At 44.9% G+C, this 71,082-nt stretch overlaps 4 protein-coding genes across 7 annotated transcripts in view; 1 reads left to right on the top strand and 3 right to left on the bottom strand.

Annotated features, from left to right (window-relative positions):
- Positions 1-12,234: 12,234 nt before the first annotated feature.
- LOC135526280 (fibroblast growth factor 18-like) lies at positions 12,235-22,048 on the top strand. 2 transcript variants are annotated; one of them, XM_064954524.1, is made up of 5 exons: positions 12,235-13,820; positions 18,122-18,161; positions 18,392-18,572; positions 19,888-19,994; positions 20,227-22,048. In XM_064954524.1, the coding sequence occupies exons 1-5, from the start codon at positions 13,789-13,791 to the stop codon at positions 20,494-20,496; spliced, it is 630 nt and encodes a 209-aa protein (XP_064810596.1). In that variant the 5' UTR covers positions 12,235-13,788; the 3' UTR covers positions 20,497-22,048. The 2 variants fall into 2 exon arrangements, with proteins under 2 accessions (XP_064810596.1, XP_064810597.1); XM_064954525.1 differs by having other exon boundaries at positions 18,395-18,572.
- Positions 22,049-25,658: 3,610 nt separating this feature from the next.
- Positions 25,659-45,934, bottom strand: LOC135526281 (F-box and WD repeat domain-containing 11-B-like). 2 transcript variants are annotated; one of them, XM_064954527.1, is made up of 13 exons: positions 45,792-45,934; positions 41,948-42,019; positions 41,539-41,761; positions 37,836-38,022; positions 37,635-37,725; positions 37,080-37,217; positions 36,564-36,682; positions 33,804-34,053; positions 32,709-32,827; positions 27,209-27,319; positions 27,037-27,115; positions 26,790-26,950; positions 25,659-26,718 (listed from the first exon to the last, which is right to left on the bottom strand). In XM_064954527.1, coding segments are annotated over exons 1-13 (1,590 nt in total). In that variant the 5' UTR covers positions 45,831-45,934; the 3' UTR covers positions 25,659-26,717. The 2 variants fall into 2 exon arrangements, with proteins under 2 accessions (XP_064810599.1, XP_064810598.1); XM_064954526.1 differs by having other exon boundaries at positions 26,786-26,950; positions 45,792-45,933.
- Positions 45,935-46,870: 936 nt separating this feature from the next.
- On the bottom strand, positions 46,871-55,994 carry LOC135526282 (eukaryotic peptide chain release factor subunit 1-like). 2 transcript variants are annotated; one of them, XM_064954529.1, is made up of 11 exons: positions 55,885-55,994; positions 55,373-55,484; positions 53,688-53,863; positions 52,360-52,499; positions 50,951-51,089; positions 50,622-50,812; positions 50,317-50,446; positions 49,929-50,102; positions 49,098-49,162; positions 48,821-48,968; positions 46,871-47,607 (listed from the first exon to the last, which is right to left on the bottom strand). In XM_064954529.1, exons 2-11 carry the CDS (start codon positions 55,456-55,458, stop codon positions 47,525-47,527), a joined length of 1,332 nt encoding a protein of 443 aa, XP_064810601.1. In that variant the 5' UTR covers positions 55,459-55,484; positions 55,885-55,994; the 3' UTR covers positions 46,871-47,524. The 2 variants fall into 2 exon arrangements, with proteins under 2 accessions (XP_064810601.1, XP_064810600.1); XM_064954528.1 differs by lacking the exon at positions 55,885-55,994 and adding an exon at positions 55,614-55,720.
- A 10,133-nt stretch (positions 55,995-66,127) lies between these two features.
- Positions 66,128-71,082, bottom strand: part of LOC135526283 (testican-1-like) — a 284,606-nt gene continuing 279,651 nt past the window's right edge. Inside the window, exon 12 of the mRNA XM_064954530.1 lies at positions 66,128-70,517. Coding sequence (XP_064810602.1) covers positions 70,321-70,517 — 197 coding nt within the window. The 3' untranslated portion in view covers positions 66,128-70,320. The remainder of the gene's footprint in view (positions 70,518-71,082) is intronic.

Consider the following 71,082-nt stretch of genomic DNA (forward strand, 5'->3'; position numbering starts at 1 on the left):
GGATAACCACATTCTTCTCTCTTAGGGCTAACCACATTCTTCACTCTTAGGGCTAACCACATTCTTCTCTCTTAGGGCTAACCACATTCTTCACTCTTAGGGCTAACCACATTCTTCTCTCTAGGGCTAACCACATTCTTCTCTCTTAGGGCTAACCACATTCTTCTCCTCATGTTACTTTCCTGCTATCACTGCTTTCTCTGTACTTCTCTCTTGCTCTCCCCACCTCCATCAACTTCTAAACTTCGACCACCTTCCAGAATCCTGTCACATTCCACAGCCCTGTCACATTCTATTGCCCTGCCACTCTCCACAATTCTGTCCCCCACCCTCCCACACACGCACGCACATTTTAGTGGCCCCCTCTCTTGGCGGCGGAGAGAAAATGTCATGCAATTCTGCTCGTTTTGCCATGGGGCAGCGATAACTAAATTGTGGGCCCCCTGGAGGTATTAGCATGATTACTACAAGTTTAGATCACTGGCTAAACTAACTTACCAATCCGAACAATTGTTAGCTGAAACGGCTAATTTACTGTCTGTCAGTGACTGACACAACAAGAAAGGATATTGCTGGTCCACAACCATATTTCGAAACTTGCACCTTGAGTATACTCCCAGTCAGTATTAAATAGAACGTCACGGCACCACCCGCCTTGGGGGAAAACCACCCATGGTCACCTTGGTTCCCCCATTGTCTCACAGCAAAAGCTTGACCTCTTTAAAAAGCTATGTTCTTGTTGTCTGGTTGTTTTTCAACACTGCCTGCCCCCTACAGTTCTCACTACTTAGAAAAGCATAATATTGCAGGACTTCCCTCATGCTGCTTTTCATGACGGTGCTAGCAGCAACGTGAGTCACTGCTCGCTAGCTACCGGCCGGGAACATTAAGCTAGCCAAGACCAACAACTCAAACAAATGGACTATCTAGATGCAGGTAGTGAGTGGAGTTACAAACCGACTATACTAATCAAGTTAAATGTCTTATCTGTGATTAAATGTTTTTCACACTCATAGCTACATGTAGCCTACTTGGACACCGGGTTACCACAATTTCCCACTCTGCCACGCCAAATGCAGCTAATTTCCAGTAATTCTACCAATTTTGCCATGGAGTAGAGAGATACTTTTTCTGTTTTTTTTTCTCACATTTTGCAATGAATTGAGTGCCACCTGTAGGTAAGTGCCTCTGGGCACATGCCCTGTGTGACCGGTCGGTATTATGTCATGATTACTACAAGTCTAGATAGCTGGCTCGACTAATTTACCAATATAAAAATTATTATGGACCCCCCTCCACACACACACACAAAATAAGGGCCCCCTAGTGGCCTGGAGCTCTAAGCGACCGCTTATGTCACTTACGCCTGGAGCCGACCATGCTTGTCCCACTCCATTATCCCTTACAAATTGACGTCCCATTCCTCAACTCTGTCACATTCTATGTTTCTGTCCCATTCCAGAATTCTGTCCCATTCCATCTGTCTGTCACTTTCTGTATTTCACTGTCATCCCATAAGTCTGTCAGAGCGCTGCCCCTCAGCCAGGCTGTGGAAAAAGGGAACGAGTGGCAGAGAGGATGGAGGAGGTGCCATCAGAAACATTTCTCTCTTTTCCTGTTGTTTCCCTGAACTCTGCCTCTTTTAAAATAACAAAGGGCAGAGGGGGTGGCAGGTGGGGTACGGAGATGGGAGGAGGAAGAAGGAGGAGGAGGAGAGGGGGGAAAGGCAGTCACCGAAACAGACGCTGACAGACAGAGAAAAAGAGAAAAGGAGTGAGCAAAAAAAAAGAGGGGGGAAAAGACAGAGAGAAGAGAGAAAACCAGAGACGTTTTTCTTCTCCAACGGGACAAAAGGTTACGGCATGACGGGGGTAGGTGTCAGGTGATGTGTGACAAGCCCAAATTAAAGATGACATAATGGTGGGGGCCGTCAGGGCCGGGGGTCGGTGGAGGCAGGGGCCCGTGGCAGAGGAGCCCGGCTGAGATGAGCTGAGCCGTGCTGGGCTGGACTGGGCTGGGCAGCGGGGGGCTACCCCGCCGCGGGCTGCTACTCCATATGGAACGCGTTAGTCTAGCGCTGCTAATGAAATGCAGGCTGACGTCAGGCCGACACCAGCCCATTGTTTTGCTGCTTAATTTGTTATAATATTTGTCTTACAAACGAGGGCTTTTGCAGAGCGAGAAAGAGATGAGGGTGTGGGGTTTTAGGCTTCAAATGAGTAAAGACAACTAAGGAAGGGCCTTCGTATGACAACCATAGGGAAGGGATCTTGAGGGTTTAGCGTTAGCGATAGAGGTGGAGGTAGAGAGAGGCTTGAAGCTTTAGCATAAGTGCTAACAAGAGAAGAGCTTAGGGTTTCAGCATAAGGGTAGAGCCGTTTCAGTGGGTGGTTGTGCCCGGAGGTACATAGAGGTGTGTGGGTGGGTGTGTTAGAGTGTGAAAGGTGAAAGGCTGTGTTTATTGCTGATGTGGAGGAGGTCTTACTCACAAGCAAACACTTCATCTCAGAGTGTGTCTCTCTTCCTCCATTCCTCTCTCTCTCTTTCTCAGTCTTTCACCCTCACTTTCTCATGGCTGGTACCTTCATTCACAAACAGACAGGCCTTTCCAAAAATAGTCTCTCGAGACCAGGCTAAAGAATGCCTTTGTTTTCCCAAAAAAGAAATGTGCTGTAATTGACTACCACCTGGGCATTTGGCTTGAGTCAGGGTGAGAAGGGAGGGGCACAGAGAGAGAGAGAGAGAGAGAGAGAGAGAGAGAGAGAGAGAGAGAGAACAAGGGGAGGGAGGGAGGAGGGTATGCAGATGGAAGAAAGGGGATGCAGCGGATGGGGAAAAAATGAAAGGAAAGATGAGACATGAACCAACTGAGAGACAGAGGAAAGACAAGAGAGAAGGGGGTTGAGGGGGGCATGGAAAGTGTGTGTATTATGTCCTTCCACTCTCCCCCCCCTTCTCTCTCTACGACATGTCAATTCAAAGGTGCTTTATTGGCCTGAGTAATGATGAGAAGTGTTGCCAGGGTAATTACATAGCACATTAAAGGGTTTCATAAACATTACAGTTCCTCCTCTGCCCGGTGGCAAGGCTAAGGGGGCAGGGAGGGCAAAAAAAATACAAAATAAATAACAGAATGAGAGAAGTGGATAGAATGAGACAGGGCAGAAAGAAGGTGGGGAAGAGAGGAAGGGGAAAGGGCAATGGTGAGGGAGGAAGAATACAGGAAGAGGAGAGAATCAAAAGGAGGAGTCGAGAGGAAGAGGGGGAGAGGAGGAGGAGAGAAGCTTGGTTTTAGAGGTCCGTAGATTCCATCGTCGTCAGAACATGAAACAGCAACAACCAGGATCAGCCTCCAACATAAACCACAGCTGCTATTCACATCACCATTAACAGTGTAGCAGAACACACACACACACACACACACACTGCTGCCACGAGCCTTACACACTCGCATAACCTTAGCATACAACCTCACATACACCGCAGACACAAGCGTTACACACTTACACAATCACAGTGCAGCCGCGAGTCGTACAAACACTAACACACCGCAGCACACGCCTTACACACACACAAGCTCCATGCACACCGCAGCACACGCCTTACACACACACAAACTCCATGCACACAGCAGCCACGAGCCTCATACACTACAACTGACTACGTCCAAAACGACAGCGCAGCCTCACACCCTAAACTACTTCCAACCAGTAGCAATGACTGGCATTCTACTGCAACTCACTAGATTGCAGTTGAGAGCCCAGTGATCCTAGAATTTGCTATACCATCACTATTCAATAACACACAGATTTCCCTAAAGGCTGCATGGTCAGGCCTTATATGGGGAGGCTAAAAGGCCTACCTACTACACAGCCTGTAAGCAGAGGTGGATTGGCTATTGGGCAATTCTGGCAAATGACAGATGGGCTGGTCCATCGTTAGCCCAGTGGGCCCGTCTTAAATGGGCTTTTTTTGTGCAAATTGATATATTTTTTTTTACAAATAATGGAGGGTCCTCAAGGGAAGAAATGGGCCAGTGTGTTTCCTGGCTGACTTCTGGTCCCAGTCCATCACTGCCTGTCTATAATGAGAGATGGCTGGCTGTGAGAACGTAGAGGGAGATGAATAACTAATCATGAAGAACCCTGCTGACATGGTTCCAAACAAGCATGAAACACTTCAGCTTGAAAGTGTCAAAGAAAAGTTATTCCAGCGCTCAGCTGGTCTATGTATAGACACTTTCCAACAACAGCTGCGACGGATTCCCGGACATGGAACGCAAACGCTCAATATTAATCTCACTGAAAGCAAGAGAACCAGACCAAGCTCTGTGTGCCACCAACATCGCCGCTAATGAAAACAATATTTCTCGTTTCTCTTCATCTCTTGCGGCGCGGTATCGCACAAACAGCCCTCGTTAATTAATTCCTGGTGTCGCGTCGTCGCAGCTGCTGGGGGATCTCATCTTCCAGACGTGGACAAGTGGTGAACAGGTTCCCATTTCAAAGCCAGCGCACTGTGCACATTCCACAACTCGAATGTACAAAAACATTTCGTAAGAAGAGCCCCTGTCATCAAAGCCGCTTTATTAAGTGTCTCATACATTGACATGTTGGGGAATGGCTGAGCCTTGGCTCGTGATTAACAGATCGGGGATATCTATCCCAGGAACGATGTTAGGCGGTTATCTCACCATCTGACCAGAGGAGTATTAATGAAAACCACACAGCACGCTGTCCAAAGAACACACACACACGACACTGCTCCCCCCCCCCCCCCAAAAAAAATAACCCAATCCATCAGTCTTCCTCCCCCCCAAAAATAACCCAATCCACCAGTCTTTCAAAGTTAAAGGGATACTTAAGGATTTTGACAGTGCCATTGATCTACTTCCCCTGAGTCAGACTTGTGGATACCATTGTTATGTCTCTATGTCCAGTATGAAGGAAGTTCGAGGTCGTTTTGTGAGTCGATGCTAACTAGCATTAGCGCAATGACCCGGAGGATAATAATTGTGCTAGTGCTAGTTAGCATCTTCCTTCAAACTGCACAAAGAGATAAAAATGGTCTACACGAGTTCATCTGACTGACATCTGGGGAAGTAGATAAAGGGCCTCATTGCCAAAATCCCGAAGTATCCCTTTAAGAGTATAAGCCTTTGCACTAGACCAACCTAAAACCACCAAATCCTGGTGATAGCAGTGTCCTTGTAGCAATAGAGGAGGATCCGGCCGAACCAACTATACCCAGCCTAACCAGAAACCATCCCAAAATAAACCCATAACCTTCACCTTCCAAACCTTCCTCTGCTAACCCCTCTTCACCAGAGGACCCTCCTGCCGTGATCAATGAAGGGCTCTAACCTGTGACCTCACAGCTGGGGCCAGAAGTTTTACCTCACCTTGTGATCTGTCAATGAAATACTCCGGGCTCTACCAATATCATAGGGTATAACTCATCCTAAAGACTATAGTTAGGACCCAGAGTTTTTCCAGGTCAGGTGACATGGTCAGGAAAACCTTGTGTCTCTGGTCGTATCAAGAGCCTAGTGCTCTAGCCTCCATATTGACCTTGGGGTCAAGCCAGAATGCCCTCATATAATCAGAGCGCTGTTTGGAGATTTGTTCTAGCGTGATAGAGAAAGGGAAGGCTCACACAATGCACCCTGGGTCTTTGTCTGGGCGCTGGCAGTATTGACGAGCACTGATCGATGTTAATTGCTAGATGGAATGGCCCTAAGGAGGCAGCAGCCTGCAGATATTCCTGGTTGGTCAACCTCATCCCTGAAAAGAAAGAAAGACAGGCAGAGACAGAAAGAAGGAAAGAAGGAAAGAAGGAAAGAAGGAAAGAAGGAAAGAAGGAAAGAAAGAAAGAAAGAAAGAGCAGGGGTCAGACCCACATAGCAGCATCCACTGGGCTACACACAAATGCATGCACGGACGCACACACACATGCTCTCATTCACTTAAATAATGAGTAGAGAGAGGAACACAAAGGCATAGTGTCCATCAATGCCAAGTCTATTCAAATCAGGGAGAGGGTATATGCAAAATATACGCTGGAGTGTGTCTTTGTTTGAGAAGTGTGTGAATGTCGGTTGGTCTATATCTGTAAGTGAGACTTACAGGTAACTGCCAAAATGTACGAAACACCAACATAAGAGTGTCTTAATAGGGCGTTGGGCCACCAACAGCTTTGAATTCGCCTTGATTCTACAAGTGTCTGAAATCTATTGGAGGGATGAGACACCATTCTTCCACAAGAGATTCCATCATTTCTTTTTTTTATGGTAGTGGAAAACACCATCTCATGAGCCACTCCAGAACCTCCCATAACTCTTCAATTGGGTTGAGATCTGGTGACTGAGACACACACACACACACACACACAAACACACATCTAATCAAATCAAATGTAATTTGTCACATGCTTCTTCAACAACAGGTGTAGACTAGCAGTGAAGCTCTTCCTTCCCAACAATGCAGAGAAAATTTTAAACATACACAATGAGTAATGATAACTTGGCTATAGAAGCTGTTCAGGGTCCTGTTGGTTCCAGACTTGGTGCTTCGGTACCACTTGCCGTGCGGTAGCAGAGAGAACAGTCTATGACTTGGGTGGCTGGAGTCTTTAAAAATGTTTAGGGCCTTCCTCTGACACCGCCTGGTATTGAGTTCCAGGATGGCAGGGAGCTTGGCCCTTAGTGACGTAGTGCTTTGCAGTCGGATACCAAGCGGTTGCCATACCATGGGGTGATGCAGCCAGTCAAGATGCTCTCAATGGTGTAGCTGTAGAACTCTTTAGGGCCCATGCCAAATCTTTTCAGCCTACTGAGTGGGAAGAGGCGTTGTCGTGCATTCTTCACAACTGTGTTGATGTGCGTGGACCATGTTAATTCCTTAGTGATGTGGACACAGAGGAACTTGAAGCTCTTGACCCACTCCAGTACAGCCCCGTCGATGTGGATCGGGCGAGCTCGGCCCTTCGTCCACGATCGGCTCTTAGGTCTTGCCAGTGTTAAGGGAAAGGTTGTTGTCCTGGTACCACACTGCCAGGTCACTGACCTCCTCCCTATAGGTGTTCTCATCGTCGTCGGGGATCATGCCTACCACTGTTGTATTGTCAGCAAATGTAATGATGGTGTTAGAGTTGTGAAGTCTCGGGTGAACAAGGAGGACAGTGGGGGACTAAGCATGCTACCCTAAGGGGCCCCCATGTTGAGGGTCAACGTGGCAGGTGTGTTGTTGCCTACCCTGGCGGCCTGTCAGGAAGTCTGGGATCCGGTTGCAGAGGGAGGTGTACAGTCCCAGGGTCCTGAGCTTAGTGATGAGAGGGCACTATGGTGTTGAACGCTGAGCTGTAGTCAATGCACAACATTCTCACATAGGCATTTCTCTTATCCAGGTGAGAGAGGGCAGTGTGGAGTGTAATAGAGATTGCGTCCTCTGTGGATCTGTTGGGGCGGATGTGAATTGGAGTTGATCCAAGGTGTCTGGGATGATGGTGTTGATGTGAGCCAAGACCAGCCTTTTCAAAGCATTTCTTGGCTACAGATGTGAGTGCTACAAGGGGATAGTCATTTAGACAGGTTACCTTGGTGTTCTTGGGCACAAGGACTATGATGGTCTGCTTGAAACATGCAGGTATTACAGACTGGGCTAGGGAGAGGTTGAAAATATCAGTGAAGACACTTGCCAGCTGGTCAGCGCATGCTCTGAATATTCGTCCTAGTAATCCGTCTGGCCCCGCAGCCTTGTGACTGTTTAAAGGCCTTATTCACATTGGCTATGGAGAGTGAGATCACATAGTCGCCCGGAACAGCTGGTTCTCTCATACATGGTTCAGTGTTGCTTGCCTTGAAGCGAGAAGGCATTTAGCTCATCTGGTAGGCTTGCATCACTGGGCAGCTTGCAGCTGGGTTTACCTTTCTAAATCCATGATGGTTCACAAGCCCTGCCACATCCGACAAGCATCAGAGCCGGCTTAGTAGAATTCGATCTTAGTCCTGTATTACCACTTTGCCTGTTTGGTGGCTCGTGGGAGGTCATAGTGGGATTTCTTAGAAGCATCCGGATTAGTGTCCCCCTCAGATGTTGCCTGTTATCCATGGCTTCGGGTTGGGATATTTACAGTATATATGGTCACTGTAGGGACGTCATCGATGCACTTATTAATGAAACCGGTGACGGATGTAGTAAACTCCTCAATGTTATTGGATGAATCTCGGAACATATTCCATTCTGTGCTAGCGAAAGACTACTTTAGCTTAGCATCCACTTCATCGGGCCACTTCCTTATTGAGCACGTCACTGGTACTTCCTGTTTGAGTTCTTGCTTGTAAGCAGGAATCAAAAGGATAGAGTTATTGTCAGAGAGGGCGAGGGAGAGCCTTGTTTGCTTTTCTCGGAGTGGAGCATTTTTTTGTTCGTTTGATTTTTTATTTCACCTTTATTTAACTAGGCAAGACAGTTAGGAACAAATTATTGTTTACAATAAGGAATTAGTGTGTGCCACCCTATGAAACTCCCAATCACGGCCGGTTGTGATACAGCCTAGAATCAAACCAGGGTCTGTAGTGATGCCTCTAGCACTGAGATGCAATGCATTAGACCTCTGCCTTAGACCGCTGCACCACTCGGGAGTAAAGGTGAAGAGTTGTGTCACCTTTAGTTGCACAAGGGACATGCTGGTAAATATGAGGTAAAATAGATTTCTGTTTCCCTGCATTAAAATCACTGGCCAAGAGAAGCGTCACATCTGGATGTGCATTTTCTTGTTTGCTTATGGCCCCATACAGCTCATTGAATGTGGTGGTCTTAGGGCCAGCATCGGTTTGAGGTGGTAAATAGACAGCTACAAAAAACATAGGTTAAAACTCTTGGTAAATAGTATGGTCTGCAGCTTATCATGCGGTACTCGAACTCGGGCAAGCAAAAAGTCAAGACTTCCTTAAAACATTAGAGATCGCTCACCAGCTGTTGTTAACAAAGAGACACACGCCTCCCCCTTTCACCTTACCCCAGGCTGCAGTCCAGTGGAGAGAATGCATGGAAAAACCCGAGAGTTGCATATTATCCATGTCCTTGTTCAGCTACGACTCTGCGAAAACACCGTATATTACAGGTCTTCAGGTCCCGTTGGCAGGCTAGTCTTGAGGAGAGCTCGTCCAGTATGTTTGCTGGTGATTGTACGTTCGCCAATAGAACGAGGGTAGAGGCGGTTTATTTGCTCAGGATGCCAGCTCGTTTGCCTCTCTTGCGCCGTCGCTTCCGCTTTTGAATCCCAGGTCCGGTCCAGAGTTAGCAAAACGTCCAGAGCTGCCTGACTCGAAGTAGAAATTGTTATTCAAACCTAGGCTTGTGATCGCTGTTCTGATGTTTTTTTGGTCTAAGATCAGCATTTTTGCACACAAGATCAACCCCCCCCCCCCCCACACACACACACACACAAAATAGCAGTATAGGTCAGTAGCCCAGCATCAACTCTCACACACACCTTTAAACCCCCTATGCTCCTTTGAGACCCCACTTTCAACGTCACTGAGATCTCTTCTTCGAGCCGTGGTAGCCAACAATGGGCGACTGAGCATTTCGACACATGACCCTGTGTGTGCGCGCACGCATTTAAAACATCTTAGCTGAGGATCAATAGCCAGGAGCTGCGGAGGCAAAGACATGGGCGATCAATACACTCCCTCGCTGCAAACAGAGCGACAGTGGGAGGTGATACAAAAAGACAGGGGGGATTAAAGAGACCGATAGGGAAGACAGAAAATGAATGAGGGAAAGACTTGCGTGACAGAGGGCGAGGAAGAGAAGGAGAGAGAGAGAGGGAGGAGAGGGGGAGGGCGAGGTAGAGAATGAGAGAGGGAGAGAGAGGGAGGAGAGGGGGAGGGCGAGGTAGAGAAGGAGAGAGGGAGAGAGAGAGAGAGAGAGAGGGAGGAGAGGGGGAGGGCGAGGTAGAGAAGGAGAGAGAGAGGGAGGAGAGGGGGAGGGCGAGGGAGAGAAGGAGAGAGGGAGAGAGAGAGAGGGAGGAGAGGGGGAGGGCGAGGTAGAGAAGGAGAGAGGGAGAGAGAGAGGAGAGGAGAGGGGGAGGGCGAGGTAGAGAAGGAGAGAGGGAGAGAGAGAGAGGAGAGGGGGAGGGTGAGGTAGAGAAGGAGAGAAGGAGAGAGAGAGGGAGGAGAGGGGGAGGGCGAGGTAGAGAAGGAGAGAGGGGGAGAGAGAGAGAGAGAGAGAGAGAGAAAGAGAGGGAGGGCGAGGTAGAGAAGGAGAGAGAGAGAGAGAGAGAGAGAGAGGAGAGGGGGAGGGCGAGGTAGAGAAGGAGAGAGAGAGAGAGGGAAAAAAATGAAGAAAAATGTAAATGTGTGTAAGGTAGACAACTGAAAGCCCTGAGGAACTTTTCGATGTGGACTCATATTTCAGTTGACTATTTCGCTCTAGACCTATCTTTCACCCATTCGGAATAAAAATGCATCTGTTGGTAAGCTGACTACACGATGGCTGTCAGCCAGCACATCAAAACCTCATTCATCAAGGTGACGCCTTTCTTACACCACTGCAAAGCTGGATACCCACAAAAGGCGCTCAAAGTGAAATAGACTCCCTGAAGTCACTCCTCATGACGAGGCCTTTCTGCAGCTCTCTGGTCAGTCTAATAAAGAGCATGTTAATATAGCACAAATGACCAAGAGCAAGCTGGAGAAAACGGATGCCACGAGTAATGACTCTTGCTCCCTTTGTGGTGTGTGGTTGCAGCAGCGGTGTGCGTCTGTTTGAACCTGTGGTCCAACGGGCTGTGGTCAACCAGGTGGTTTAAAATGAGTGCCCTCCTGCCCTGGCCTGGCTAGCTGGACACCAGGCAGGCCAGAGGAGCAAACTATCCACCCAGACACAGGTGCAGGGAGGGGAAGAGGGCCAGTAGGAGAGGAGGGCCAGGAGCTCTTCTTTTGAGCATGACTTAAAGCCAGTCAACCACAGTACCCCTACCCAGCCCTATGAAGCCACGTAGCCTGTGTGTGTGTGTGTGTGTGTGTGTGTGTGTGTGTGTGTGTGTGTGTGTGTGTGTGTGTGTGTGTGTGTGTGTGTGTGTGTGTGTGTGTGTGTGTGTGTGTGTGTGTGTGTGTGTGTGTGTGTGTGTGTGCGCACATGAGCAACATCGAAAAGCCAAGATATCTGCCCCCCCCATTTCCAGCACACACAAGCGAGTGAGAACCCAATCTCTCCTGTGTGTGTGTGTGTGTGTGTGTGTGTGTGTGTGTGTGTGTGTGTGTGTGTGTGTGTGTGTGTGTGTGTGTGTGTGTGTGTGTGTGTGTGTGTGTGTGTGTGTGTGTGTGTGTGCGTGCGTGAATGAAAGGTATGGAATGAGTGTTGTGTTGGCTTGGCTGACCGTCTGCGGTTCTGTGGCGGTGAGAGGGAGGGTTGGGAGCGCAGAGCGGGCGTTGCTGCCGAAATCCCTGAGAAATGTTCGTTTTGGATCCGAGTCCATGCTTACATACCGCCCTCCCGCTTTTCAAGCGGACTGTCTCTCATTCTCTGTTTCATTTTCCCCTCAAGGTTTTAAGTTATAAGTTATGAAACGAAGAGTCACAAAACATAACTTTTCAAAGCGGTAATTATTTACTTGGAGGGTCTGCTCTGCTAGTCGTGCCCCCCCATCCCGCTCTGGCGGTCTCGCCTCAGCCCACACTCCCCACCATGGGTCAGGGGCAGAGGGGTGGCAGTGGTCGGGTTTCTTTTTAACTGAGGTGAGAAGTAATCGGAGGGCAAAAGTGACTCGCCCCTGTTATTCCCCAATGACTAGTGAAAGGTTCCACAAGCGCAGAGAAACCCGCATAAACCCGTGTTTTGTGGAGATTTGTAAAAACTAAGCCTGTTCCCCCTTCCTCCTTTGTTGCAGCCAGTGACATTTCCAACACGGTTTCGCCTTTGGTGTAGTTGGTCGGTATCACATAGCGACTGACTAATCTCATTTTGATCCAATAAGTGTGTGTGTGTGAGAGAGAGAGAGAGAGAGAGAGAGAGAGAGAGAGAGAGAGAGAGAGAGAGAGAGAGAGAGAGAGAGAGAGAGAGAGAGAGAGAGAGAGAGAGAGAGAGAGAGGGGGGGGAGAGAAAGAGGGGAAGCGGGGGAGAGATAGAGAGCAGACGCGAGAGAGGGGGGGCTGGTGGGAGGGAGGGGTGGATTGATCCACGGCTGTTAAAATCTTGTTCTGTTTTTTCTTGGAGGTTCGTGCCTGCCGACTGACTCGCCTCTCCCTTACAGCACTCCCATCCACCGTAAAGACGAGCTTTTTGCGGAAGGAGAACGCTTTTTATATACATGCTGTAGCTGGAGAATAGACGCAGCTGTGTTCTTTCTGTATCTTCTCCTGTGCTTTCCTCTCGTCACTGAATGAAAGAGGGAGGCTGTGAGAGAGAGCGAGAGAGAGGGGAGAGACGGTGCAGGTTCTGGAGTGGTCTGTCAATGTGATTAGGTAAACGTCGTTGAAGCGCATGCATTCACTTGTATTTCTTTACAAACAGGAGAAGTGGACCTGTGTCTTCTGCACTGCAACGGTCGGTTCCAACTGAGCCATCCAGGCTTTGGTGCCTTTACAGGAAAAGTGCTAACTTTCTACGTTTAAAAAATTACTAAAAAGATCGGATTGCATTTTTTCCTTCAAACATTTTTGAGGTGATGTCATCGCGCTCTGTTTTGGCTGGTATTGTGCCGGAGCTCAGGGAGGACCGCAGCCAGGCAACCAGCGGTTGAAACGGTCGGGGAAGTCCGAGAAATCAGGTGCAGAGAGCGCCTGTCATTTCCGTGCTGTCGCGGGTGGCTGGGTCCGCCACCCAGTCACAGCTGTTCCCATCCTCTCCAACTCCCCCTCCCTCCATCCCTACCTCTATCTCCTTCCCCTCCTCCCTTTCATTCCACTCTCTCCATCTCCATCTGAGCTGGACCGCTACGGGCTCTTATCCACATTATTTGACACTGTTGTTCGGTGTCCCCGGGGCCAGAGACTTCGTGACCCATCGTGGGGTCGCAGCCATGAACGAGCCCGCCCTGCAGCACCCGGCGCCCGCAGAGGCCCCTTCTTCACGCCGCCCTCGCCTCCAACCCGTCCAGGTACCCCGCCTCCCGCAGCGCCTGGCATTGCCTCGCAGGGACTAGAGACCTTGGGCGTGCTCCGGCCTGCGTCCAGACAACCACTCCTCCTTTACCACCCGTCATTCTGCGTCTCATCTCTTCAAATTCGTCTCTAATGTGGACTTCTCTCAGAATAAAGTTATTGACCTAGTATAAACTTTATTGTCGCACTAAAACACCAATACGAACGTGGATTACGCATAAGATTACCGGGAGAAAACATCGTCAATAAATCACATTGGAGTGATTTTGACTGACATTAGTTTCATTATTGATACGTAGCAGGTGAGTCGATTGGAGTTTAGCCTCTATGAGTCGTGAACGCGCTTTCACCTGTTCCTCTCCAGCCCGGAGGTGCGCAACTGTTTGATGACCTAACCTCCCCCGCGCTCCGCCCCTCCCCGTTGCACCGGCCACCGTGACAGCCAAGAGAGGTAGCCCTCCAGTCACAGTGGCACGGCCACCCCCCGCCCCACAACCCGCCCTGCCCGCGCCCTCACACCCACGCCGCCGATGCCAACGGGAGTGTCCGCTGACTCTTTGACCCTCCACTCCGTCCAGCGGATTATAAAAACACAAGTGAACTCTCCGGACTGTCGGACCGGCTCTGACCGAGCGAGGCGATTGACTCTGGGCGAAGTTCCCTAGTGGAGGGGGGAAGCGATGCGGTCCCTTCTCTCCACGCTGGCTGTCTTGTAAGTCCCTCTACCCATTTATCAAGAATGTTATTGCCATATGAAGCACATTCTGTTTGATTGTTGCAGTGTGTTGTTTAGTCTTTGACCATATGGACACGGCAGTTTTTGATGGGCATGGTTCATGGATGCTCTGGCCTGGGTATTCGACGTCTCATCTCTTCCCATCGGTCACCATAGAAACGTGTCAAAGAAGGTGATTGGCTAATTAGTCGGGGTCACTGGGTCAGGGTTGGGGCTGTGCCACCCATAGGACTTGTCATAAACACGTTTATAACTGATTGTTACTGGTGTAGATGTTGACCATTTCAAGGTCTATATGATGTACAGTACAGTAATATATTGCATTGAATCCACCACTATCACAAACTATTGTTTGATCATAGTCTGCAACCATATTTCATTGAAAATGTGAAATACGTGCCAACTGCAGCTATGTGAAAGGATACAGAATGAAGCCAGGGATTTAATTTGTCTTTCATTGTGACCAATTTACTTCTCCCAGATGGCAGTCATCTCCAGATAGTTATCATCTCTCTCTCTCTCTCTCTCTCTCTCTCTCTCTCATAAATGGATAACAACCTAAGAGTGTCAGATGAAGAGAAAGATTCAACTCTCCACCACCTCTTCTATGTTATCTTCTCATCTACCATGCAGGCTCTCTTTTTTTTATTTCCCCCTCACTCACCAGGCCACGGCTACTAACTACCGCTCCACACGAACGTTACATCTATAATCATCAACATATTAGCTCGCCTGGCTAATGGCTGCTCTACACAAATTCAAGCATTGGTTCAATGGTCTAGACTCAGAGCCACTGCTCCCCACTGGGGCCTATTTCACCTCTGACCACAACACCACAATGAGACCTACAGTGCTATTCTTTTAGAAAACACTGCTGCACGCTGGGACCCGCTGCTACTCTAACCACTGCTCCACACTGGGGCCTGTTACTGCTTTAACCACCACTGAGACTTACCGCTCTGCTTTTCAAACCACAACTCCTCTCCGAGGCCTACTGCTCTGCACTGAGGCCTACCACTCAAACCATTTCTCAACAGTGAGGCCCACTACCTCAGCCATTGCTCCACCCTGGCGCTCCGTATTTAGGCCCACTCTACCTTAACGTCTACTCAACATGGGAGAACTTCAGAGACACAGGTTTATGATGTCGGCTTGATGCTTGTTTTGGCACAGGTCCAACCGACAACCAGGTTTCCCCATTGGTCCCTCTTATAGAACCATTACCTCCCTCTTACAGTCCCTTTTCATCTCTATCTTTGCTACTCTCCCTCTCTTCTCCATTTCTTCTGTCTTCGCTTTCCCTGCTCGCCATTTCCTCACTGGCATACTGTGAGTGTCTGTGGTCGGGAAGAGAGAGGTAGAATCCAGAACCGAAGCACTTTTCTCTCCGTGTCCTCGGGCAGCGGCGCAGCAGTGATGTTTTAACAGCTGAGAGTCCTCACAATGCACAAGACACCACCACTTTTACAGCTGCGCAGGCAGAATACAGCTTTGGTTCCCCTGGTGTCTGCATCTGTTAGCAGCCCTTATGAGCTGATACACCAGCCAAGGGAAAGATCACCCGTGTGCCGTTGCATAGGAAGGAGTTTGGCTTCTTTGTGTGTTTGGGTTGGTGTGGGTTGTGGTATGTGGGTTGAGTGAGTCAAGAGTGAGGTACATGTATGTCTATGAGTACGCATCAGTGGATGGATGCAAGACCTTTCTCATTTTCACGCTCTTGTCTTCCTGTCTCTCACACCACAAAAAATGGGGACACCCGTGTTTCTCTCCAGCCGCAATACTTGTACAGTAGGAGTACAGTCTCTCTTTCTCCCCGCCCTGTCACTCCCTATCTCTCCCCGTACACAGACACCTGTGTGTGTGAGGCCATGACAGTGTGTGGGGGAGTCTCCTCCATCCCTAAACACTGAGCATGGGACAGGAGAGAGAGGGAGGGGAGAGAGGGAGAGAGAGAGGACAGTGGAAGGGAGAGAGGGGGACTGGTAGACCTAGGGATATGTGAGGATGAAGAGAGAAAACAGGAGAGAAGAGAGAAATAGGTAGGAGAGAAACAGGTAGGAGAGGAGAGAGAAACAGGTAGGAGAGAAACAGGTAGGAGAGGAGAGAGAAACAGGTAGGAGAGGAGAGAGAAACAGGTAGGAGAGAAACAGGTTGGAGAGGAGAGAGAAACAGGTAGGAGAGAAACAGGTAGGAGAGGAGAGAGAAACAGGTAGGAGAGAAGAGAGAAACAGGTATGAGAGAAACAGGTAGGAGAGAAGAAACAGGTATGTACTGCATTTGGCAACACTTCACTCAACAAGCTTGCCTCTCCATGCTGTAGTGTAGAACACACAGAGAGTGAGAGAGAGAGAGAGAAAGAGAGAGATAGAGGAGACAGTGCATGCTCTTCTCCACAGCGCGCACACACACACACACACACACACACACACACACACACACACACACACACACACACACACACACACACACACACACACACACACACACACACACACACACACACACACACACACACACACACACACACACACACACGCACAAGTGATATTATGGCTACTTACACAATGGCACAGTACAGTCATGTAGGGGTCAAGAGGTGGTTGAGTGGGAGAGGTGTCAGTCAGAGGGTTTCCCTGTCTGTGTTTCCCTGCTGCTCTGATGGAGCATCTGCTGGAGGAAAACATGGAGGCTCTGGGTGTTGTCCCCGACTGACCCTGGATTTCTGTCTGTTTGTCTGTCTCGCATGTCGCCATGCCAACTACACCACCCCATCCTGTAACTAATCCCACCTACAGAATGTCTATTAATAGACACCTACAGAATGTCTGTTGACACACACCTACAGAATGTCTGTTGACAGACACCTACAGAATGTCTGTTGACAGACACCTACAGAATGTCTGTTGACAGACACCTACAGAATGTCTGTTGACAGACACCTACAGAATGTCTGTTGACAGACACCTACAGAATGTCTGTTGACAGACACCTACAGAATGTCTGTTGACAGACACCTTACAGAATGTCTATTGATAGACACCTACAGAATGTCTGTTGACAGACACCTACAGAATGTCTGTTGACAGACACCTACAGAATGTCTGTTGACACACACCTACAGAATGTCTGTTGACACACACCTACAGAATGTTTGTTGATAGACACCTACAGAATGTCTGTTGACACACACCTACAGAATGTCTATTGATAGACACCTACAGAATGTCTGTTGACAGACACCTACAGAATGTCTGTTGACAGACACCTACAGAATGTCTGACGACACACACCTACAGAATGTCTGTTGATAGACACCTACAGAATGTCTGTTGACACACACCTACAGAATGTTTGTTGATAGACACCTACAGAATGTCTGTTGACACACACCTACAGAATGTCTATTGATAGACACCTACAGAATGTCTGTTGACAGACACCTACAGAATGTCTGTTGACAGACACCTACAGAATATCTGACGACACACACCTACAGAATGTCTGTTGACAGACACCTACAGAATGTCTGACGACACACAACTACAGAATGTCTGTTGATAGACACCTACAGAATGTCTGTTGATAGACACCTACAGAATGTCTGACGACACACACCTACAGAATGTCTGTTGATAGACACCTACAGAATGTCTGTTGACACACACCTACAGAATGTCTGTTGACAGACACCTACAGAATGTCTGTTGACAGACACCTACAGAATGTCTGTTGATAGACACCAACAGAATGTCTGTTGATAGACACCTACAGAATGTCTGTTGATAGACACCTACAGAATGTCTGTTGACAGACACCTACAGAATGTCTGTTGACAGACACCTACAGAATGTCTGTTGATAGACACCAACAGAATGTCTGTTGATAGACACCTACAGAATGTCTGTTGACACTCACCTACAGAATGTCTGTTGATAGACACCTCTTCGTAGGTCAAGTGTCAAGGCTGGTGGTTCTGCTGACATCAGAATAAGGGTGACAAGGTTTGGGAACCAGCAACTGTCTGACTCTTGTAGCACAAAAAAAAGTATTCAAATGTATGCACTCACTACTGTAAGTTGCTCTGGATAAGAGGGTCTGCTAAATGATAACATGTAAAAACAAATGTAATATCTGAGGGAGCGGGGAGTCCCGCAGTCCAGCCAGAAGCTCTCTCTGGTTTCCCAAGGATAAGTCTCAGTGTTGGGGAAGGGATCAGATGGATGGAAGGAGAGGAATTCTTGGATCGGAGATATACTGAACCTATTTTCTCTTTCCAGATGCATCCAGATGTTGCTGGTGATGTGCAATCCATTGCAGGTGAGAAGCTAGATATGCACGTGTGTGTGTGAGTACATGTTTGTATGGATGTGTGTGTGTATGTCAATAAACGCGTCTTGACAAAGGCATTTAGGACCTTCACATTTTTGCATCGTGTTGCTGTTCATCGTGTCCTTGTATTCTTCCCCCAAGGATGGAGGGAGTGGGGGATAGGAGAGAGCATGCAGTAGCAGTATGCTGATTGTGACCCGTGTGTCCCGTGTGTGCAGCAGGTGTTTGGCGTGGATGGGGTTAACTTCAGCGTGCACGTGGAGAACCAGACCCGGGTGAGAGATGCTATGAGCCGGCGGCACCACCGGGTCTACCAGCTCTACAGCCGCACCAGCGGCAAACACGTCCAGGTGCTGGGGAGACGCATCAGTGCCCGCGGAGAGGACGGAGACAAATATGGTAAGACACACACACACAGACAGGCACATAAGTACACACACACACACACGCCTCAATCCTTCCAGCCTTGGCAGTGGGCAGTGGAGCTTGTCTCCGGAGCACAAAGACCTCATCGACCAACTGCTGACTCAATGATTCACCAGAGAGACACACAGAGAAAGAGTGAAAGACAAAGAAAGGAGGAGAGAGGGGGCCTGTCAGGTAGAGTGTTAGGCAGTGTTAGAAACTCATCTCCTCCATCGATCTATCCATTGATTTTTCATCCTCCCCGTTGTCTTCTCTGGGTTTAAAACAGCAGGCTGCCCCCCCTCCCTCCCTCCCTCGTCCATCCCTCCCCCACTCCTCCCCCTTCCCCTTTCTCTCTTTGTCTGTAATTATGCCTAACCCATTCTCAAACCTCAGAGGATCAATGCAGGAAAAAAAGCCCAACGTTAACGCTGGTGTTCATATTCCTCTGTGCAGATGAATGGGGTTCATGTTACCAGCTCTCCCATTCACAACCGTGCTCTTCACAAACATACCACTTCAAGGACAGCATTATAACTGCTCCAGGAGCAGATCTGTTCTTGACAAGTGGTTCTCAAAAGAAGAAAGACTGCGGTTCACGCCATCAGGCAATGGCAGTAAAGCATTGTGAGAGGAAAAAAGAACAGAGAACGAGGCGGATGAACAGAGAGGAGGGTTGAAGGTGCAAACATGTAGAGTGGGAGAGAGAGAGAGGAGGGGAGCGTTAAGGGAAGAAGAGGGAGAGAGAAGGGTATTGATTTCTTGTGACCCCTTTGTTGACTAAGGTCATGTAGGAACCATTTCAGGGATTTCTTTTAAAAACAGACACAAGCGCTCTCTCTAAAGACATTGAGTCAGCGCAGTGTTATTACAAGAGAAGGGGAGCAGTACTTTAATATACACTGAATCAGCTTCACAATGGCATGATGAACACACACACACACACTCTTAAAACAACAATCCCCCCTGCAGTGTTTGCTAGACTTCTTCTTCTTTTGTAGCCTCGCTCTGTGTCGGCTGTCCTCGTGTCTTTCTGTGTCTTTTTTTATGAGCCCCACCAGTCTCCCGTAAGACCGTCTCTGAACAGCCTTCTTTGACAACTAACCATCTACTCACCCAAATGTCTGCCTGTCCTCGCTTCGCCATCTGCCTGGGATTGATCTGTCAGTTCAAACCCAGGCTATAATCTGTCGCTCTTTCACGTTGCGTCCCCCCTCTTCCTCACTTATTTTCTGTCCCTTTTGTTTTTAGTGCTCTACCTGTCTGTGGCTCTAACGTCTGTCTGTCCCTCTGTCTGTCCCTTCACAAGCCCAGCTTGTAGTGGAGGCCGACACCTTTGGTAGCCAGGTGAGAATCCGTGGCAAAGAAACCAACTTCTACCTGTGCATGAACCGCCGCGGCAAGCTGGTGGGAAAGGTGAGACCTGTTCTGTTTTCTCATGTTTTCAAACAATTACAGCATCATTAGGCTTATGGCATGAATCACAACAATATGCCAAAAAAAGTGCTGTTTGGAAGCATTCCTGAGCATTCCTTGATTTTTGTTCAGATTGAATGTGTTCACATGGATTGCTGATCTGCCTCTTCCCTCATGTCTCTCTCTCTCTATCTGTGTGTGTGTGTGTGTGTTCGTGTCTCTGTTCTCTCAGAAGGCCAGTAATAAAAGTGAAGACTGCGTGTTCGTGGAGAAGGTTCTAGAGAACCACTACACCGCATTGATGTCATCACGCTACACAGGCTGGTACGTTGGCTTCACCAAGCGGGGGCGACCTCGCCGCGGCCCCCACACGCTGCCCAACCAGCAGGACGTCCACTTCATGAAGCGCTTCCCGCCCGGGGAGTACCCTGAAACCACTCCCTTCCGCTTCACAACGGTCAACAAGAGGAGCAAGAGGGTCCGTGCCACCGGGCCCCGCTAGCAGCTAACGCTAATGGCTACCCTCCATCCACTGCCCATTGCCACCTGTACCTGCTTATTCAGTAATCGCTAACGGGATAACATTGACCCTTCCTCTGGACTTTAATACATGCTAATTGGCTAACCTGAAGCTAGTGGGCCAGTGATACACCCAGACTCCTGACCCCACCTAACGCTTCCCGCTACTGGGATAACATGTACCCTCCTCTGGACCCTGATTGGTAGGTTTACTAACTGTGCTAGTGCCACAGTACATCCACTAACTTGACACTTGGCCCTGCTAAGCAGTCACTGCCCCAGGCTACACAATCTCTGTCCATTGACTGAAGGCCACTAGCTTGTAGCCCTGCTATCAAAACTAGCCCATCAACCTGGCCCACTCCCCTGCCAGGCCCAGACACTATGACAAGGCCCCTGAAAGCTAGCTAAACTGATGACCAGGCTTTCCAACCTGTGTAGGCCTCGTTTCCCTCCAACCTCCAAGCTTGAACATAATGGTGCTATTGCACTGTCACTGGCCAGTTAATCACTAGTTTAGAACGGACAAACAAAAAAAGGGTCACTTTGCTGGTTTATCAAGCAGCCATGCTTTAAGGTAAACACTATTGCTCTGCTAAACAAGAATGAGTTCAGTGTGTTCTCGAAACTGCGGGTTTAAACTCTTTCTGAGGGCTAAAACGTAGCTAAGCTAGCTACACCGTGATAGACCCAACCTTACTCACAGGCTTGGACCAGTTCAGCTATCTGACGCTGTCCAGGACTCACTGGATGATACCCACTTAATGGACCAAAAGACAGAGAAAGGAGAGACAGACAGGTGGACAGACTGAAAGTCTATGAGACAGTGGCGTCATGAGAGAAACTGTGGAGCAACCGGTGGACAAACAGCGCGAGGAACACAGGAAGCCAGTGGAGTGGTGATCAAGCCACAGTACGGGACTTGAAAGAATGGCACTGTGGAGAAATGGATGGACTGCTTTGACGCACTTCTCTCTGTCTCACCCCCCTTGGGTGAGAAGAATCTGTGAGACTTGGGGTGAATGAATGTGAATGTATGTACAGTATGTGAGTGTAAGGGCACCAAAGACCATTTGGGGGGAATCTAGAAAGGGACTAGAGGCCTAAATTATTCCTAAGGCAACCTCCCCCAGCAACTCACTGAAGTGACGGAAGCTTTAAGAACTGGAATGTACAAACCGAGCTGAACCAAAAACAAACCAAATCTAATGACCACCAAAGACAACTGGAGACCAGCGCCATGACACCTCCCCAATTCCCACTGCCAGGACAGAATGCCCTCTTCTTATAGGATAAGAGGGTGATGACGGGCGCGTGGGGGAAGGGTGCCTTCTCTTCATATATGCGTCGCTATAGAAACGACCCAGGGGATGACGCTCCTGTGCGATACCATGGATACAGAATGCTGCTACCAGGACATTCAGTGGAACACCAAAGTCTTATACACAAAATATAAAGGGAACAATTTATTAAAAGTTATATAAAGATGACCAAAAAAAACTAAATAAGCGATCTTTTTATGATTGTTACTATAATTGTTGATATTATTATTATAAAATTATTTCTTTTATTTATTTCAGCTCTGTGTGCAGCAGTCTTTCTCAAGTCAGTAAACCTGCATACAGAAACACTGTCATAAAGCATCTATACACAGCACAGGAGGTTGGTAGCACCTTAATTGGGGAGGACGGGCTCGTGGTAATGGCTGGAGCGGAACGGTATTGAATACATCAAAAAATCTAATCAAATTTGATTGGTCACATGCACATGGATAGCAGATGTTATTGCAAGTATGGTGAAATGCTTGTGCTTCTAGTTCCCGGCATTGCAGCAATATCTGACAAGTAATCTAACAATTCCACAACTACTACCTAATACTTAGATTTGTGTGTAAAGGGATGGAATAAGAATATGTACAAATACATATATGGATGGGCCATGACCTACCCGCATAGACAAGATGCAGTGGTTGGTATAAAATACAGTACATACATCTGGGATGAGTAGTGCAACATATGCAAACATTATTAAAGTGGAATTAATAAAGTGACTAGTGATCCATTTGTTAGAGTGGCCAATGATATCAAGTTTGTATGTAGGCAGCATCCTCTCGGAGTTAGTGATTGCTGTTTAACAGTCTGATGGCCTTGAGATTGAAAAATTGCTTCTATCTCTTTGATGCACCTGTACTGACCTCACCTTCTGGATGGTAGCGGGGTGAACAGGCAGTGGCTCGGGTGGTTGTTGTCCTTGATTATCTTTTTTGTCTTCCTGTGACATCGGGTGCTGTAGGTGTCCTGGAGGGCAGGTAGTTTGCCCCAGGTGATGCATTGTGCAGACCACACCACCCTCTGGTGAGCCCTGCGGTTGTGGGCGGTGCAGTTGCCATACCAGGCGGTGATACAGCCCGACAGGATGCTCTCAATTGTGCATCTGTAGAAGTTTGTGAGGGTTTTAGGTGACATGGTTTCCATGTGTTTGATGCCATTCCATTTGCTCTGTTCCAGCCATTATTACGAGCCATCCTCCCCTCAGCAGCCTCCACCGATACACAGGTACACAACCCCTTCTTCATAAATTGACAATATTTACTTAACTATGTGGAACATAAGTCTTCCACAAGAGAGTGCGGCCACTGCTGATCTTCTACCATTTTGGGGTTTCTCGCCAGGTTTCCTTTGGGTGGCCATGTTTCCGTTTTTGGAAATATATAGACACAATATTAACATGTGGGTCTTGTATGACCCTATTAGCTTAACAAAACCTGCATTTCTTACTCTACTTATATTCCTGACCACTGATCTGAAAGCATTGTGGAAAATAACAGTAGGCTTCTGCAAAGCAGTAGTATAATTTTCTTATTCTCTCAACCCACGAATATAGGCCGACACCTAACCCCCTTCATCCCACCTAACCCACCACACAAAACAACCCTCCCAACACACAATACTATCAGGGAACTACCATGAGACTTCAACATGGTTGCATCACAATAAATGTAATCTTGATTTACTGTTATTAAATCCTCTTGGCCCCTTTGGGAGATTAGGGCGTCCACCATGGTTCTCTACCTCACCGTCTTCTATTACCTCTTAAATTGTCTCTCACCATGAGATCCCCGCTTTACTAAGTTTCCAGCTGGATTTTGGCCATCCCTGCATTTGTAAAGAATCTTCCGTTTCCTAAATCTGCACTGAACTATAAAAACAGGATAGGTGAAACTAAGCAAAGCCTACTGGCCAGTTACTTACACCTGTCCAGTTCTTTCACATCTGAGCCGATGAAGGAAAGGAATAGAACAAGGGAAAGGGAGCAACCAACTTTGGACTATTGAGATGCAGCAGGTCTCTTACACGCTACCTACTCCCCCATCCCTCCCGGGAGGTCTTTATAGAGGTGCCGCTGCCGAATGACCCAATCACATCGGCAGACACAAACAGCTGACTCAGGGGGGAAAAAGGGCTGTACCCGAGGATTCCAAGGAAGGCAGGAGCATGAGAGTGAGGAATCTGAACTGTAGGGGAGGGGGTTCTGGAACATCGCTGCAGTTCCTCTCGGAATGATGGAAATATTCTGCAGAGCCAAACCCAGAGTAGAAGGTGTATGGTAATCATTTCGGGGAAAGAATGCCAAATATGTGTGAGAACGGCACTGTGACCTGAGAGCTCCAGGAATTATGGGCCCAAATCCGACAGACCCAGAGTAAGCGCGAGTACACACACACACACACACACACTCTCTAAACAGTCTCACACACAGAGCTTTGTTTTTGTGAAATTTCAGGAGTTAAGAGAGTAACATTTTTATTTTCCCCTAACCCCAAAACCTAACCCTTAAGGTTGAAATAGCATTCTAAAAAAAAAATCAGGACCTGAAAAAAGTTCTGACTTCTCCAAAAAGTTAACGTTTCAGGACATTCGGGTGAAACGTTAGGATATTGGGTCCTGATATGTAGGAAAACAAGTGCAGTCACACACAGACATTTCTACACCACCCCACACATCCATTTGACAACAGTTATTTACACTCAGGGTACTCTGCCACAACACACAACACAGGCACTCTACTCTTCCCCCTCCAACACAAACTTTAACTTTTTATTCTAACCCACCCCGCCGCTGGTATGGAGCCTGTTTCTACAGTACATTTACTCCCTAACTCTACCCAAGAGGCTCAGCTATCCCAGTCATGAATTGCACCCTATTCCTTATATTAGTGCACTGCTTTTGACCAGGGACAATAGGGAATGGTGACAATTGCAATGCATGGAAGCTCTGCAGGTTGGAGTTTGAACTCTGGCATTTGTAACTACAGTACAAATTGGTACTAAATTATTATTATTTTTTAAATAACCCAACAGTTGCTTTAGGTTCCATATGAAAGCTTTACTCCCATCGCTAGTACTTTTAAAAGGGAAACTAAATATTTGTCGCAAAGGAAAATGACATACTGTTCCGACAGGGTAGGTTATCCTATTCACACGAGTGGGTAGTGTATTAGAACAAGTTGTAATGGGATATAAGCAGTGTAACTACTTGAGTAGGACTAGTGTTACACCATATCAGGCTGTGATACAGTAGGGTTAGAGCGCCACCCGGTGGCAAACAGACGAGAACAGACATTAATAATGTCCAAGTATACCTACCCATCTGCAATGTTGATAGGTCACTAAAGCTAGAATCCAGATTTCGTGACACAGCCCTTGTTCGCCCCAGCACGTTTGTTATTGTTTTGTTGATTAAACAGTCGAGTGGCTTGTAAATGCGGTAAAAAAAAAACATTAAAAATCACATTTTGTCACATGCTTCGTAAACAGCAGGTGTAGACTAAACAGTGAAATGCTTACTTATGGGTCCTTCCAAAAAAATGCTGAGGTAAAATTGAAAAGTTTAAAAAAACGCAGTACGTTCTCTCCGATTTTCTAACGGGTGTGCGATGACGTAAGAGGGGATAGAACAGTGTTCGTTGTTTTAAGTAACCTCCTTGTCGTCGTAATATCCTAAACGGACGTGGCAGTTTCAACAAATACAGATTTCAGCTACAAGGACGCAGACGCTAACACTCATCTGGGCACACTTACTGATGCAGCCACACACACACACACAATAATGTCACAAGGGATAAACAAACAGACACATACAGTAATTTATGTTAGTTGGCTCAATACCCAATCACTATCAAGTACTTTATTCACAATATCATTTTCTTTAAAAAAAATCATTTTAATATAGAACAATTTTGACAAGAGGACTCAGTTTTACAGCTAAATTGCATTCAGAGTTCCAGCTTCTCTCATAACTAAAGCGAGCATGGATGGATAGAGAGAGATGGTGAGCGGAAACGACTGAAAAGAGTGAATGAGAAAGACAATGAGATTAAGAGACAGAAAAATAACTACAATGCTTAGTATAATTTTACTAAGAACAAAATGATTTGTCAAATAAAATATAAAAACAAAAATAATAAAAAAAACATTCAGAAAGTAAAACAGCCGTACAAGGAAAGAGCATAGGTGTCGCCCGGGACGACGTATCCCGGCAACCTCAACATGCACATCCATTTCCATGGTGACGGAGCAATACTGCCAGTCTTTCTATTAGTCTATGCCGCATTTTACAGGTTCTCTCACACACACACACACACACACACGTGTGTTCCGCGTTCCGAACAAGTGTTCATCCCAGGGAGAAGAAGAGTGGGAACCAGGATAGATGGAATGGAGTCTTCATTCATTAACTAACTCCATCGCTCATCCTTCCTCACTCAGAGCCGAGATAAAAGTCTCTCTCTCCCACACTGCAGCGCCAAGGTCATTCTCCGTCCATACGAGCACGTGTGTCTAGGTGGGGTTGGGGGTGAGAACTGAAGAACTAGAGCTTATGGTAGGACTTCTTAAGGTAAGTGATTAGGTCATGTCTGGTGTAAGATATGTAAAAACATTTTTTTACTGTGGTGGGTTAGTGTTGACTGGAGAACATAAGTTAGTGATATAATATGAATGTGTGGGTGTGTGTTCAACTGCAGGAAAAGTTGCAGTGCGTGTGTGTGTTTCAGGGGTGTGGTGGGAGACCTAAGTCCTTGTCAGAATGGGTATATGGACAGAAGGATGAGGAAGAAGACGAGTTGAGCTCCTCTCTGCAACACACCCTCCATCAGCCAATCAGATCTCAGCTCCTCCAAGACTCGCTGCAGTGGATGGCGCCACCTGAAGGACAGAGACGGGTCAGAAACTCCAAGCCAGAGTTGTGTGCGCGCGTGTGTGTGTGTGTTACCTGCTATCTGGAGATATAGGTGTAGGTGCGTGAGGGGGACCGGCCCTCTGACTGTCCATTGGTCGACACGTTCAGGAAGTCCCAGATGAGGATGGTGTCATCATGGGAACTGCTGATGATCTGGAACTCGTCAAACTGCAGCCGGAACACACGGCCCGAGTGCTCCTGAAACACACACACACAAACCACGTAACGCTACGGTCTACAACAGATCAGACATTAAAAGATTAAAGCAAACAAAAGATACTCACCACCAGTGTGCGAAGACACAAGGTGCTGGCTGGGGCTCGTGGGTCCAGGGCAGCTTGCAGGTCCCACACCTTGATCTTACTGCAGAGAGAGGAGACGAGGTCAGTAGAGAACAGCAGTGTGCGTGTGAATTGTAAAAAGACAATCTATAAACTCATTGTCTGTGTCACTCACCCGTCATAGGCACCACTGACAATCCTCTTGTTGTCAAAGCGAATGCAGCGGACTAGTTCCTCATGACCTTCCAACACTCGCAAACACGCTCCACACTCAATATCCCATAACCTGGAAAGAAACAATATGTTCACACAATAAACCATGCGTTCACACAATAAACCATACGTTCACAAACACAGCTTTCAGAAAAGGTATTCACACCCTTTATTTAGGGCAAGCTTAAATAAATTCAGGAGTAAAAACGTGCTTAACAAGTCACATAAGCTGCATGGACTCACTGGTGTGCAATAATAGTGTTTAATAGGATTTTTTGAATGGCTACCTCTGTACCCCACACATACAATTACCTGTACGGTCCCCAGTCGAGCAGTGAAAGCACAGATTCAACCAGAAATCTAATTTACATAAGTATTCACATACATCAATACTTTGTAGAAGCACTTTGCCAGCAGTTACAGCTGAGTCTTTCTGGGTAAGTCAGAGCTTTCCACACCTGGATTGTTGCAACATTTGCACATTATTCTTATCAAAATTCTTCCAAGTTCTGTCAAATTGGTTGTTGATCATTGCTAGACAACCATTTTCAGGTACAAATAGATTTAAGTCAAAACTAACTCAGGAACATTCACTGTCTTCTTGGTAAGCAACTCCAGTATAGATTAGGCTTTGTGTTTTTGTCCAGCTGAAAGGTGAACTCATCTCCCTGTGTCTGGTGAAAAGCAGACAACCAGGTTTTCCTCTAGGATTTTTACCTCTATTTCGTGTCTTTTCATTATAAAACGCCTTAGTCCTTGCCAATGACAAGCATGCCCATACTTGAGTAAAACATACCTTAATAGAAAATGACTCAAGTAAGTGTCACCCAATAAAATACTACTTGAGTAAAAGTCTAAAAAGTATTTGTTTTTAAATATACTTCAGTATCAAAAGTATAAATCATTTCAAATTCCTTATATTAAGAAAACCAGATGGCACCATATTTAGCTAGAGGCACACTCCAATACTCAGGCATAATTTACAAACAAAGCATTTGTGTTTAGTGAGTCCATCAGATCAGAGGCAGTAAGGATGACCAGGGATGTTCTCTCGAGAAGTGTGTGAATTGGACCCTTTTCTTGTCCTGCTAAGCATTCGAAATGTAACAAGTATTTTGGGGTGTCAGGGAAAATGTATGGAGTAAAAAGTACATTATTTTCTTTAGGAATGTAGTAAAATAAAACAAAATGGTGGAAAATATAAAACAGTCAAGTAAAGTAGATACCCTCCAAAAACGACTTAAGTATTTTCCCTCCTTTACACCACTATGATGCAGCCACAACCATGCATGAAAAAATGAAGTGTACATTTTAGTCATTTAGCAGACGTTCTTATCCAGAGCGACTTACAGTAGTGAGTGCAATTCTTTTTTTCCCCCATTCTGGTCCCCAGTGGGAATCAAACCCACAACGCTGGTGTTGCAAGCACCATGCTCTACCAACTGAGCAACACATGACACTGTAGGATTTGTCCCAAACATAATGCTTTGTATTCAGGACATCAAGCTAATTTATTTGTCAAATTTTCTGCAGTTTTACTTTAGTGCCTTACAGGATGCATGTTTTGGAATCTTTTTTTCTCTCTACAGGCTTCCTTTTCACTGTCATTTAGGTTAGAATTGTGAAGTAACTACAAAAGTTGATCCATCAGTTTTTTCCCTACCATTTTTATAAAAAAAAAAAAAGTCAACAGTGGCAAAGGCTGCGACAGTCTTGGAATTTGAGGTAACGGTAATTGGCCAGGCCAATGTACACCGTCGCAGACACAACAGTTCAGGGGGAGGTTACAACTCCGTTTATATACTTGTTTACATGGATATGCGTCCAAATAAAACCCATTTGAAACACTTCATTATCATCAGGGCATTTAATGACTATTCAGGTTATTCATTATAAAAAATAAATCACTGAAGGCTGCTGAGGGGAGGGCAGTTCATAATAATGTCTGGAATGGTATCAGTGGTATCGTACTCATTAAACGCATGGTTTCCGTTTCATTTATTCCGTCACAGCCATTACCACGAGCCAGTCCTCCTCAGTTAAGGAGCCACCAGCCACCTGTGTTATAAACATTAAAATCAACAAATTAAAGCCAGGTTGGAGCGGGATCTGTTGCATTTTAGTATTGACAACATGAAGAGTCAAAATAAAAGATATGCCTACCTTGTCCTCTCCTGCACAAAATATATAAATAAATAAAAATCCTACGTTGATGCACAAAACCATTCAAATGAAGTCTGATGGGTTTCCCCCACTTTTCCCGAAATAGTACCATAATGTCACAAACCCTGCTGCTGCAGTCATTTGATGGCAGTGGCATATGTTCTTCAAAGAGAAGACGCCGTAATGAGAGAAATAAATGTAGACTAAGCTACTGAAAATAGGCCTTTTACAAGATTAAATCATGACAGGGACGTTTTGATTCTTAAAGAGAGAGTCCAGACAGGCTACTTTAGGAAACTTTTTGAATAATGAAATTGACAATCATCAAAATAGAAACATGTCCATAGCCTATTTAAAATCAGCAACGCTGATTATCGAGGGGTAGGAGTGTTAGAAAGATTCTTCAAATACTGTTAGTAACATGCATACAAAAAAATTCTGAGAAGCCCAGCTGGGCACTATACTACATTTGACATTTGCGAGAAGCAGGCCAGGTACTTCTATGCGTGCTCAGGCACATGCTCTCCATTAACATCAGGGGCGGCAGGTAGCCCTAGTGGTTACAGCGTTGGACCAGTAACCAAAAAGGTTTGCTGGATCGAATTCCCAAGCTGACAAGGTATAAATATGTCGTTCTGCCCCTGAACAAAGCAGTTAACCCACTGTTCCCTGGTACACAGTCATTGTAAATAAGAATTTGTTCTTAACTGTTAAATAAAGGTTCAAGAAAAAAAAAATAAACAGGGAAACCAGACATGCTCACATGGAGCTCCTAAATGGTACATCTTGTTACTCACAAGTGTACCAAACAACGTTTCCACTCTAAGAATGACAAATTACTGTATTTAATACAAGCAGAAATGACAGGGATTAACTGTAAATTGCCTGTTTTACAAACTGTAGGTGACCACATGGGGCATTCATAAAAATTAGGAGGATGGCAATTACTTTGTCTCGCCTAGGGTGGAATGTCAGCCAGTACCTGGATTGATCAGCGTTGATGAGTATATAAATGAACAGATTCTGTATAAAATTATATCACTCCAGATTGGAGAATTGGTGCATTGTCCATTTGACAAAACATTAGTGCATTACAGCCCTCAGTCAGAACAAATTTGTCAACTGTTGTTGAATAATTAATGAAGTCAGACACATCCAAACTTTTTTATAAGATTTATTTACTAGCAAGCAATGAAAAAGTCCACGTCTTTTTTTACTGTAGTCCCATAGCGCTCTACACCCCCCCCCATCTAGGGATTACCTGCTCGAGCGTCAAAGGAAAGAGGAAAACAAACTAGAAAGTTTGACAGACTAACCCCAAAACAATTGCTTATAATCAACTTCACCTAAGAGCGGGAGTGTAATCTACATGAAAATAAAGTTAATCCCAAAATTGATGTAGGCTTTTCATGGTGGTCTTCATTCATAACCGTCAGTTACACAGTTATTCAATTACTGTCACAGCCCTACAATTGGCCTCAAGGTGAAATCACTGAGCGGTTTCCTTCCTCTCTGGCAAAGGGCACAAGTATTTTGGTAATGACTGGGTGTATTGATACACTATCCAAAGTGTATATTCAAGGTCTTCTTTATTTGTACCCATATACCAATGGGTTGCCTTCTTTGCGAGGCATTGGAAAACCTCCCTGGTCATTGTGGGTGAAATTCAGATAAGTGTATGTGTGGGGTACAGAGATGAGGTAGTTGTTCAAAAATCAAACCTGTTCATTTAAACACATTCCAGATGACTACCTCATGAAGCTGGTTGAGAGAATGCCAAGTGTGTGCAAAACTCGGGGGAGCAATCGGGGGAGAAGGGCCTTGGTCAGGGAGGTGACCAAGAACCCGATGGTTACTCTGACAGAGCTCCAGAGTTCCTCTGTGGAGACCGGGGATATCTTCCAGAAGGACAACCATCTCTACAGCACTCCACCAATCAGGCCTTTATGGTAGTGGCCGTCTGGAAGCCATTCCTCAGTAAAAGGCACAAGACAGTCCACTTGGAGTTTGCCAAAAGGCACCTAATGACTCTCACACCATGAGAAACAAGATTGTCTGGTCTGATGAAACCAAGGTTGAGCTCTTTGGCCTGAATGACAAACGTCACCTCTGGAGAAAATCGGGCACCATCCCTACAGTGAAGCATGGTGGTGGCAGCATTATGCTGTGGGTATGTTTTTCAGCGGTAGGGACCAGGAGACTAGTCGGGATCGAGGGAAAGATGGACGGAGCAAAGTTCTGAGAGATCGTTGGTGAAAACCTGTTGCAGAGTGCTCAAGACCTCAGACTGGGGCGAAGGTTCGCCTTCCAACAGGACAACGACCCTGAGCACATAGCCAAGCCAAGGCTTTGGGACAAGTCTCTGAATGTCTTTGAGTGGCCCAGCCAGAGCTCGGAATTGAAACCGATCGAACATCTCTGGAGAGACCAGAAAATAACTGTGCAGCAACGCTCCCAAACCAACCTGACAGAGCTTGAGAGGATCTGCAGAGAAGAAATGAGAAAAACTTCCCAAATACAGGTGTGCCAAGCTTGTAGCGTCATACTCAATCGCTGCGAAAGGGGCTTCAACAAAGTACTGAGTAAAGGGTCTGAATACTTATGTAAATGTAATACTTCCATTTTTTTATTGTAACACATCTGCACAAATTTCTGAACATGTTTTTGCTTTGTTATTATGGAGTAGTGTGTGTAGATTGATGAAGGGGAAAACAATTTAATCAATTTTAGAATAAGTCTAACATAACAAAATGTGGAAAAAGTCAAGGGATCTGAATACCTTCCAAAGGCACTACCTACCTGACACACATCCTACAAAGTCCCATAAACCCAGTGAAACAAGATATCACAGACTGGCCGTGTGCAAATACCCATAATGTGTTCTAAATAGTAGGCATTTAGCATATGTGAAAATATAACGTTTTATAGTATGTGAAATTGGAGAGGGGGGTGGGAAACGTAGTGTGTTTTAAATGCCAAGATGTCATACTCGTTTCCTATTTTCATCTAGTACGGATTCACTGCATGCTATTGAGTAAGAAAATCACCTTTTCAGACCTATGTGTGATTGACAACAGCTGACAATCAGGTAAGGGGACGGCGCTGTACCAAAATGAACAAACGATGGGAAAAGTCGCCATTGTGCATTAGCTGACGCATTCTCAGTATGGGCGAGTCTGGTACGTAGATATTTATTGCTTACTGCATACGTTATTTCTGAACATTATGTTAAAAATAGGATGTAGGATGATTAGTACAGTAGTAGGCAGGACAGATTTAGGACAGGGCCAGTCTCCTACCGTATGGTGTTGTCCGAGGAGCCACTGACTACCAGTCTGTCCCTGTACTGCAGGCAGGCAATGCCTCGCTTGTGTCCGTTTAGCGTGCGCACAAACTCACAGGTACTGGTGCTCCACACCTACAGGGGGAAGCAGAGAGAGAGGGAGACAGACATCAAATATTCACAGGAAACATTGTAGAGACAAGGTATGTCCGTGTACACCTTGAAAATAAGAGAGCCGCACACTCTAGGAGCTCAGCTGCAAAAATTTAATTACCAATGTTTTGACAGCCAAGCTGTCTCCATCAGGGTATAATCACAAACACTGCGGGATGACTCGTTTATATAGTGTCAAAAGACACAGGTGTCTGTAATCATGGCCAAGAGTGGCCTAATATCATTGGTTAATAATCAAATATTAAAATGTCATACAACGAACATCATACAAACAACAAATGGATAGCATACGATCATAGATTAATTTGACTACACAAGTTTACAACCAATTCGATTTAGTCTCTGCGTTATATTGGCATCGAACATGTCCCCTCCCTAGGAGAGGGGGTGACCTTGATAATTTATTGTTAAAACGAGAGGCTGCCTGGATCTTTAATTTAAAGACCCTTGCGCCCTTCGGTCTCAACGTAGACTTTGATCTGAAGCCGTGATTGTGACTTTGCCATTGTAATTGTTTGTAAAGTTGTGTAGTCAAATTAAATGTATGATCGTATGCTATCCATTTGTTTGTATGCTGTTCTTTGTATGACATTTTAATATTTGATTATTAACCAATGATATTAGGCCACTCTGCCATGATTACAGACACCTGTGTCCTTTGACATTATATAAACGAGTCATCCCGCAGTGTTTGTGATTATACCCTGATGAAGACAGCTTGGCTGTCGAAACTTTGGTAATTACATTTTTGCAGCTGAACTCCTAGATTGTGCGGCTCTCTTTTATTTTCAAGTTTTCTACTCCGCTAGCCAGCACCTCGTCTTAATAGGGGTGCATTTCTTTTTCTTCTAAATGTCCGTGTGCACCCACATACTCGCTAACACACTAGCCCCACATTTCATATCTCATGATCCACACACACACACACACCTCTCACCTTGATGGTGCGGTCCCCCGAAGCCGACACAATGTATTTGTCGTCAAAATCGACCACGTTGACGGCGGCACGGTGACCCACGAGGACCCGCCGGAGGCTGATGTCAGTGGGCGAGGCCATGTCCCACACGGCGATGGAGCGGTCCTTGGAACAGGTCACCATCAGACCGTTGCAGAAGCGCAGGTGGAGCACCGCCTCGTTGTGATGGATCAGGGTGTTCAATACCTCACCCGACGTCACGTCCCACACCCTGGGTGAGCGAGGGAGACGGAGAGGAGAAGGGGAGGGTGGAGGGAGATTTTAAAAAAGGGAGGGAGAAGGAGAAAAGGAGGGGGGGATATTATAAAAAATAAAGAAGGAGACTGATTAACGAAAGCTCTGCTAAACAGACCGAAGCGGCCAAGGCTGGACACTGTGCCGTCCCAGTCAACACACCCCACACTAGGGACCAGCCGTTAAGAGCGGTTTTATTGAGTTCCACTGTACGACAGGGGGGGGATCAAACACACAAACTCAGAACACACACTGGAAAAGCTGAGACTCAAAGCCATAAACAAGTGCCCGTCAAGCAGTCGCTAAGGAAGTGAAGTCACATTTTCCTTGGATACCTCCCAGGGAGAGTGTGAAGTAATGAGTGTGTGAAGGTTGAGCTTCTGTGTGCAGCCGAGACTGGCATGGGCTGGTGCGTGCACACACACACACACCTCAGGTTTGGACATTGTGTGACATTGAAAATGTTAACCATATTGACTATCACAACTCTCTTACAGATAGGAAATCTAACAGCTAGCCTTATATTGGAAGGTGAGAAATGGTGACGATTTAAATTTAAATATCAATCTCCTCCCTGTGTACGAGTGCGTGTAGCTTCTGTGTGTAGCTACAGAAGATAGGGTGAAGTACTGATTATTACCACAAAGAGTGGTAGAGAGACTGGCATTCACAAATGATATAGCTATTGCATCCAAGAGACAGCGAGTTGGCTGGGCAGCAGTTTAGCACTCCTCAACTAGCTATAAATAAATGAGCAGACAGGGCAGGATGCTTTCATATATAGATAGACCACAGACAGAACCTTCTCTCTCTGCTATGAGACCTATGTTTGGCTGCTCGGAGGGTTGGCTGGTGTGACAGTCAGAAGTGACAGTGATCCAATGGCTGTGGTGTGTATTGGGTGAATCCAAGACAAATGTGGAGACTGTTGGCGATCCTGACCAAGACAACTTTTTAGTTGTGTTTCTAGGACGACAATGTCCATTCTAGATGTATTTATATCATGTACTTTTCCCACATTTTGTTCCGTTACAGCCTTATTCTAAAATGAATTAAATAAAAATCCTCAGCAATTTACACACAATACCCCATAATGACAGTGAAAACAAGTTTAGACATTGTTGCAAATGTATCAAAAAAAAGAAAGAGCTTATTTACTTAAGTATTCAGATCCTTTGCTATGAAAATCAAAATTGAGCTCAGGTGCATCCTGTTTCCATTGATAATCCTTGAGATGTTTCTACAACTTGATTGGAGTCCACCTGTGGTAAATTCAATTGATTGGACATGATTTGGAAAGGCACAAACCGATCTATATAAGTAGACAGGTTAGAGCAAAAACCAAGCCGAGAGGTCAAAGGAATTATCCATAGAGCTGTGAGACAGGATTGTATCAAGGCACAGATCTGGGGAAGGGTACCAAAAGATTTCTGCAGCATTGAAGGTCCTCAAAAACACAGTGGCCTCCATCATTTGTCAATGGAAAAAGTTTGGAACCACCAAGACTCCTCCTAGATCTGGCCGTCAGGCCAAACTGAGCAATCGGGGAAGAAGGGCCTTGGTCAGGGAGGTGACCAAGAACCTGATTGTCACTGACAGAGCTCCAGATTTCCTCCATGGAGATCAGGGAATCTTCCAGAAAGACAACCATCTCTGCAGCACTCCACCAATCAGGCAAAGATTATCAGAGAAAAGTACAGCGAAATCCTTGATGAAAACCTGCTCCAGAGTGCTCAGGACCTCAGATTGGGGTGAAGGTTCACCTTCCAACAGGACACGCCCCTAAGCACACAGCCAAGACAACTCAGGAGTGGCTTCTACAAGTCTCTGAATGTCCATGAGTGGCCCAGCCAGAGCCCGGACTTGAACCCGATCAAACATCTCTGGAGACCTGAAAATAGCTGTGCAGCGACGCTCCACATCCAACCTGCCAGAGCTTGAGAGGATCTACAGAGAAGAATGGGAGAAAGACCCCAAATACAGGTGTGCTAAGCTGGTAGCGTCATACCCAAGAAGACTGGTTGCAGTAATCGATGCCAAAGTTGCTTCAACAAAGTAATGAGTAAAAGGTCTGAATACTTATTCTAAAAATCTGTTTTTGCTTTGTCATTATGGGGTACTGTGTGTAGATTGATGAGAGGGAAAAAACTGTTTCAGTAATTTTAGAATAAGGCTGTAACGTAACAAAATGTGGAAAAAGTCAAGGGATCTGAATACTTTCCAAGGCACTGCAGGCGGCCGTGGGTTTTACACTGACATACCGGGTGGCTAAAGCAGTAGGTAATATAGCGACAGATGGCAGTGTAAGGTTGTCCCCTCAAACGGCACCCTATTCCATATATGGTAGTATACTACTTTTGGACCAGAGCCACATGGGTCCTGGTGAAAACTAGTGCACTGCATGGGAAATAGGGTTGCATTTGGACTAAGCCTGTGTATGTGTGTGTATATGTATATATATATGTGTATGAGATGACTGTGTCATACCTGACAGTGGAGTCCGAGGAACCAGTGACTATGACTCTCTCATCATACTGCAGACACAACACTGACCCTGTATGACCTGTCAGGATCTTCAGACACTCCAGAGACTGCTTGTCCCAGATCTACACCGATAGAGGGAGGAGATGTCAGGAGAGAGAGAGTAGAAAAAGAAAGAGTTAGCACGAGGAAGGGAGAGAAAGCAAGCAGGAGCAGATGTGGATCAGGGTAAGCTGGTCTCAGTATTGTTCATGCCCCATTTCCATGCAGTGTGGAGGGATCCCTGTGTACTAGAGTGCTGGAGATGGACAGGCTAGCCCTTTCCTCCCTCCTCCCCCTCATTTTCCAGGCCAGACAGATGAGTGGAACACAGAGGGTGGGCAAATTACTCCTTTCATCCTTTAATTCATGTCTTTCCTTTGACATACAGACAGCTGTTGTTTCACATCAAAGGCATAGTCTGCAATAACATGATGATTAATCCATTTGGACCCGTCCAAAAAGACAAGTACACTCACGCACCTTTATGGAGTTGTCTCTCAGGCCGCTGATGATTTTATCGTCGTCGTACTGGAGGCAGTAGACTCCTTTACTGTTCTCTGACCGACACTGGATCCTCTGCAGGTTGTGTCTGCCACACCGCCAGTTAGCCTCGATAGTCTATACACACACAGGAGAGATAGAGGTGAGGTGAGCAGAGCAGAGAGGGGGTTGACAGGTAGTGGGAAGGAGAGAGATGTCAAGAGGAAACACATACAATAGGGGGATAGAAGAAAACAGAAGAGTGGATATATGAGGGAGGAAAAACATTGGATGGGGAAAAAGAGCAACGACAGGTGAGACCAAAATAGATCCCTTCATCAAAAGTATTAATCAACCTTATCGATTGTTTTTAATCACACCCACGGTCTATAGACACAGAACGCGTCACCCCCCAAATGGCACCCTATTCCCTACATAAGGTCACCAGAGCCCTGGTGAAAAGTAGTGCACTAAATAGGAAATAAGGGGCCATTTGAGACGTAGCCACCGCCTGAAGGGTGAGGTTTTTTTTTGTGGACAGAGCTACAGTCTAACCTCTATGTCCTGGATGATCTTGGGGTAAAGGGAGTGGTAGTAGGAGTTGGGCGGGACCTCTGTCGTTCGGTTCTTGAACAGATACTTCTCCCTGAGATGACGGACAGAACAATAAGCCAATGAGAAATCAATCTTCAGAACTTCCCTATTCCTTGTGTCTCCGTCTCCAGTAACTCGACGAGCGTTCGTGTTTATGCTCACCACTGGTGCCTCTCGGACAGGCCTTTCCAGAGGGGGTCTGTGCGCACCATGCGTTCTATGAGTTTCTTCCAGAGCATGCCCTCTGAGATCACCCTCTGCCACTCCTTACACACCAGCTCCGCGGAGCACAGAGACTGTGCGTCCAGGAACGACAGGATGTTCTCTGCTATGTGGTCCAGACCCTGGGCTAGAGAGAGGAAGCGAGAGAGATGGGGTTTAAGTGTTTGTTGGGTGTGTGAGCATGGTGTGTGAAGGAGTGCAAAAGTGTGTGGAAGATAGAGCTCTGCTACCTAACACTAGACACCAGGTTAGGGGCCGGGCAGCTCCGTTTCTTTCGTCAATTTCTAGGTTTCGGGCTGGGCTCTGCCATCAGTAACGTTTTGAAGTTGAGCCATTCGCTCGTCATCTGCTGTGGAGTAGCCGACAGTCATACCTGCCTAACATGGTGCCAGAAGTGCTTTAACCTCGTCAGACAGACCAGAATATTGTCCGCGTCGACAAGAGAGATTTTGTCACAGGAAATAACGTTAGCCAGCTAGCGGCTAACTGCTCCCTCACGTCCCGTCATTGAGCAGCCCAAGGCGGAGCCGTTGCTATGCACACTCAGACAGGCCGAGTAGCAGCAGAGTGCATGCAACAGTGCAGACTGAGACCAGAAGCTAACGGAGGGAAGTTATTTCAAATGTTGGGTTGGGAACGGGCTGGGCCTTAAATTAGGCAGAAGCAAATCGGAATTGGGCTGGGTCTGAACGTCACGGGCATTGGTAGGGCTCAGGCTTAAAATACATTCCTGTGCTGGACTCTAGCGGACGCATCCAAAAGAAGGTGTGAACGCGCGGGTGAGAAAGGGTGTCTGAAAAATAAGTTAAAGGGTGTGTATGGCTGTGGCAGTCACGAAATTGTCAGCCGGTGATTGCCAAGCAAATAACTGGTCAGTCTCACGGTAATTGACCGTTAATTAAACATACACATTTAGCATCTACTGGCTTCCATACAGCCTACAAGCCACTGGTGCAGACTTTACAGACATATACGTTTGAAAAAGTCTAAGAAATCCATGTATTATAGCCTACACCTTCACAATGAATCCATTATTTATTTTAGACAGGTCTAAAGAAGCATGATGACTGAAGCATGAAGAAAATAGCATACTCTGAGTTGTCTTTATGTTAGGTCCTGATGTGGCAATGCCAAATGGCTGTGGGCTACACTAGTTCATTTGGCAGACAAGATTTGCTTACAATTCCGTGGCATTATGTTATGTTATGACGAGTACAATTGAACAAGGCTGAATGAAATGGAAAGGATATTTTCTCCAATCGATTTGAGGGAGCGCGCCCATGCGGCTATTCTGTGTCGAACGGTAAAGAAACAGGTACTCCTATATGCTTCATTTTAAGTTATTCAATTTAGTCATTCAACAAACATTGGTCATTACGTTTTGATTTTTAATACATTGTAAGGCTACATGATGAGACTAATTTGAAAATTGTCGCTTGAAAAGGCATGAGCTCTGCTTTGTTTTTTCATTCAGGCAGTACACACATCAATCATCTCTCATTCACAATTTGACAAGCACTTGATAATATCTACAATTTCATGGTGGCATCCCCTTTGTGTGGCCATAATGCACCCTAAAACAGCCTGCGCGCGTCCTTATCCAATTCCAAAAGGTGCATATTGAAAATATTGGAAGAACTGTCCACATTTACTTATCGTCAGCCAACAAGATGAACAGCAAAAGCACTAGCCTATGTCAATCTACTATCCCCCATAGTACAAAAGTCGACCTATCCTATTGGGTGAGAAATACATATTCCAAACAGTCTAGGACAGTTATGGGATGCGATAGATCCCAAATTATTCAATTTTTTTTTATGCTAGTGGTTATATTTACTCAATGTGGCTGACGTAACAGATCAGAATTTTTAGCTTAAAATGTTGATAGCCTAATAGTTTATTTCTTCACATTATAAGCGCAGCAATGCGTACATGGCAGTAGGATATAAGCACGAATGTTCCATTAACGGGAAAACACCGTTATCAAAAGTGACCGCAAATGCAATTATGCATGTAATCCTTTTTATAAAGGTGCATTTTATATAGTGAAAAGTATCTTCCCCAAACTTGAAACTCACACACTGCTTATGTGTGTCGGTTAGGCTCTTAACCCCTTGTGAAGCGGATGAACGTGCTTCATTTTAAGAAGTTATTTGGCCATTTTAGTTTTGACACAAACATTAAAGAAACATATAGGCCTATGGGCAAGGGGGCAACATGAGGTGTGAGACTGATTCGAAAAAGTCGCAAAAAAAATCAAATTAAAACATCATTCACAAGTGATAGTCTGATGGGTAGCAATGTTAGCCTATTATTGATATAAACTTGTCTTTGCATATACATTACCAGTCAAAAGTTTGGACAAATACCCATACCAGGGTTTCTTTATTTTTTACTATTTTCTACATTGAAGAGTGATAGCGAAGACATCAAAACTATGGAAATAACACATATGGAATCATGTAGTAACCAAAAAAAAAAATGTGTTGAACAAATTTAAATCAATTTATATTTGAGATGCTTAAAAGTACCCTTTGCCACCCTTTGCCTTGACAGCTTTGGAGACTTGGCCTTCTCTCAACCAGCTTCATGAGGTAGTCACCTGGAATGCATTCAAATGAACAGGTGTGCCATGTTAAAATAATTTCGGTAATTTCTTTCCTTCTTAATGCGTTTGAGCCAATCAGTTGTATTGTGACAAGGTAGGGGTTGTTTACAGAAGATAGTCTTTTACCAAATAGGGCTAAGTCCATTTTATGGCAAGAACAGCTCAAATAAGCAAAGAGAAACAACAGTCCACCATTACTATAAGACATTAACATCACTCAATGTGGAAAATGTGAAGAACTTTGAAAGCTTCTTCAAGTGCAGTTACAAAAACCATCAGGTGGTGCTATGATGAAACTGGCTCTAACCTAAGTGTATGTAAAGTTCAGACTTCAACTGTATGTGGGAACTCCTTCAAGACTATTGGAAAAGCATTCCAGGTGAAGCTGGTTGAGAGAATGCCAAGAGTGTGCAAAGCTGTCAAGGCAAAGGGTGGCTACTTTGAAGAATCTAAAATATATTTTGATTTGTTAACTATTCTACAATGTAGAAAATAGTAAATACAAAGAAAAAACCCTTGCATGAGTAGGTGTCCAAAATTATGACTGGTACTGTATGAGTGAAATTTGTTTTCACTTAGAATGGACCATTATCGCCCACCTGTATCGAAATGGGGGCAGCGGGAAAAAAATACATTTAATCTACGCACTTAAATAGCGAAGGGAGGATGCTTTTCCCCATGGTTTATTTCCATGCCAGCCAGGTAGGCTATACTCCGGTTGTAAATATAAGCAAAGTGCTTAATATTAGTAAAGTTGAGAAATAAATATTTTAGGTCCGCCTATAGAAAGCTGAAAAAACGCTTTTTAGTAGAGGCCATCACTCTGTTTTCACACGCAATTGCATTTCCTATTGAAATGTTGCACAACATGAGCCCTCATGAAGTGCTTTGATTAGATTTTCAAAAACATTGATGTCAGAGTGATTAGAGGGAGTGCTGAGTTCCAGGCAGTTTGGTACGCTACCCAATGACCCTTCGTGACTTGTGAACGCCGGCGGTGTTGCGTTCACCTCAACAACCCTAGGTGTGTGTTACCTGGCAGTGCTGTGATGAAGTCTCGTTGGAGCATGGGTTTGAGGTAGGAGTTGATGTGGCCGTGTTGGTAGTGGCACATTCGGGAGATGAGGTGTTCTACAAACTCAACTTGGTCAGTCTCGGACCACTGGTCAAACAGGGAGATGCAGTGCTCCTTCTCCTTGTCGTTGTTCCCCTCCGACGGGCGCTTACGAGAGCCCGTCATCACAGGACCGTTACTAAGCTGAGAGGGAGAGGACAGAGTTATACACGCACACACGGCACTACGGGTTCCATTCCCACTGAAATTGAATTGCCCATTGCCATAAATTTTAAGTGCCTTTTCAAGGACAATTGACACATTTTACGATGTAATATCCCTCAGATATATTACACAGATTCAACACCCTCATAATCCACCTACACACACCTTGGTGAGAACTGTGGTCTTCTTTGGCGAGAGGTCGTCTACATGGTTCTGAGACTCCATGACTGATGTGTTCTGTATGACGAGACAAGAACACGGGGAATAAATGGTTAGAGCTCATTTGGTGTCTGTTAAGAAAAAGTAAATGAACACAAATGTGCAAAATGGTAGCAGAATGCAGAGTACAATGGCACACACACACGGCTAGCTAATAACACAAGAAAGCTCCTCTCCCTGTGATGTGAAGTCTGGACAGGAAATTAAACTGGAGTATGTGGGTATGGCTGCTAGACAAACCTTGCAGTAATGAAACCATAATCTGATAGTACCAAGCCGTCCAACACAGACAGTTTTCATTTCAAATGGCACCCTATTCTCAACTACGTACTACTTTGTGACAAATGCACAACACCGTATAGGGAATAGGGTGTCATTTGGGATGCAGCCACAAACAGTGGGAGAATGCTGGGAGGAGTACTGTTAAAGGTTGAACCAGACGGGTTCCCTCTCCCATTTAAAATGTTAACAGATACACACACAGCCTGTGCTTGTTATATGTCTGTGTCATCCACACACACTTCACTTGACACTGTCACAGACTGAGAAATCTGTCCAGATGTGTTTCTCTTCTACATGCATCCATACACAAGGGACTTCCTCAGATGGCCTACAGTAGCACATCTCCACTATCTGATCTGCAAAAATGAAACTGATATTGCACTGGATCATTTGTCACTCTTCAGTGGAGACTGACAGACCAATAGTAACAGGTCAGACGGGTACACAGACAGATGGGTACACAGACAAGGTCAGGGGTCAAGGCTGAGACGGACAGTAGTGTTCATGCAGCAGTGCCATACAGAGCAGACAAACTAACAGACAGAGAGCAAGCCTAGGGACAGGATGCCAGAGACAGCAAGCATACCATGGCGCCCCTCTCCCCCACTAACACAGGCAGGGCGGGGGGTTACTAGACCATCCCCTGCCCAACACACCTCCAGGCGACCTAGCACTGCACCCCAAGTGACATGCTCTGGTAGCCTCTCCTTCCTTTCACCCCAGCCAGCAGCCCCAACTCTGCTCATCTAATTCAGATTAACTAGACAACTCTTGTCAAATGAACTGGGCAACTTTTGTCAGAACTTAAAAATAAAAATCCAAAACTTTAGAGTAGGGAGGGAGAGACTTAGTCTTGCTATTTGAAGCATTACTTTGACAAGACCTAGCTGGGTTTGGCTAGGCTTGATACAATCCTGTTCCTGTGATTCACTTGTTAGCCTATTATGCTATCTTTGATCGAAATTTGGTCTGTGTGTCACTTCAGCTTTGACCAAAACAACTTTTTTACCAAGGAAAGAGGGAGGCATCTTTCAGGCGAGCTTGTCTGTATTGATCAACCATTTTCTAGAAGGCTAAATATGAACTTGGGCCAAGATATCAGATATCCTGTAAGCTGGGCTGGAGAGAGAAGCATGTTTTTGGGAGGAAGAGGCGGGAAGGCAAGGGGGCCTGGGAAGGGTGCAGGACACAGCTCATGGTGTGGTAAGGGGCTGAGGGGAGGGGCAGTAGGCAGGTCAGAATTAAGAGGAGAGAGTAGCAGAACCTGGTTGTGTGCCCGGGTGGAGGGGATGCTCTGCAGGCACCTGAGTGCACACAAACTCTCTGCCACCGAGGAGCAGCCCAGCCAGAGAGAGCGAGGTACAGAGCACTGTGTGAGAGAAGGAGAGATCGGAAGAGGAATGAAAGGAGAGAAAAGAGGCGTGAGACAGGGATGGGAGAAAGGATGGGAAGAGAGAGGAGGAAAAGAGATGAGGAAACAAGCGGGAGGATAGATAAGTAGCAGGAGGAAGATGAAAATGGGGGGTAGAATATACATAGACAAAAAGGAGTGAAAGAAATGGGAGGAATGTGGAGGGAAGACAAATATGACGAAACAGAATAGGAAAGAGTGAGGTGAAGAACAGATTGGTGTGTAATCACACCAGTGTTTGTGAATATGAGAAGAGAAGGTGGGTTGGGGTAGTGAGGGGAAAAACCAGTATTAGAGCTACACGCACATTTGCACAGTGAGCGCAGAAACACATACTTACACACACACACACACACACACACACACAAGGCATAGACAGACACACAAAAGCATTGTTAGATATATGAAGTGGGTGGGGATAGGAAGAGAAGTTGGAGGGACGATTACGCAATGGACATGATTGTCAATTTTAAGGCCTTTGATTTTTGCTAACGCCCCGCCCTCTGTTCTTCCATCCTCACACTATGAAAGTGGTTAGGGACTTGCATAGGGTCAAAATATAGACACACAGAATAATCTAGAACATACATAGCATATGTACATTGTCACTTTAGTGCGGGTATGCTATCTAATAGGACTGTCTAATATAGCCTAGGTTGGGAAAAGGGTACACAGGGAAGGGGTAACTGGAACAGAAACATGACATGTATCCTAGCTCAAGATCAATGTAGTTTACTTGCAGGGTGGTTGTGTTGATTTAGGTTTAGTCAATGTCAAATAATGCTTACCATTGGGCTTAGTAATGGTTTAAAGAGAGGGGTACGACTGACCTAATTGGACAAGGGAAAACTCTATTGGAAGTCTTGACAGACTCATTAGCTAGTTACAGGTGAATCACCTAGAGATTTCTGATTCAGTGTGAAAATAATGCCATCATTGCTGCGGTGAGGAGCGAGTCTGGTTAGGTGGAATTTAACTTTGCCAAAACAAAGTGGTGGCTGAGGATTGTTGTGCTGGATGAAACCAAATCGGTTCCTTATTTAACAAACCATTTTACTGTAATTATCAGGCTTACTGTAGATATGTTTACAGCTACTAGTTACCAACACTGGAATATTATTCTAATGTTAGCCAATTGACAGTCTTGACAGGCAGATGTAATTTTTGATAGACGACATCAGACCAACAACTAGTAACGTTAAACGTGCAGGGTCGAACTCTGGGTAAACAGCTAGCCATCACCCCAAAATCTGATATTGTCTTTTGGACTGGTCAGGTGGCTAGTTCAATCTAGCTAACGTTACCTATAAGTCTGCGAGCTAGCTAACGTTACTTTGGTAAATTGAAGAATGAAAAGATGGAAAAAACCAAGTACAACATAGTTTGTTACAAATGTCAGCTGTCCATCTATAGCTGTCGAAATCAAGTAAGTTACAATTATGTATGCATCACAATGTCACGGTGGCCAACTATTTGTTGCCAACAACTCGTTAGCAATGAAACTACCCCTCGCGAGTTAATGTTGTGCACTTCCTTCTACGCAGCTTTATAAACATGAACACGCACACCAGAATAACATTCAGAAATTCACATGGGAGGGTGTGGGCGAAATTTAATTATATCAGACTTGAATGTGCATTCCTGTAGCTATCCAGCTAACTAGCCAGGTACGTTGTGTCCATAGTTAGCAGGCTAGTTAGCTAACTAGCTGTGACACAGGGCCGAGTGGCGCAGCGTCACCGCAGTGAAAAGCTACACCGAAAGCCGTGACTTTGTTTAGCCGACGCCTTGCAGAAACCATTCGACTATTTCACACGAGGTTACGGATTCAATTTGGCAATTGCAAAAAATCAGGGACTATCCTGTCACTTTGACTACTAGGTTTTCGACGACCTAGTCAGTCGCTGCACCAGGACCCTCAAAGAAAAAAGATCGATGTTTCAGGCCCTCCCTCTTTTTCTAGTTCCCCTTCCTTTTTCCTCCAACCCTCCCGACCGTCGATTCGGGTTGGTACCACGTTCGGCCTTCGATACAAGCCTCTACGGCTCCTTTTCGTTCCCAGTAGCGGCCTAAGGGGTCAATGTCACCAAAGCTTACCATTAATTCCAACGTTTTGTCCTCAATCTCCGGTTCCATGTTGTTGGTCACCCCGAAACTCGGCTGTGAAAATGGAAACCAAACACTGCGTCGGCGGCTGCAAAGGCAGAGACGTCATTCACTTCGCTCAGCCACAGCTTGCCAGGCTGTGTTTAGTGCCCTGCCCCCACCCGTGAATCCGACACTCTTGACTGGCCAAGCTCTGCTAGAGGCGTGCCTTAACTGGCTTGCCCCACATTGATTGGCTTGTCGTGCTATCAAGGCATTCCCCTAACAGAAGGCCAAATGTTTGAAGATGCTGCCATTCTGAGAAACACATCAAAACTATACCACTCATCACTTTTAGAACGATACCAAAATATGCTTTCCGAGTCTGAGATGACTCGCGTCATTTGTTAACATAGTACATAAAGGAATATGGACGAGCAAGCAAGCAAAACCTATTTTGCACTACTTCTAATATAACACTGTAAATTAATGTAGACACTAGCATACAAGCACCAGATCATTTGTAGAATGGCTAAAATGACATCTAGGCATGTATCTTTTCAGTGCTTGGGGTATCACTACAGACACCCTGGTTCGATTCCAGGCTGCATCACAACCGGCCGTGATTGGGAGTCCCTTAGGGCCGTGCACAATTGGCCCAGCGTTGTCCGGGTTTGGCCATCATAAATAAGAATTTGTTCTTAACCGACTTGCCTAGTTAAATAATGGTTCAAACTTTAAAAATTAAATGAGCAATGTGGGCAAATGTATTTGTAACAAATAGTGTAGAATGAGTTTCTCCTGAATTACACATTCTCCTTACCTTTTTGACAGCAATTGATTTGAGATTTTAAAAACCTGACCAGTGAATCTACCTCTAAAGTCCTCATTGATTAGAATTCAGTATCCTTATTTTCCACACCAAATAAAATACATGCACCATGATGATCATTACAGCAAAACAATTCAGACATTCTAGTCACACTCATTGGTGCTTGTTGGCCAAAGAAACCTTTCATTGGTGGGGAAGCAGGAAGAACCAGCCGCTCTTGGAAGGCCAGCCATTTCACAGGATTGTAGACGACAGCGGATGAGGAGGTAGCAATGGTTTTGAGCAGTTCAAATTTAATACCCCCTCCCCTTTGCTACAGAAACCCAGGTAAAAAAAAAAAAAAACTCCCCACTCTCACAAAATTACAACAGCAGGAACCAATAAAAAAATGAAATGCATTTTTTTTACGCATTGAAGATGGGGGAAGGAGGGAGGGCAAGGACAGGATGAGGGGAAGAAATAATCAATTTTTTCTATATGCGAGGAGTGAGTCCATAGTCTTCATCAGACCGTCTTAATCAAACCAGGGGGACGGTGGGTGGCAGCGAGTGTGGATTGCTGGGAACTTGCTGTTGTGTTCATTCAAAATGGAGGGGAAAAAAAATCTACGAACAAAAAATATTTGAGTCAAGTCCAATCCAACCAGGGGAAGGAACCAGCACTCTAAGGCAGGGATTCATTCAGGAAGGGTTGTGTCCCTCTATGGATTGAAATCAAATTTCACTCTTCAGCCTGTGTGAGCGTTAGTGGAAGTGTGTGTATATGCATTTAAAATTGAATGTAATGTATATGTCTGTCTATATGTCTGTCCCCTCTCACTTGCTGCAAAAGATAAGTCATTTCTTTCCTTATTTCTTCATTCATTCTTGCAGGTTTTTCCCCCCTCTTTCTCCTTAATTCAGTTCCCTACTACCTAGTAGTCATCTAAATCGAAAAACTCATCGTCCTCTGCCTGGTAATCTATGGCCTGGAAATCCACCCTGTACCGCAAGCATCCTGAGAAAGAGAGAGAGAGTCAATTATCCAGGTGAAGACTTCTGCTGGATTGAAGGGTCATTACTAATGTTAGCATGAGATCAAATTCAAAAGCCTGTGAACTACCTCCACAACATGACCATAACAGAGACACCTACACTACCGTTCAAAAGTTTGGGATCACTTAGAAATGTCCTGGTTTTTGAAAGAGAATCACATTTTCTTCTCCATTAAAACATCAAATTGATCAGAAATACAGTGTAAACATTGTTAATGTTGTAAATTACTATTGTAGCTGAAAATGGCTGAGTTTTAATGGAATATCTACGTAGGAGTACAGAGGCCCATTATCAGCAACCATCACTGTGTTCCAATGGCACGTTGTGTTAGCGAAGGCTATTCCATGCAAGAAATTGCCAAGAAACTGAAGATCTCGTACAACGCCGTTTACTACTCCCTTCACAGAACAGCGCAAACTGGCTCTAACCAGAATAGAAAGAGTGGGAGGCCCCGGTGCACAACTGAGCAAGAGGACAAGTACATCAGTGTCTAGTTTGAGAAACAGACACCCCAAGTCCTCAACTGGCAGCTTCATTAAATAGTACCCGCAAAACACCAGTCTCAACATCAACAGTGAAGAGGTGACTCCGGGATGCTGACCTTCTAGACAGAGTTCCTCAGTCCAGTGTCTGTGTTCTTTTGCGCATCTTAATCTTTTATTTTTATTGGGCAGTCAGATATAGCTTTTCTTTGCAACTCTGCCTAGAAGGCCAGCATCCCGGAGTCGCCTCTTCACTGTTGATGTTGAGACTGGTGTTTTGCGGGTACTAATTATTGACGACTTGTGAGGCATCGGTTTCTCAAATCAACAGTTTTTAGCTGTGCTAACAATTGCTAAAGGGTTTTCTAATGATCAATTAGACTTAAAATTATAAACTTGGATTAGCTAACACAACGTGCCATTGGAACACAGGAGTGATGGTTGCTGATAATGGGCCTCTGTACACCTACGTAGATATTCCATAATATATATATATTTTAATCAGCTACAATAGTCATTTACAACATTAGCAATGTCTACACCGTATTTCTGATCAATTCAATGTTATTTTAAAAATGGACAAAAAAAAATGATTTTCTTTCAAAAACAAAGATATTTCTAAGTGACCCCCAAACTGTTGAACGGTGGTGTATGTTATAACCCTACAATAACAAGTGGCTGGTGCGGACTCACCCCCGATGCCTCCAAAGCCCTTGACAAACTGGGAGCCTTCTTGACTCTTGTCTGTGACGATCTCCAGCGTGGCTCCAAACTTCTTGTAGTTATTGGCGAACCACTCCAGCAGAGGCATGCTCTCAATCAGCTCGTGGTCCTGCCCAGTCTGTGAACATGAGCACACACCAAATGAACACAGAGAGCGCAAAGAAATGTTTACAAGTAAGCAACAAATTGAACTGCCCGAATGGGCAACTGTGTGTATGACACCAAGGGATAGAGAACAGGGCTTTACCTCCTTGTCTGTGAAGTGGGATTTGTCTTTCTCCTGCTCTGGTGTTAAATACAGAGTCTTCTCATCTGAAACACAAACAGCCAATGGAGACAGGGAATGAGAACACATATCAAATCAAATTTTATTTGTCACATACACATGCTTAGCAGATGTTAATGTGAGTGTAGCGGCCTCCCGGGTGGCGCAGTGGTTAAGGGCGCTGTACTGCAGCGCCAGCTGTGCCATCAGAGACTCTGGGTTCGTGACCAGGCTCTGTCGTAACCGGCCGCGACCGGGAGGTCCGTGGGGCAACGCACAATTGGCCTAGCATCGCCCGGGTTAGGGAGGGCTTGGTCGGTAGGAATGTCCTTGTCTCATCGCGCACCAGCGACTCCTGTGGCGGGACGGTTGCCAGGTACACGTGTTTCCTCCAGCACATTGGTGCGGCTGGCTTCCGGGTCGGATGTGCGCTGTGTTAAGAAGCAGTGCGGCTGGTTGGGTTGTGTATCGGAGGGCGCATGACTTTCAACCTTCGTCTCTCCCGAGCCCGTACGGGAGTTGTAGCGATGAGACAAGATAGTAGCTACTACAACAATTGGATACCACGAAATTGGGGAGAAAAAAGGGGTAAAGTAAAAATTCAACAAACAAAAAATCAACAAAAATGTGAGTGTAGCGAAATGCTTCTATGGTGCTTGTGCTTCTAGTTCCGACAATGCAGTAATAACCAACGAGTAATCTAACCTAACAATGGTGTGTGTGTGAAAAGGGAATGCATCTGTAGCATTCTCTGCTCAGTTGTTCTACTTCACGGAGCAAGACAACATACTGCACAGGTATGTGTGTGTGTACCGTTCTCTGTTCCGATGCTCTCGGCCCCGTGCAGGCGAAGGATGTAACGCATGGTGTCCAGGTTCTCATAGACGATGAGGATCTCCACAGCTCCCATCTCCAGGGCTTTGAGTGTGTCCTCCACCCCAAAACAGTACTTCCCCGTGTCCTGACTGATCTCATCAAAGTACCGCCCTGCAGCCAGAGAGAAAATGGGGGGGGGGATAAAGGGTCAAATAAAAAAGAATGAGTGACTGGGGGATGGAAATGGGGTAGCAATCATTATCACTCATCATCATTCACAATCTTCACTAACCCGAACAAACAAACACCGTACAAACGCAGGCACAGGCAAACATTCGCTGGTATAACCCAAAATCTAACCTCAACATGTGCCACAAACACACACCTATGAGCTTCTTTTCCTGGATGAACTTGACGTTGGAGAGGACCTCCGCCGACAGTTCGATGGCCTGGTTGAAGCCATTCTCTCCTCCGTACGAGATGTCCACCAGCTTCAGAATCTTCGCCTGTAACCTCTGCGCGCACGCACACAAACAAACAAACCAGGGGTTAGTGTGCAGTGCTATGCATTGTCACTAAGAATGAGCAAATCCACAAGAGGAATTGCACCAAAAAGCATCAGTCTGACAAAGGACTGACTGATCACAGTAAGGATCAGCGCAGCATAAACCATCTCAAACACACACTTACAGGGTCAAACATGTCGGACTGGCTGAGCTCAGTCTTGAAGTCGGCAGACCCTGCTAGGACCATTCCAGCAACGTTGACCTTGTCGTTGGACACATAGAGCTGGACAGCTGTCTCAGCCACCTTCCTCACATAGTTGTGCCTCTTCTCCATCCTCAGACGGGCAAACCGCAGAGCAGACTGACCTCCTCTGCCTGACAGAGTGAGAGAACGTTAGATGGATAGAAAAGTAGTGATGGGGGAATAATACATTTTTTTGATCAATTGTTCTTGTTTAAAATTTCTAATGTTCTTGTTCTTATGTCCGTCTGTGTGTAATGAGCGGAGCGTACCGTGTTTTTTGGGCAGGTCCACTGTGAACTTGTGCAGCACCTCTCTGGTGTTCCCCTGGAGTGTCCCGAAGAGAGCCCCGCTACCATCGATCACTATGAAACCAAACTTACTGTCATCGGACAGCAGGGCCGTCAGTGCCTGGAGAAAGGGAGAGAGTAGATAGGGAAAAAGAAAGACAGAGGGCATTTTCATTACAATTTCATTGCCATTAAACATCCACAAAGAGGAGACATTCAGAAGGCACTGTAAGTATTCAGACCCCTTGATATTTTCTACATGTTGTTATGTCACAGATCTGGGGAAGGGTACAAACATTTCTGCAGCATTGAAGGTCCACAAGAACACAGTGTCTTCCATCATTCCTAAACGGAAGAAGTTTGGAACCGCCAAGACTCTTCCTAGAGCTGGCCACCAGGCCAAACTGAGCTATTGGGGGAGAAGGGCCTTGGCCAGGGAGGTGACCAAGAACCCGATGGTCACTCTGACAGAGCTCTATAGTTCCTCTGTGGAGATGGGAGAACCTTCCAGAAGACAACCATCTCTGCAGTGCTCCACCAAATCAGGCCTTTATGGTAGTGGCCAGACGGAAGCCACACTTCAGTAAAAGGCACATGACAGCCCACTTGGAGTTTGCCAAAATGCACCTAAAAACTCCATGAGAAAAAAGATTCTCTTGTCTGATGAAACCAAGATTGAATTCTTTGGCCTGAATGCCAAGCATCACGTCTGGAGGAAACCTGGCACCATCCCTACGGTGAAGCATGGTGGTGGAAGCATCATGCGGTGGGGATGATTTTCAGCAACAGGGACTGGGAGACAAGAAGGATCGAGGGAAAGATGAACGGAGCAAAGTACAGAGATCCTTGATGAAAACCTGCTCCAGACCTTCCAACAGGACAATGACCCTAAGCACACAGCCAAGACAACTCAGGAGTGGCTTCGACAAGTCCCTGAATGTCTTTGAGTGGCCCAGCCAGAGCCCGGACTTGAACCCAACCAAACCTGAAAATATCTGTGCAGCAACGCTCCATGTCCAACCTGACAAAGCTTGAGAGAGGATCTGCAGAGAAGAATGGGGGAAACTTCCGAAATACAGGTGTGTCAAGCTTGTAGCGTCATACCCAAAAAGACTCGAGGCTGTAATCGCTGCCAAAGGTACTTCAACGACGTAGTGAGTAAAGGGTCTGAATACTTATGTAAATGTGATGTTTTTTTTTTTAAATGTTATAAATAAGCAGAAAATTCTAAATAATTGTTTTTGCTTTGTCATTATGGGGTATTGTGTGTAGATTGGGGGGGGGGGCAATTTAATCAATTTTAGAATAAGGGATGTAACGTAACAAAATGTGGAAAAAGTCAAGGGGTCTGAATACTTTCCAAAGACACTGTACATATGTAGAGCTCCTACCTCAGTGTGGAACTTGTTGTCACAGAGGTACAGAGAGGTGTTGATGGGTTTAAAAGGCTCAAAGTCTATGTTGACTTTCTTCTCTTTGCCCTCGTCTGTCACAATGGTCCCACAGTACACCACCAGGCCGTTAGGGGGCACTGCAAGAGAGAGTTGGGACTTAACAGTCAACACAGGCAAGACCGAGTGACCCTTAACCCCTCTAGGCTAGGGGGCAGTATTTTCACGTCCGGGTGAAAAGCATGCCCAAAGTAAACTGCCTGCTACTCGGGCCCAGAAGCTAGGATATCATATTATTCGTAGATTTGGATAGAAAACACTGAAGTTTCTAAAACTGTTTGAATGATGTATGTAAGTATAACAGAACTTATTTGGCAGGCAAAACCCTGTGGACAAACCATCCAGGATTTGTTGTCACTCTTTTCAATGGTTTTTCTATGTGGATCTAGATTTCTAAGGCACTTGGCTTGCAGTTCCTATCGCTTCCACTGGATGTCAACAGTCTTTAGAAATTGGTTAATGTAATGAAGAAGTAGAGTCGAGCCTAGTCTACTGTTGTGGTTTGGGCGCGCGACCTGAAAGCTTGCTCCACATTGTTTTTATCCGCTATTGAACGCAGTTTATCCCATCTTAAATGTTATCGATTATTTAAGTTTAAAAATACCCAAAGTTGTATTAGGAAAATTGTTTGAAATGTTTGGACATAGATTACATGTAACTTATTAGATATTTTGTAGTCATGTTGCGCGAGTTGGAACCTGTGTTTTTCTGGATCAAACGTGCCAAATAAATTGACATTTTGGAGATATAACGACAGAATTAATCAAACATCCCAAATGGTCCTTTTGTTCATGGGACATATTGGAGTGCCAACAGAAGAAGCTCTTCAAATGTAATGCATGAATTGTATTGTTATTTCTGAGTTTTGTGTCGCGCCTGGCGGGATGAAATATGATTGCCTGTTTGTTTGATGGAGCTCTGTCCTCAGATAATCACATGGTTTGCTTTTGCCATAAATCCTTTTTGAAATCTGACACGGTGACTGGATTAACAAGAAGTAAAGCTTTAATTTAGTGTATTGCACTTGTGATTGTATGAATGTTAAATATTTCAAATAATTTAATTTGAATTTGGCGCTCTGCCATTTCACCAGATGTTGGCCAGGTGGGACGCTACCATCCTACCCGCCCATAAGAAGTTAAGAAATATACACAACTAACAAGAAAGAGAGACATCCTTGCTGTAGCTTTGGAGTCCACTGTGAGGAGGTCAAGGCTCCTAGCACAGATACATGACGACACAGTTACAAATTAACACAAATCACTCACCCTTATTGTATAGCTTTAGTCTCTGCTGTACAGAGGTAATAGCCCCGAGCACAGAGAGCCTGTTGACTCTGCTCTTGATGTTGGAGGCTGTCCCAAACTCATCAGCCAACATCTTGGCCACTCTGGAGATCTGGTCCTTAGGGGGAATGATCAGCGAGATCATACTGGTTCCATTACTGAGGATAGAGATACAGATAGTGTATTTACACAACCTTGTGTAAAGTGTGTGTTTATGTAACTGTCTTAGTCATATCAATCTCTGAAAGGAAGGAATATGCTTTCATAATCAAAACAAATCTGCCACCCATCAACCCCCCCTCTCTAATATTACCTGACCCATATCTACCCTTGTAACACACACCTCAACTTTAAAACAGTCTGACACCAAACATTACTGTCTGAAAGTGGAGGGGCACACAGTCCCATACAGAACAGTAAGTTCTGTCCTTGACACCAACGACTGCGCTAAAACCCCACCGTGCCACATTCACTACCAGTTAAAGGCAAACCAGCGAGCCATACATGTAGACGCTGCATACATACAGGTAGTTGGTTAGTGAATATAGGCCAAATTGTCAACCGTATGTGTATGTAGCAGAGGATTCTGTGCCAGTGGACAATAAGAACACTTTGGGGGCAAAGCGCTCCCATTTGCCTAGTCACACTGCCAAGTAAGCCACATAGCTAGCTTTGTCAAACTACTTATCTAAATGAATATGGATGACCGCTAGCTAACTACACACATTGTCAACAAAGGAATAGGAAATGGCAGTCATGTTTGAGTAGCAAGCAGCAGGCACACGTTGCTTTAAGCCTTCCACTCCCAAATACAAGACATGCTCAATGCTGTATCTTGAAAGCAAGCCAACATAGCCAACAACTGCTTTATCTATCGCAGCATATGGGAACATACTGGTGTCAGTTAGGTGCAATTGTACTGGTTTGCACAAAGACCAGTCCATGGGAAGACAACGTTAAATACAATTCTGTTTCAACTTACTGTGCCAGTGGCACCACATGTGGCCAAAAAAGACAACTTGCTCGGGACTTTTATTGACGACATGATGCAGAGGAAGTTGGTCTACAACAGCCCATGTTTGGAAAGTCAGTTAAACATTAAACGATCCTCTAGATATTTTGTCTCAACCCCCCCCCTCCCCCCCCCCTTCTCCGTCACAATGACCAACCGTCCTGCCCACTGCCACAGTACTGGCAGTTAAGTTGAAATTAGCTTCTGGCTTCCCAATGACTGTTTTTGTGCAACCCAATACAATTGTAAACAAGGCTAGTGTATACTGTACACCCGCGTTGCTAAAAGCACCCAGTCGTCGGTGTGATATACAAACGACCCCGCTGTTCTAAAGACCCCATCCACAGATGCCGGCATTTTCGACTAACATGTAGCTAACTGGCTAACTAACCCGGACAGAAATACACACAAGTAACCGAGCTAGCTACAAATAACACGAATGGCATCATACTAATTATACGACACAAATCGAATATTGGTAGGAACTAACGTATTTCCAATGTTGACTGTGTTAATAGTACGTTAACCGGCTAGCTAGTACCACTCCCAAAATTCGTCCTCGCCTATCCAGCTGTCCATTCAGGTCTGCATATCTCCGTCTCCCTCCGACACCCAGTGATACGTCCTGTATCGTGTGCCCATTTCAACCACTTACCCTCGGGCAGCTTCCAAACTTTTAATCAACTTCTTGATTTTCCATATCTCCACGTTCCTGTCCGCTGCGTTAGGGTCGTCCGCCATCTTTCCTGCTGTAATCGCTTCAGCACCTGAAAGAGAAGAACGTCAACTAGTTGGCTAACGTCGCATCAGCCGCGAACACAAAGGATAGATTTAGCTAACTTCACAAGGTTCAGTGACCGGATTTTAGGTTGCCAGGGTGACAGTTGTGTGTCTACCTCTCTGAGCTAGAAGCGGGTGTCAGAGAGGGACCTGACCAGTGTGGTGGACCGACCGGGAGGAAAGACTCTACCCCGCTGCTGTGTCAGTAAAGTGCGCGGAAAAAACTAGGCCTACGCACTCTTCCCAGGCCCTAGTGTCCACCCCATTCACTGTCTAAAGTCGCAACCCGACCTAGTTTCAACTCTCTTCCTCGAGAAAACGTTAAATCATCCAAATGTCAACTGGTTCCAAACCCTTTCATTTACAAAAACGACGACGATACCGTACCTGCCTCCGGCAAAGCCACTCCGGTCACTGCGCTACAGCTGCCGCTCTAGTTCGGTCGTCGGTGAAATGACGTTGTCCACTTGCCTCTCCTGCCGGTTCCTCTCTACCACACTCCATAGGCTTCGCGTGGTGAGATCGGGGCTCACATGTGGGACTTCCTGGAAACGTAGAAACACTGAGGTACATTTCTGGTTGGTCAAAACTCCATGTTGATCATGGATATCTATACGGTGATTGGAGTGATTCAATATTATACGAAGATGGGCGGGGATATCTCAAAATGGTTCATAAGGGATTTGTAGTCAAAATTATAATTTCTTATTAATCTCAATTTAAAGTTCTCCTGAACTTCTTTAGTGACTATGATGGGAAAAAAACGTAGTTTAACGTTTTAATGTCACATGAAATTACTTTCTTGCTAGCTCTAAACCCAACCATGCAGTAGTCAATATGATTGTAGTACTAAAAATAACACAAGTTAGAACAAAATCACACAATAATAAGAAGTAATAAGAACATGATAAGTAAGTAAGCTATATACAGAGTCAGTTCCAATGTATGCGCAGGGATACTGGAGTGATAGTGGTAGATACACTATATATACAAAAATATGTGGACACCCCTTCAAATTAGTGGATTTGGCTATTTCAGCCATACCTTTGCTGACAATTGTATAACATCGAGCAAATGTTAAGTTTGGTGGATGGAGAAAATGGTCTAGGGCTGTTTCTCATGGTTCGGGCTAGTCCCCTTAGTTCCAGTGAAGGGAAATCTTAACGATACAGCATACAATGACATACTAGACTATTCTGTCCAACTTTGTGGCAACAGTTTGGGGAAGACCCTTTTCTGTTTCAGCATGACAATGCCCCCGTGCACAAAGCGAGGTCCATACAGAAATGGTTTGTCGAGATCGGTGGGGAAGAACTTGACTGGCCTGCACAGAGCCCTGACCTCAACCCCATTAAACTCCTTTGGGATGAATTGGAACGCCGACTACGAGCCAGGCCTAATCACCCAACATCAGTGACCAACCTCACTAATGCTCTTGTGGCTGAATGAAAGCAAGTCCCCGCAGCAATGTTCCAACATCTTGAGGAAAGCCTTCAAAGAAGAGTGGAGGATGTTATAGCAGCAAATGGGGGATCAACTCCATATTGATACTCATGATTTTTGGAATGAGATGTCAGATAGGCAGATGTCCACATACTTTTGGCCATGTAGTGTATGTACAGGGTGACTAGGCATCAGGATATATGACACAGTGAGTAGCAGTAGCGTATATGTGGATTGTATGTGTATGTGTATGTGTGTGTGTGTGTGTGTGTGTTTGTGTGTGTGTGTGTTGGAGTGTCGGTGTGCATGAGTGTGTGGAGTCCTGTGAGGGTGCATAGAAACAAAATAAATGACAAGGGTTAACTCAGATAGTCTTTGTAGCCATTTTGTTAGCTATTTAGCAGTCTTATGGTTGGGGATAGAAGCTGTTCAGTAGCCTGTTGGTGTCCGGCTTGATGCAAGCCTTCACAACTGTACTTGTGTGTGGACCATTTTAAGTCCTTAGTGATTTGGACACAAAGAAACTTGATATCCTGAAGTCCACAATCAGCTCCTTGGTCTTACTGACATTGAGGGAGAGGTTGTTGTCATTGACCTCCTCCCTGTAGACTGTATTGTCGTCACCTGTGAAAAAGCATACCACCCATGTGTCGTCAACAAACTTGATGATGCTGTTGGTGCGTGGCCACGCAGCCTTGGGAGAGCAGGGAGCAGAGGAAGGGACTAAGCACACACCCCTGTGGGGCCCCCGTGATAGCTTAGCAATGTCATGAAATTAAAATACCAGTCACAATATCACATTAGCAAAGTTTGTTTGGTGGAATGATAGATTTTGTCAATTATGGAGCCACTAATTTCCTTTTCATGATATTGAGTATGCCCAAATGGTCAATTGCATTAAAAAAGAAAGTAATCTATAAGCAATATGGAGTTGAAAGTTCTACAAAATCTACATTATTTATTCCAAAGTCAAGCCCAGTTTTTTACCACTAGATGACAGCATTGATTCACTAGAGAAGGACCAATGTTACTTTACCAGTTATATGTACACATAACAGTGGTATTGGCATAAATTATATTTCTACCTCCCTTTTGCTTTCAGAACAGCCCCAATTCATCGGGTCATGGACTCTATAATATGACAAAAGCATTTCAAAGGGATGCTGGTGTTGACTCCAATGTTTCCAACAGTTGTGTCAAGTTGGTTTTTTATTTTTTATTTTACTAGGCAAGTCAGTTAAGAACAAATTCTTATTTTCAATGATGGCCTAGGAACAGTGGGTTAACTGCCTGTTCAGGGGCAGAATGACAGATTTGTACCTTGTCAGCTCGGGATTTGAACTTGCAACCTTCCGGTTACTAGTCCAACACTCCAACCACTAGGCTGCCGCCCCTGTTTGATGTCCTTTGGGTGGTGGACCATTCTTGATACACATGGGAAACTGTTGAGCTTGAAAAACCCAGCAGTGTTGCAGTTCTTGACACAACCGGTGCAACTGGCACCTACTACCATATTCTGTTCAAAGGCACTTAAAACTTTTGTCTTGCCCATTCACCCTCTGAATGACACACATACACAAATGTCTTAAGGCTTGAACAATCTTTCTTTAACCTGTCTCCTCCCCTTCATCTACACTTATTTAAGTGGATTTAACAAGTGACATCAATAAGGGATCATAGCTTTCGCCTGGATTCACCTGGTCAGTCTGTCATGGAAAGAACAGGTGTTCCTAATGTTTTGTACACTCAATCACAGAATTTAAGCTCTGCTATTCAGTTGAATTAAAATGACGTGCACACACACAACACACTCATGCAAGCACGCACGCACGCACGCACACTCACACACACACACACAAACCATCTGCACCCTCCACATCATAGAATTAGGAATTAAAATACTAGAATGGACATAAACCATTCTTATGAGGGGGTCAAAGGTCAGCCATTTTGTCAGGGAGTTGTTCAACGATGGTTTGCCAGTGCTGTGATAAGATGTGGTGTAAAACAATGTATGTCTGTTAACTAGCTAGCAAGACAGCTTTAGTTGAATGATGCCATACATTTTTCAAATTAACTGCAAATGTGTCAACATTCAATTCAAACAATGCAGTCGATCCACAGTCATACAATAAATGAGGTAAAGAAGTCAAAACAACAAAGACCAGTGGGGGATAGAAGAAGGACACTAAGGTTTGCGCACATTCCAAAAAGTTGATCGAACCAAGTGGATATTCCTCAAATCCGTCATGATTTATGTTTTGTAACAGGCCCACAATGTGTTTACTAAAGTCAGGTGTGGATGTATGTGGCTGTTTTCACTGCATAACATTTAGAAGTAGTCCCTTTTCAGGTTTAGAAGTGACTGCTAAATGTTAAGTCCCATATAAGTTGGTAACATAGCTAACACAGAGAAATTGGTGATGGTAGCAGGGACAAATTACCAAACGGGCATGCTGGGCATGTGGCCCGGGGGCCCCCAACCAGAAAAACAACAACATATTAACAAATAACAGTGCAACGCTTACTTACAGGCCTTTCCCAACAATGAAGAGAGAAATACTATAAAAATAATGACACAAGGAATAAATACACAATAACTTGGCTGTATACACAGGGTGCCAGTACTAAGTTGATGTGCAAAATAACAAAATGTTTTGAATTGCAAGAAATTTGCTTTAAAGCTACACAATTATCAGCCTCATGTCAAAATGTGTTGAACAGCATTATAAAACTGCACATTTTACTCTCTGCCCCATCGTAAAATGTGTTAAAATGCAGGAAGTTAGCTGTTTTCGGAGGTAGGTGCCCTGGGGCCTCAAATGCAGTAGGCTGGCCATGGTTGGTAGTCAAAGTCGTTTTTAACTGTAATGCAGTTGATGACATGAACATTGTTACGGATACAGTTATCCTGTGTGTGTGTGTATCCTGTGTGTGTGTTTCTTTTCTCTCCTTCTCCCCTCACAGGTGAAAATCATCACTCCCAATCAGTCAACAATCAATCATCAATCAGAAGACACACCTCCTCCTATTTCCTGACCTATCACAGTTCCTTCCCCATGGTTTAAAAACCCCATCATTTGTTTGTTCTGGAGCTCAGCCCAGCTCAGCTCAGCTCAATCTCTCTGTAAATGCCAGGTCTGTAGGTCTCTGTGTTTCACGCTCGCTTTGTGTCATAACCTCTCTTTTGTTTAAGCACCTCATAGCACTTTGTCATCACCTGTGAGTATTGTTTTTGGTTATGGTGTTTGTTTGCTGGTGGAAAAGGGGGAAACCAAGACAAGTCGCCCATGGGCATACACTACCCGTAGGTGAACTTTGTTAAATACACTAGTTAGAACTGGGCGGACCACCCACTGTATTTTTGGTTAGTTAGCTGTTGTTAAAGTAGGCTAGTCTAGCTTAGGGGTGTTTTTGAATACTTGTTTCTTTCCTTGGGTCCAGCCCAGCCCCTTTTCCTGCTCCCCCCATTACCGTGTGTTTATAAATAAACCTAGAGTTTGACGGTAGATTTCAGTTGTCGTGCTTATTTCGTTCACACTTTTCCTTTGTCACAATAATAATTTGCATGAGTTATGTTACGAGTCTCATTACCATCCCCCCTAGACTGTCGGGCCAAAAGGGATTCGTAACAAACATGTATTGGGGTTGACATCCGTACAGGCATTGTACACCAATTTTTACTTCAACTTAGTCTGAAATGCACAAAAAACAATAGCCTAAATGTCAGCAAATGTCAGCACATTCAGGATCTTTCCCCCACGGCATATTTCCATTGTTTTGGTCGAGTTCCATTGACCTCTTTACCACATCTATGGTTGAAATCAGTTGATGATAGGACTTAGACAAGTTGTAAAAGCATCAAGTACTGATATTGTATCATGTAATAACACACAGCTTTCCAAGAAAAGAAGAATTGAGACATTTATGGTCTGTTTACATATATTTTATGGAGACAATTGGTATGAAACTGTATCTATAACGATATATCACAATATTTTAGGTTGACAATATTTCTATTACACAATTTGTGATATATCGCATGACTTACTTTTATTTTCTTAAGTAAAATCAGGAAATGCATCACCTATGCTCTTCTGCCATTCATTCCAATTAGACTGGTTTTGGATTTTGTCCCTGAGCACAATGGCTGCCATTTTTACCCCATTCTGGAACTTTGAGGGTTGATGACATAGCCCCTCTATAGTAATTTAATAGGATCTCTATGCTCCACATACTCTCAGATTCCATTCCAATTTCCCCTCTGCCCTGATACCCATATTACAGAGATGAAATGACACAGCAGTTTGCTAGGCAGTCTGCCTCCAGAATAGATTCAGTACAATATAAACACCAATTCATCACTATGCCTGCAATCAGAGCTGTAATCTGGAAAGGCATCCGGCCTTGTGTTCAGTGTTCTTGTCAGAAAAGTTACATTTTTCCAAACGCAACAGATTCTCTATCATCCAGGGTCAGAGTGATCGCAGAGTACTGTCATTCTGCAACATCCGACAGGTAAGAGAAGGAAACTCATCAGACCTGATTTATTTCTGCCATAGATATTAAAAGTCCAGAAGACACTGTAATCTACAATATCACCTCGAATCATTTCTGGTGACTCCATAGCTTCAGGTAGAGGTTGACTAGGCATCAGGATATATGACACAGCGAGTAGCAGTAGCGTATATGTGGATTGTGTGTGCGTGTGTGTGTGGAAGGGTTATGGCGGGAGCAACCCCACACAGATGCCATCAGGTCCGCTCTGCTCCACTTTCCATCTGTGGCAATCTGCTAGAGGGGGGCTGAGTGATGGAGGGATGGAGGATGGAAGGAAAGAGTGATGTTGTGGTGTTCAAGGGCGTCACTGTGCTTGACACAACCCGAACAGAAGGGAAGGGCTGCTGCTTTGGGGGTGCCACACGCCACACCTGCTCTGTCACTAATGTCAGATTCAGTTTAGTCCCAATTCCCAGAAGACTGTGAGAGCAGACATGCACAGTACAGTCATTGGAGCAGACAGAGATGGCTCTACCAGTGAAAAGGTCCTGGCCTTATCCATAAGCAGGACAAAAACAAAAACGGACCTTGGATCATTGCTCAGGGGGAACCATATTGATAGCTCTGACTCAGAATTTCCCATTGAATAGTGGCGATCACACACCCCTGATGCTTCAATGTAGCAAATTATGAAACCATAGCTAGTTTTTCAGTCTAATTGCCATCACCATGGTTTATTAAGCCTGGACCCGCCTCTTTCTTGAGCAACCAGGTCACCCGTGATACAAGTCAGTATTCGACGTCCATCCATATCTGAGGACATCGGGAGATGACGTGGGATCCGGCCACTAGGGGCAACAGTGAGCGCTGTTACCTTCAGGTAGGTTTTCCAAACTTTAACCCTTACCTTAACCATCCGGAGTTAATGCCAAACCTTAAGATTTTGGAGTTTATGCCTAAACGTAACCTTAAACCCTTTGAAATTTGACGTTTCAGAAACATAGACGAACGTCTAATTCTGATGTGGGACTGTGAGAGCTAGGTTTCTTAAGATCAAAGACTGCGTAAACGGAGCTGTGCAAATACATCTTGAACGACTTTGATATTTATTTGACTCGTAATCTCTGGCGTTATAGAAAAGGGCCCCATTAATGCTTGGCAATTTTTTTTCTCCATCTGACAACTTCATGTCCCATTTGGAGGGTAAAGACGCAGCTCTCAGAGAGCCAGGGAAAACCTTTGAACCCCTCCGAGGGAATTAAGCAGAAGTTTTATTTTCCCCATGCTAATCTGTGACTCACTGTCTCTCTCCACCACATTCAGAGAGGGGATCATAATCGTCAGCACTTCAATAACTAGCATCCCCGCTAAATACACATCTTATTAAGCTGCTGCGTGTGTGTTTGTGAGCAAATCTGGCAGTGTCTGGCTAGTATCTTTTGTGTGCTGCTGCTGCTGCTTCTGCTAGGAAATGCTAAGATTTGGGGCGCCCATAGCCGGGGCTTTGCTGTGTGTTTTCCATCTTATCTCTGAGTCTACATTCTTGTCACACTCTCTGCCACTCCCTCTTTCTCCTCTCTCCGTCCTCCTCAGAGGCAGACAGGAGATTTACGGATCTGCACCCAAATATCAAGTGGATTAATCAGGAATGGAGAGAGGGAGCGTCATAAATATCAATGAGAGGGGGTGAGATGAGAGGAGGTACCCGCTCCTCTCCGTGTCCGCACACTGTAGAGCTATTAAGAGTTTATTAACGTGCTGGATTAACCCAATAACCTCTATTTAAAGAAGATGGGACATGCAGTCTATCTTAATGATGGATTTCATGGGGGTCACTCCTAAAGGGAATTGGGAGCCAGGGAAACAATGCCCGCCTCCACCGTTGAGTGTCATGGGGCGAAAGCCAAACGCCTTTCACCTATGAGGGATCTCTAGAGAGTTACTGTCCACCCTCTTGTACAGAAACCGTTTGGTGTGCTTAGTGGGGATATAGAGGCCCAAACTGCTTAACGTTGCAGGTTGAAGTTAAATATATAGAATGGGCCATTTATGCTACGTTAACCTTTACCTTTCACCAACCAAGCACGTCCCATAATACAACGTCCTGTACTGCAACAGCAGATGAGTTATTTCTGAGTATTAACATTAGAGTAAAGAGAGAGAGAGCAATGAATAATAAGTTATTTAGGAGGAACAATCAAGCCCCCTCAGCTAATGAATATGACAATTGCATGAGGGGCTGGTTTGACAACTGTCAACATGCCCTGTCAATGCTAGCCTAGTGGTTGATGCTATCTCAACACCTCTCGTTGATAACGCCTGCTGCCTAGTCCCTCAGGAGAAGCAGACACATTACCATATGTTCCTATCATCCTGAAAGCATCCCCGGAGATTCTAGAGTGTCTTTGTTTGGCTTGAGTCTGCAAGGGGAAATAGTAGGAAACAAATAGCGTTCAGCCATTTCAAACCATCTGCATCCACCCAGCCCATGGCATATTAGTTCTCTGAGAACCAACTTCCTGGGAGAATTGGTTGTGTGTGCATCAGTATTACAGTTCTGGATAAGACGGTTTAGTCTTGGTGCGGCTCATATTTTGAAAGTTTTCCGCTTCTATGACGTTCACTGAACAAGAGACCCGGCCCAGATGACTTTAGGTTCAGACATTGATCTAAGGTCAATATTGTGCATTTTCTCAAATGGATTTGAGAAGGGAAGACTGACCCTAGATCTGTGCCTAATGTGTAGTGTCTATCCATAGCTATATCAATCCACACCATCAGCCACAGATCACAGCCCGAACCAAGTCAGAAATCACTACGACAAAGCCACAATCATGACAGACTCAGAGAGATAGAATGATAGGAAGTAGAGGACAGAAGAGATGGAGCAAGATGGAGAGGGAAAGAGACTGAGAAATTGATTTCCCTCCAGCTGCATGAATCACATTGAGTACAAAAAGAACATTATCAAATCAATAGATTTAATATAGTGTGTTAGATGAAGACAAAGGCATGTCTGATGAGGGGAGTTAACTTTGACTGATGGCACTGAGACACATCAATATAGTCCATTTGCCTTTGGAGGAAGAATAAGCTATGTAGAATGCAATAACACAACTCCGAAACCTCTATAGGACTTGTTATATGCATAAATGTGAGGCTCATGTATGCGTGAGCGGGTGAGTGAGGGACTGAGTGAGTTAGTACGTGTCATATGCATGCCTACACGCACACTCATTTTGACGATGCAGCTGTGATTGGGTATGTCTGCAGGAATGTCTGTGTGTACGTGTGTGTGTGTGTGTGTGTGTTTACAGCACCTTCAGAAAGTATTCATACCCCTTGACTTATTCCAAATGTTGTTGTGTTACAGCCTGAATTCACAATGGATTTCTGACCCAACCATCTACACACAATACGCCATAATGACAAAGTGAATCATGTTTTTAGAAATGTTTGCCACAATTGTTGAAAATGAAATACAGAAACAGAGATTACAGCTGTGAGTCTTTCTGGGTAAGTCTCTAGGAATTTTGCACACCTGGATTGTACAATGTTTGCACATGTAATTTTTTTTGAATTATTCAAGCTCTGTCAAGCTGGATGTTGGATCATTGCGAGACAGCAATTTTCAAGTCATGCATATATTTTTAAGCCAATACAAGTCAAAAATGTAACTAGGTCACTCGGAAACATTCAATGTTGTAAGCAACTACTGTGTATATTTGGCCTTGTGTTTTAGGTTATTGTCCTGCTGAAAGGTGAATTTCTCTCCCAGGGTCTATTGGAAAGCAGACTGAACCAGGTTTTCCTCTAGGATTTTGCCGGTGCTAGCTCTATTCTGTTTCTTTTATTGTTTGCATTCAGGACATACATCTAATTTCTTTGCCACATTTTTTACAGTTTTACTTTAGTGCCTTATTGCAAACAGGAAGCATATTCTGCAGCGGCTTCCTTCTTTTCACTCTGTCATTGAGATTAGTATTAAAGATTAACTACAATGTTGTTGATCCATCTGTCAGTTTTCTCTTATAACATGCATTAAACTTTGTAACTGTTTTAAAGTCACAATTGGCTTCATGTTGAAATCCCTGAGCGGTTTCTTTCCTCTCTGGCAACTGAGTTAGGAAGGACGCCTGTATCTTTGTGTGACTCAGTGTATTAATACAACATCCGAAGTGTAATTAATCACCATGTTCAAAGGGATATTCAGTCTCTGCATGTTTTCTTTTTACCCATCTACCAATAGGTGTCCTTCTTTGCAAGGCATTGGAAAACCTCTCTGGTCTTTGTGGTTGAATCTGTGTTTGAAATTCACTGCTCGACTGAGGGATATTACAGACAATTGTATGTGTGGGGGGTACAGAGATAATGTAGTCATTCAAAAATCATGTTTTATTGCACACAGAATGAGTCCATGCAATTATTATGTGACTTGTTAAGCAAATTCCTACAGCTTTTCATTTTTAATTAGTTAGTAAAAATATCTAAAAACATACCACTTTGATATTATGGGGTATTGTGTGTAGACCAGTGAGACAAAATCTCAATTTAATCTATTTTAAATTCAGACGGTAACACAACAAAATGTGGTAAAAGTCAAGGGGTGTGAATTTCTGAAGGCACTGTATGTTTGTGCGGCCAGCACAAATGACACCATTTAAATAAGACGCACACAAATAGAAGGTACAGGACAGGACAGACTTAAATTTATTCAGACAAACATTGTGGAACTGTTACAATAAAATAAAGGTATTTTCAGCCCATAACATCAACATTCCATTATAACTTCAGAAGGGGGAAAATAAGACACTCTAAAACTCACTGCACTATGCTTCTATGGAAAGAGCTTCTGGAGTCTAGCTACATTAAGGACAATCGATTTACACACCTCAGTCTGCAACTGGACAAAGCCACAGAGCCTTCACACGGCAATATATTACCCTTTAACATGAGTCATTTTTTCTCTTTACAAAGTAAAAAATATATAGAGTTAACAAAGAAGACTTTTGCAAACATGGCCATTTATGTGTGTGTTTGAACTAGCATCGTAAAACTGTATCGTGTGTGTGTGTGTGTGTGTGTGTGTGTGTGCGCGCGCACGTACACTCCCCTACATATTTATTTGGACAATTCCATCATTTTGGATTTCAAATAAAATGTGTTATATGCAGCGACATTACAGTATGTTTTATTTGACTGTATTTTCATACATATCAGTTTCACTGTTTAATAACGAACGCACTTTATGTATATAGTCCCCCATTTGAAAGTGTCATAAGTATTTGGACAAATTCAACGGGAATAATGATGAAAGAGAAAGCTTGAGATGCACAAAGATTATACCCCCAAACACATGCTATCCTCCATTACTAATAACAGGGGACGTTAGCATTTTTTGGAGGGGGGGTATGATATTTACGCCTATCTAACTCTCTCACTCATCATTATTCGTGCTTCATTCATGATTATACGTAATCACGGTAGCATCCACGTTAATGTAGAAGTGTTCAGAAACATATTCTCTTCTTATTTACAATAAAAGTAACTCCAAAATGACACAATACATTATTTACCATTCATTTCTATTGGGCACAACATAACACGAAACACAACCAAATGCTTACTACAAACCTGGGGTGTCACAAGCTTGAGTGCTAGGAACATGGGACCAAATATAACATTTTTGACTAAATCACATACACTATAAGTGAATTTGTCCAAATACTTATGACATTTTCAAATGGGGGGAGGGGGGAGGGCTATATACATAGCATACTTCCATTTCTAAACAGTAAAATAGATGTGGATGAAAATAGCCTAAAATAAAAGCTGACATTTTGTACTGTCGCCACATATAAAACATTTGATGTCAAATACAAATAGCGAGTATTGAGCCAAATTAAACATTTTAGCTTCACTGTCCAAATAAATACGTAGGGGAGTGTATGTGCGTGTGTGTATCTGAGGACATTTCAGCAACAGCAAAGGACCTTGGGATTGCATGTAATTCCGCTTCTGTAGACGTTTGAGTGACTTGGGCCAAACAGAGGGAGGGTTACTCAGCTATGTACACAAGCAGGCCAGGCAAGCGAGGGACAGCAGTGGCATCAGGACAGGGCAAGGGTCAGTTATGACATCATGAGAGGGCAAAGGTCAAGGGCAGGTTGATTGCAGAATCAAAAGAAGAGGCCTTACACTGCTACAGCAAGAGATGACTTAATACACACGCGTTACAAGTATGTTACAGGCTGTGTGTGTGTGTGTGTATTGTGTTAGCGGGAGGTTATTGTCTCTCTGGCTGATATACACACAGAGACGTCAGAGTTGAAGATGCACAGGGACAAAACACAAAAGGGTCATCATGCATGCTGTTGACGTGATAAACAAACAACCAATCAATATCAGGGTCAGAGGTCACTGTGATGCAGTGATCAGTTGTGACTAGATGAGTTAATGTTGTGATCTGAAAGGACCAACCGATTGATTAATGGACAGAGGGAGAAATCACCAATCAGTTTTTAGTAAATACACAGATATACTGTATGAGAGAAAGGGATAAGCATGAGAGAAAGGGATAAGGAGTGGACTGAAGAAGGGAGAAAAGGGAGCGCAATAAGGACAGAGACCAAAAATGGAGGATGGGGATTAGAGAAAGGGAGAGAGATTTGAGGGAAGGAGAAAAAAAAAGCCCCGAACCCAAAAGCATCACTTTCATCCCCTGTGTTCCTCTTCCTGTCCCCAGATTTCCCAGGCTCCTCTGGGAGAAGACTGAGATGAAAGGCCTACTCTACGGGTGTCGTCTCCGAACTATAAAAAAACAAAATAAGGGAAATTAGATGAATGAGAGGAGCGAGAGGAGTGCCACGGCTGTAAAACTCACTCATGCATTCCACCAGCGTGAAAAACAGAGCACAGAGAGAGATAGTGAGAGAGAGGGGAGAGGGAGCGAGAGAAAGAGGGAAAATAAGCGAGTGACAGAAAGAAAGTAAAGATGTGTGAGAGTGGGAGAGAGAGGGAGAGGGGAGTAAAAGGCTGTGAGAGAGGTAGCAGAGAAAGAGAGCGAGAGCGTGAGATTTGTAAAGTGAGCAAGCAGGTTTTGGTCATGACAGACTGTTTTCTAATTAGCTCTGTGCCTGCCTGGAACTACACTTGGAAAACATCAGTGTTGCTGAAGAGTAGAAGAGCTCAGCCGTCTATTCTGTAGAGCTGTTGTTTGTGCTATATGGACCAAAGTGTCAATCACAACAGACTCTCACACGTGAATAAAAAATCTGTTCAAGATCGCTTCCCACTGGCCGAAGCACGCAAAAGCAATGTATCATTACGCTGCATCACAAGCCCAATGAAACATATAGTGCCCGGCTCAGACCTGTGAATATATGCGTCCAACCATCGAAGGCCTGTCATTATCAAAGTGAAATGTCACTAAGCATTGTGTGTGTGTGCTTATACTGTATCAGTGTAATGCTTATAACTGTTCATAAGCCCGTCTTATGGGTTACGCCTATCTCATCTGGGTTCGTGGGGTAGATACATTACGATAACTGACCTCACTTGACTGCAACCCGAAATATTCTGAAAAAGCAGGAACTCATTTAAAATAGAAACTATACTATAGCTAGAATATTTCACTTCTTATGTCAACAATACAAACCAATGGCTACAGAAATCGAACTCTACGACAAACAAAACTATTATGGTAAAACATTATTTTTAAACTCCTGCTGCTTTTAGTAAACCTTTTAAAAAAGCAAAGCAAACCGTTAAAATGAAAGAAAAATATATTTGTGTCTGACTCAAAAGCTGCAGGCTGGTTTGTGGAGGTTTGAAAAAGGTCTGGGTACCTTGTAGGATTTCTCTGATCTGAAATTGCACAGACAAAGTGCTCGTCTCCACCTGAACCAAAGTACAAAACTGTTTAAAATAAGTAAATAATAATAATCAAATTAATGGAAAAACAATATGTATGTTTTAAACTTTCAAGTTGAAGATAGAGGTTGCTATTCAGCTCACAATGTCGTGTTAAACTTTTAAAAGCTACATTAGAGGAGGTTTGCACGGCAATAAGACTGCAACAGAAGAGAGCGCTGCAGCAGCGAATGTTGGCATTGTCATCAAATAAACCAAACTAAATATGTATACTCTGGGTTACATATCTGGCTACCCAAACATGTCTTCAGCAGGGGCGTAGTAGGGGAACATGCAAAACAACACAATCACTCTTGCTGATTCTAGGACACCCTGGAACATTCAATAACAGCCAGAACAATATTCTCAAGCAAAGAGCCTATAGAATATTCTGGAACCCGAGAATATGGTATTCTAGAACATGAGGAGGGAGGACGCGAGTGGAACACAAACAGGAGAACAGCCTCTGACAGAAGGGCCAGGGAACGGAACATACTGTAGAATCTCGCCTTCCTGTTGTGAAGGTATTTACATCAATGTGTCTATGGCCTCAGACAGACACAAAACTCCCAGAAACACAGGCAGATAAAGAGAGAGAAAGGGGAGATGAGAGAGCAAGAGAGAGAGAGAACGAGGCTATAGCAATCAGTGTCAGTCAAAAATGTAAGGGTTTGGGGACAGTTGAAGCAGAGGGTAACACAAGAAAAGAGTCTTTGTTTGAATTGAATAGGTCTCCATTATCTGAAGGAGAGTAGAAGGTGGACACATTATATGAAGGTTGAGTAGGACGGGATTAATGAAGAGAAAGCTTCAATGAAGTTATGAACAAGAGGAAGGAAAAGTCAGTTGGACATGGACTGATGCTGAGGGGCAGGGGGCGGGACGAAGGAGACGCTGGAATGGCTTCAGGTCTGTGCAGAGTTAACGGGAGTCCCTGGTTGGTTGATGGGAGAGCAGGTGGGGGCAGAGCTACCAGACGTAGCCAATCTCGTCATCTTTGTCATCTTCCTCGTCCTCGTCATCCTCGATGGCCCCTCTGGGATGGATCCGGCCCCGCCTCTGCTTCTGCCGGCTCCTCCCACTCCGAGGTGGCTCCTCCTCCTGGTCGTCAAGGAGAAGGACACCACCCCCGCTGCCAAAATCCCCTGAGGTCTCTTGATCCTCCTCTACACAGAGACAGGGAGATAGACAGGTTAGATATTGAGACAGGCAGATGGGTAACAAAGAGAGACAGCTAGGCAGGCAGAGAGTCAGAAACTGAGAGACAGAGAAAGAGAGACAAGATACGGCAGAGAAAGGCAGACAGACCGGCAGCCAGACCTACAGCCAGACCGACAGACAGACCCGACAGACAGACCGACAGACAAACAAGCAGACAAACAAACCAATCCACATACAGCTTCCTTTAATCGAGACGCACTATTCCGACAGCACAATGCACGATGAGTGTAAATAACGTCCTCTTCCTCCAGTGGTCCGTGTGAGCCTGAGCTCTACTTTATATCCCAGCTCACCATCTCAAAGCATGAAACCTTTCAAAGGAACACTGTTGAATCCCAAACACATGAGCAGCGAATCAGAGGTAGCCAGAGGCATTCAGCTATAGATAGATAAGACTTCACAGGCCGTTCTCAGGTCTGTCTGGGTGATTACACAGCTTCTATTAGCAGCAGGGTTTACCACACCAACGTTCAGTCTGGCAATTGTCACAGCAGATTAGTCTCCTTGTAA

The sequence above is a fragment of the Oncorhynchus masou genome, chromosome 32 (genome assembly GCF_036934945.1).
Source record: "Oncorhynchus masou masou isolate Uvic2021 chromosome 32, UVic_Omas_1.1, whole genome shotgun sequence".
In the NCBI taxonomy this organism is placed as follows: domain Eukaryota; kingdom Metazoa; phylum Chordata; class Actinopteri; order Salmoniformes; family Salmonidae; genus Oncorhynchus; species Oncorhynchus masou.

What these genes read in the sequence shown, in the direction of transcription:
- LOC135526281 (XM_064954527.1), bottom strand. Translation starts at nt 45,830, where the DNA reads ATGGAACCGGAGATTGAGGACAAAACGTTGGAATTAATG. An exon ending in GTCAGTGGTGCCTATGACGG is followed by an intron (nt 27,116 to 27,208) that starts GTGAGTGACACA and finishes CTCTCTCTGCAG; the next exon opens with TAAGATCAAGGTGTGGGACC. An exon ending in TGTGTCTTCGCACACTGGTG is followed by an intron (nt 26,951 to 27,036) that starts GTGAGTATCTTT and finishes TGTGTGTTTCAG; the next exon opens with GAGCACTCGGGCCGTGTGTT.
- LOC135526280 (XM_064954524.1), top strand. Translation starts at nt 13,789, where the DNA reads ATGCGGTCCCTTCTCTCCACGCTGGCTGTCTT. An exon ending in AGAGGACGGAGACAAATATG is followed by an intron (nt 18,573 to 19,887) that starts GTAAGACACACA and finishes TCCCTTCACAAG; the next exon opens with CCCAGCTTGTAGTGGAGGCC. An exon ending in GCGGCAAGCTGGTGGGAAAG is followed by an intron (nt 19,995 to 20,226) that starts GTGAGACCTGTT and finishes CTGTTCTCTCAG; the next exon opens with AAGGCCAGTAATAAAAGTGA.
- LOC135526282 (XM_064954529.1), bottom strand. Translation starts at nt 55,458, where the DNA reads ATGGCGGACGACCCTAACGCAGCGGACAGGAACGTGGAGATATGGAAA. An exon ending in CCAGGAAAAGAAGCTCATAG is followed by an intron (nt 50,103 to 50,316) that starts GTGTGTGTTTGT and finishes CTCTGGCTGCAG; the next exon opens with GGCGGTACTTTGATGAGATC. An exon ending in CCCACTTCACAGACAAGGAG is followed by an intron (nt 48,969 to 49,097) that starts GTAAAGCCCTGT and finishes TCATGTTCACAG; the next exon opens with ACTGGGCAGGACCACGAGCT.